The sequence below is a fragment of the Equus caballus genome, chromosome 17 (assembly GCF_041296265.1).
Source record: "Equus caballus isolate H_3958 breed thoroughbred chromosome 17, TB-T2T, whole genome shotgun sequence".
NCBI classification, from domain to species: Eukaryota; Metazoa; Chordata; class Mammalia; order Perissodactyla; family Equidae; genus Equus; species Equus caballus.
Window position 1 is genome coordinate 95,309,005 of NC_091700.1, and position 72,089 is coordinate 95,381,093.

At 40.1% G+C, this 72,089-nt stretch overlaps 1 long non-coding RNA gene across 2 annotated transcripts; it reads left to right on the forward strand.

Moving 5' to 3' along the window:
- The first annotated feature begins 8,755 nt into the window (after window positions 1-8,755).
- LOC111768638 (uncharacterized) lies at window positions 8,756-41,076 on the forward strand. 2 transcript variants are annotated; one of them, XR_011428088.1, is made up of 7 exons: window positions 8,758-8,951; window positions 19,861-19,978; window positions 27,103-27,252; window positions 27,387-27,559; window positions 28,798-29,345; window positions 36,422-36,523; window positions 39,056-41,076. It is a non-coding gene; the product is annotated as an uncharacterized lncRNA (long non-coding RNA). The 2 variants fall into 2 exon arrangements; XR_011428087.1 differs by lacking the exons at window positions 36,422-36,523; window positions 39,056-41,076 and having other exon boundaries at window positions 8,756-8,951; window positions 28,798-29,768.
- The last annotated feature ends 31,013 nt before the right edge of the window (window positions 41,077-72,089 follow it).

Genomic DNA, 72,089 nt, shown 5'->3' on the forward strand with positions numbered 1-72,089 from the left:
ACACCTAACTTTTAGGATAGGCCAATACAATCCCCCTGCAGGCCCAGAAAGAGACCAGGAAATATTTGGGGAAGAGTGCTAATTATTAATGGCTTCTGCAGCCATTGTGGTTGACACCTCCCTTGGTTCTTGTTCCTCCTCAGCGGAGGTTCTTAAGCTGGAGTGTGTCTTGGACTCACTGCGAGAGCTTGTTAAGCAGGTTGCTGAGTTTGCCCAGAGCTTCTGATACAGGAGGTCTGAGTGGGGCCCCAAGTCTGCTTCTTGCTGGTGAAGATGATGCTGTTGGTGGGCAGACCACCCTTGGAGGGAGCTGCTACTCCAGAACTCAGAAACTCTGCTGGTCATGAGGCTTCTCAAAGAAGCTGCAGCCTCCCCAGACCACACTCTAGGAGATAAAGCCTGCGGCCCTGTGTTCCCTTAAAGAAGTCCGGGGTTTCCCTCTATTATCTCACTGCTTTCCACCATGGGCTGATGCTCCAGCGATAAAGCACTCGCCCTCTTTCTAAGTCTAGACATAAGAACTTACTCTCATCCGATCTTCTTTTCAGTAGGTTTTTAAAAATAAACATTGGCAATTAGTTTCTATTATACCAGTACACATGCAGAGGCTCAATTCCTTTTGCTGGAGATCTTTAAAGAGGTTTAGATAGCAAATAACATCTCTCTCAACCATTTCTATGGTCCTGCTTTGATTCTAACATGAAGGTCTTATGTAAATTAATGATTAAAAATAAATTGTTAATTTGAACGGAAAAACAATTTATTACTGCAAAGTACATATAATTTAACTCAGGTCACAAAAGCATTTCATGAAGAACTTGCTTTAATAAATAAAAAAGCTACGTTGTTTGAAAAGATATTTGTGAATTTTAAACATTAGCCCTGGAATTCATTTGTAACGTGGAGAAAGCCTTTGCTAAGGGAGAAAATTGGCTTATTCCTTGTTCCGACTTCTGCAAACGCCACTTTAGCAGAGTCCACATCCATCAGGAGAGTTCAGCTATGTTGACAAGTCACTTTGCATACAGTTGAGTTTGGGTGTAGTGGCGCAATTTTTGGAGGGTGGCTCTATTTCATCAGAGTAAGTTCCCACCCAAATGATTCATCTTACGCTGAAATGTCAGGCTATTCTGCAACCTTGGGTTAAGCCAGCTGATATTGTAAAGTAGATGTTATCGCCTCTCCTCTCCATCCACATGAACCTATTTGCTTCCACCCAGGCTGGAGGAGAGGATCAGGGGCTGAGCGGGTACGAGTCCGACTCATTGTGATGGCATTTTCTGCTCCACGATAATGGTTTTTTTTGAGACTGTTAGCTCATTCTTCACCATTATAACACAATGTTCTTTACTTTTATAATAGCTTTTGCTTTTCATTATAAAATAATACATATTAATTTTAGAAAGTTTAGAAAACACAAGGAAGAGAAAGAAAAGCTACCTTTAATTCTATCTCTGAGTGATATTGCTAATATGAATTAGTTTATATTCTTTTACTTTTTCATTTTTCTTGTGCTTATAAACATGTCTTAAAAAAAAAATAACGAAATGATTATTTACATACTGCTAGGTAATCTACTCTTTTAAGACCAATATATCACAAACCTCCCCCCAATCAAGTAAATATTATTCTGCACAATATGAATGATTCCATTGAATTTTAATAAACATTTTACGTTAACAAAAGAAAACAAAATGAACCAGAGCTTTCTTGTTTAAGTCACTCATTGGGAAAGCACTTTCTGGGTAATTCATGGTTTACAGCCAGGACATGTAATAATTAATGGTCATATCAGAATTTTTAAATACTTTTTCTATTACTAGTCTCTGCAATATCCACCCAATTATTTTATAGTAGTGACTTCCTACACAGAAAGTAGCTTGAAAAAGTAGCGGCCATAATTGAATCTGGAATCAAGTTCCTAAGACTTGCTGAAAGTTTGTAGATAGGTCCAAGTGTTACATGACTTCCTCAGTATTTGCATCCTTTAATCATTGCAGTACTGTGAGATAGAAGAAATCTCAGAGCACCTAGTCAACCCTAATCTGCTCCCTTTAATCCATTTATCTTAATTTGAAGCCTCAATGTACACGAATGTTCACAGACTATGCTCTGATTTTGTAATATCTTTAAAGAAGATCCTGCAATTAGCTTTATTAGTACCTGCCTGTGTTTAGCAACTTCTACTCTTCATAAGTCCGTTGAATCTCCCACACAACTTGTCTCCCCTGCTGCATTTAGGTACATTTCCCCCTCATTTTAATGTAGAGGAAGAGCAGCTGCTCACTAATTCTCTTTCAAAAGCTTCCCCACTTGTTGATGAGTGTGACTTGGAGAGTACAATAGATATCCAGTTGGGCTTCCGTGCATTCCAGCTGAGATGACTGTCAACATGGCAGACACAGGAGACCTTAGGTGTCAGTTTCATTTCCATTTAATATTTATTCTCCCCCACTGGGTGTATGGCACTCTAAACAAAGTGTTTACTGTGAAAGTGATCTTCAGATTCAGTGAGACCAGTGTCACTTAACATGCTAGTTAAGTCTTAATTGTTGTATGTTTGACACCACTGAAAGTGAGAGAATGAAAAACCATTTAGAAGTGACTACTTCCCCATCTGTGTTTACTCAGCCAGTGAGGACTAATTGTTGTGTTGACAGCCCATGGCTTTTACTTCATTGGCTAATTAATTCTGTGGTCATTTGAAAAGTTAATTATAGTTTCCATGATGCCATTATTTCTCCTTCCATATTTTTAGATGAAATGGGTACCTTAACTTTATCTTTTTTGAATGGCTTAAACTTACCAAAAAGAATTGTTTTTTGGCTTATTTGCTTGCCAGGTTTTTCACCTCGTAGAGGGGAGTCTCCTGTCTGGGTCACATGCGAGGATTTCCCTCAAACTCTCACAATCCCGTTAGCTACCATATTGAAGCAAACAGAGCGCAATTAAGATTTCCATTCTTGGCATCTCACTACACTTCTTCATTCTACCATCCTGTTATTGGGTTTAGAATGACTTTTTTAAGTTTAGGAAATAATTATTTGTTCTTAATTTACGAGTCGAGTTTTTTTCCTCTTCTTATTTTGTCCCCACTTCCTCATTTAAGCTGCATATAAATAATTTAATAATAGCTGATATTATAGAGTCTCTGTATGTGCCAGACATCGTTGTAAGTGTTTACATAGATAAACTCAGTTAATTCAACTCCCCTCCTTAAAAAAAAAAAACCCTCTGAGGCAGAAATTGTTCTTATCCCCTCTTTACAGATGAGGACAGTCTTTAATAGAATAAATAACTTGCCCACAGTTACGCAACCAGGTTGTCCATGTTGTGTTCATGGTCTTAAAATAGGGATATATTAAGAACTTAGAAGGGCCAAGGCTGAGACAAAATGATTAGGAGAATGATTAGAACAGAAAACAAGATAGAACTCCCCTCTCTTCCCGTCTCCCCACGAGATAGAGTCCCCGGGGCTGGGCAGAATGACCCCAGGGGAAGGGGTTGAGATAAGAGCAGGATGTGCTCCCACCTGCTTCCCTGCAGAGTTCTGGGAAGATGGCAAAGCCCAAGGCAGCCGAGAGCAAAGAAATGGCCTCAGAGATCCCAGGGCCCTCACTCGGCTCAGGAGCAGCAGGAGGATTCTCTGGGAACTTGGAAAGAGAGGACAAGGCTGCTAGAGCTGGGGTGTGCAACACAAACAGGGCTGTTTCAAAGGCCGAGGTGCTTTGATAGCCTGCAATCGATGGCCTGCGGATGTCTCAGCAGACACCGGCAGACACAGACAACCTGAGTGATCCACAAGCCCTTCTCTGGTTCCCCAGCACATAGCTCCCCAGAACTTAGCCCCAGGCCAAGGAAAGGGGTGCAGATACATTAAATCAACCGATTTTAAGGTTCTACTGCCCTGGTGGCTAAAAATAAGAAATTAGGTGGGAGACATATAGACGGGGCATTCCTTGCACACCCTATGCTAGAAATGTTGAGGGCTGACCTGAATGTCTCTGATGCATTCGTTTCAAGCTTTACCACTGCTACAGAATCATTGCTTACAAACAAACTTTCTTTACTTTCTTCTGTAGGGAAGGAAAAAGTTTTCGTCAACTTTCTTAGTGTCCTGGGCTGGGTCTGAAATTAGACTGACAAAGACAGATTAACAGGAGAAAAGCATATATGTTTGTTTAATATGTTTTATGTCATGGGAACCTTCATAAGGAAATGAAGATCTGAATAAATGGTTAAACTTGAGTATTTTTTTTGCCAGGTTTGAGGGAGAGCGGATGGTCATGGAAGGATATGATAGGTTAAGAAGTATTAGGTAAGTATAGTGAACCGAAGGAAACCTAACAAGTCCTGTTCAGTTGGATTCTTCCCAGTGTCCCTTCATCCTGGAGGTAGGATGCTGCTTTCCTCTGGCTGTAGGGAGGGCACCTGTCACACAAGGGTCTTATGATGTGTCTAAGGTGGGGGCGTGTCAGTTTCTCAAACTCCTCCAGCCTAAAATATTCCGTGTGCCATGGTGCCATATTTGGGGGCGGCATGTCCTGAACGTCCTCACTTCCCTTCATAATAATTGCGTAATAATTTTGTGATAGGTTAACTTATTCTTAAAACTATATGCCGATAATGTAATTGATTGTTGGTCAGGAATATTAATGGTGGGGCCAGTGCAGAGAATCTGAGTGAGTGCTAATGTTTGGGAAGCCACCCTTAAAAATCATATTACAGCACAAAGAATTGCTATGCATCATTTAAATAAAGTTCAAAAGACAAACTTATGGTCAGAAGTCAGGATAGTGGGTATCCTTGACAGCCACCTTGGGGAGGGTTGTTACTGACTGGAAGGGGGGTGAGAGGGTGTCTGGAACAGATTGTTATGAATTGAATTGTGTCTCCTCAAAAAGATATGTTGAAGTCCTAACCCCCAGTACCTATGAATGTGACCTAATTTGGAAACAGGGTCTTTACAGATGTAATCAAGTGAAGGCCCATCATCAGAGTGGGGCTTAGCCCAACATGACTGGTATCCTTATAAGAAGAGGAGAGAACAAACGAGGAGGAGGCCACGTGAAGACGGAGGCAGAGACCGGAGTGACGCACCTACAAGCTAAGCAACACCAAGGATGGCTGCCGTCGCCAGAAGCTAGGATGAGCCGTGGATCAGAGTCTCCCTCAGCGCCTCCAGAAGAAACCACCCCTGCCCACACCTTGATCCTCCAGAACAGTGAGAGAACAAATGTCTGTTGTTTCGAGCTCCCGAGTTGGTGGGACTTTGTTTTAGCAGTGCTAAGAAACTGATGTGCTGGCCAGTTCTGTTCTTAGTTTGAGTGCTGCTTATACAGGAGTTTTCAGTTTGCGAACGTTCAGAGAGCTGTGCACTTATGAATTGTGCACTTTTCTCTTGTATACAATATTCCAACAAAAAGGGAAAAATAGATATCACAAAGTACATGCTTGGAGGAACTAGGGGAGAAAGGCCTTTCTTGTGCTCAGTTGATAGAAAGAATCTCACTCGTCTGTGGCCCCTTCCCTGATGTGCATCTGCAGAAACCACGTGGGAAAATGATGTAAGAAAATGGTCGAAACAGAAGCGTGCAGAGAAAGTGAGCATAACCAAGAGGGCTCACATCACGGAAGAGAACTACCCCTTTGTAGGGGTTAAACAAAAGAAAACAATAGTTTGCAAATTTAAAGGAAATTTGATTTCTCTCTTTAGAGAGTCTCTGTTCACGGGTCCATCACTTTTAAGTCAGCTGTAATTACAGCTGGTTCTTTACCAGACCCTTCCTTAATGAGGCTCTGCACACTTCTATTAGCCCTGGGTTTTGTTTCTGAATAGATGCCCCTGGTTTCTCCTGGAAGCTTCCACAGATAAGAGCAAAGGAGACTGGGAGGAAAGGCAAAGAAGTCAGAGCCCCAGGGGGGCCTCTGCAGGCACTGGAAACACTTGGTAACTTTCCTTAGAACTGTCACTGGTATTCGCTTCTAACCCATTAAACCCGCTTGCAGGATAGCTTTAGTCAATGAAGCAGGAGATGGCCTTTTCTTGGCCTCTCCATTTCCAATTCCAGCAAAATGAATGAAACACAAAAAGTTCACAGGGGAAACAGCTGGGGAGGCAGTGTTGGGAACTGGGGTCGAAAAGAGCTTTTAACTTGTCTTAACATTACTGTCCTTTCCAATTTCAACTTTTATCTGCCCATTAACTCCTTAAAGTTTGCTCATCCATCCATCAAAAAGAAAAAACCAAATGATGTGTGAAAAGATCTTCTAGGTGTTGCTGGGTCCAGAATGTCATCTCCTAAATTTGTCTAAACACTATTGGCTTCACATCAGGATTTATGACTCCTTTTTATGAACAGTTAATAGTTATTTGTGATTTTTGAAAGCACTTATCTTTGAAATTCTTTTAGAAGCATTTTAAATCATTTTTGTTTCTGACAAAAGGAAGAGGTAACTATCCCAGAATGTTGCAGGGTCAGTTTTTACAAATGATGAAGGGTGTTTAAGATTAGTTTTTACTGATTGTACAGGGAGAGGCATCACGAATCATGAAATATCTCCCACCCAAACTCACGAGCCTTTTCTTTGGACTAACTCATGTAAACTATTCTGTTTATGGCCTAAGAAGAAAATGTTTAATAAAGGATCTGGAGCTTTGATTATAAAATAATACAAGTTTATTGGTCAAAGGAATATGTATCTATTTACTAAATTTATATGTTAGAACTTTTCTCAAATCTTTACAAACTCAATTCTGTTAACTTCCAAAAAGAAACCTAATTCTTTAGAGGTAAATGGGCCATCCTGATTAGAAAGATTTTCTTCAATTTGACTAATAGGATCAAAGTGAAGAAAAATGTTAGTAGATTCAAATAGAACTAGCACCCAATCCAGATCAAAGAGATTATTTATACATTCACTGAGCTAACCCTCGATGAGGATATTAATATAAGAGATGTAAAAGATCAAGTCCCCACACCAAAACCTCTACAGTCTTGTAAGAGATACAACATAACATTAAGTCAACTTAAATACACTTCAACACAGAACATGAAACTGTGGAATTTCTATTAATATTAATTGCTGAGATGGTGGGGGGTTAAATAAAATCTTCCAAACCCTGAGATAGATGCACTTACTCGATCCTTTATACAGAGACCGCGACGTGCTCCATGTTTGCCATCATTAGGCCTCCTCACCACCTATGTGCGCTCAGTGTTACCAGCCATGAAATAATCAGATTGGACTACGAGATCATCGCCGCATCTTTTAGCTAGCTTTATGACTACTATTATTTTTTGGAGACTGAGAATGCATTCTAGTGTTGAAACTGAAGAAGCACTGTCTGCTCGCATATCTTTAGGGCGGCATCATTTTTTAGAATACTATTCATTTTTTACACAGATAATTTATTTTCAATACTAGGGAACTGACAGACCAGGGGAAAGGCCACATATTACATAACCAGCAGGAAGAGGACGAGAGTCTGAATCTAAATTCAACTTTGGACACAACTTCAGCTCAGCAAACAGAGGTCTCAGGATGCACCAAGCTCTGTGCAAAGTGGTGAGATTATAAGGACAAACAGCCCAGTTGCTGGTTCTAGCAATGAAATCTAGTATCTTCTTCATGTACTTCTACACCCCCACGTTGGCTTATCATTGCTGGATATATCTAGCTCAGCTACTTAACTGCAGTCTCCCTTAGAGCAGAGAAAAGGACACTGCTGACTGAATGAGGGAATCCAGGAACGAGGCTGGCCCCTGCCGTGGAACGGTTCACAGTCTGATAGAGGAAACAAGTAGCTACACAACTCCGACAGAGCCAAACCAAGTACACTCATGGACATGTAAACAACGTGTCACTCAGGTCCAGAGATGGATTAATTAATCCTGACTCCAGGAGTGGGCTGGATGTGGAGAGGAAGGGTATTCAGTTTAAGTGAAAAAAAAAACAAACCCTTTATGTAGAAAATTATGGTGAACAGATGCCTCTGTGCCTGTCATTGCTTCAGAAACTCTTGAAAATGTGTAGTACCGCACCCTCCTCCCAGCTCCCCACCTGTTCACAGCAGCCCTTCCAAGTAAGCAGAGTAACTGCATTCATGGTGAGCCAACGGCACTGTACTCCTGAGTTTACAGAAGGCAGAATTCATTCACTTGCTCCAAATGGTCTCCTGTTGGTTTGCTATGGCAGCAACCTTTCCCAGGAACGGGCGTGACATTCCCTTCCTGAATGTTACATCTCTGCTTGTACACTTAGAGCTTAGTCTCAGAAGGATTTTCCGCTCTTGCTTACCTGATCCTGCTTATCTGTTGAGCTCACCTTGAGAGCACGCAGAGCCTCGGCTTGAGAGGAAAAGTGGAGGAAATGCCAGTGTCAAATATGGGAGCTTGAGGATGCTAAGGCAGGAAGGTTGTCCAGGTGGACAAGGATATGGGCAGAAGGTGAAAGCTGAGTGAACCTCGCCTGCATTAAAATGTTGTCTGCTGCAGCTCCGAGCGCAGAGAACGGGGATCTGAAGATCCTGATCTAAAGCCGTGAACTCTATTTGACTCCAAGCCCAACATGAATCCTTCTTTTTGGTTTTGTTTTAAGTTGTTCAAAGACCTTACCCCCCAACCCCCTCAGTCTACTAATTCCTGGGAAATTGAGATGACTGGAGAAGTCATGTCAGGATAGCGATAACACTATCTACACTAGGCCAGATCCTGTTTTGGAAAAAGAAAAAGAGTTTGCAATATTCTTTTGTCTTCTCTTTCCTCTGTATTTTCCCTCCGCAGGATTCCAGCAGGTAGTTGTAGCTTCGTGAGATTTTGCCTGGGCATTTCAACAGGACTAAAAAGTAGAAGCTGCTTCTCCTTGAGGCTGGGTCTTTCTTTTGCAGAAGAGAAAGCGCAGGCCGGGGATTGCACCGACGTGCTCCGGGGAGCAGGCACCGTGCCCAGGTGAGAAGGAACTGGTTCCAGATTTAGAAGGGAAAGAGGTCTTTGGTCTCTCCACCAGTAGGGACCCAAACTCTGAAGGAGCCTAGCTGTGCGGAGGCCGCAGAGCCTCCTGACCTGCAAGGATCATAAGAGGACTGGGGTGGCTACTTCTGAAAGGATCTCTGCAGGCTCTGAGGACAAGGGATGGTGCAATGACATCCAAGATTGCATTTCCCATAATGCTGGAACCACGGGTCGGGGCAGCCAGGGCAGCCGATGTACAGAAAGTAGAGTAATATTTCCTACCCACTTCATTCTGTTGGCGAAAAGGCAGGCCTTCTACAATAGCGTGTTATACTGACTGTTTTACATAAAACACACGGGGTTCAATTGATAAATTTCCAATTTTTCAAAATAAACATGCTTACGAACTGATTTTAATTGAAGCCCTGTTATTATGGGAAGTAGAAAAAATATATAGAGGGACCCGTAAATGTCTGTTTCTCCCTTCATTACTTAATATAGTTTATATTTAATAATGTTAATTTATATTTCATAACGGAGCCACAAGGAAAGAAAATACATTTTTTAGTGCAGAATGTTATAGTTTTAAAATATAAAATTTCTTTTGAAAATCCTCTTGTCATCTGTTTTATATTTTTCTAATAGAGCCTTTTATGACAAGAACATGGCACATGGAAGGGTTTCTTTAAGTATTTTTGTTGAATGGCTGATCTAATTAATGAACGAACATTCCAGACACTCTCAAACTTAGTTGATTGGCATGTGCAGCGACACAACTGTGGAGAGTGATTTGGCAACATTTAAAACATCTTTAAATTATTCATAGCTTTTGACTCAGAAATCCCATTTCTAGGCATTTATGCTAAGGAAATAATTACAGACATATGCAACAATTAACAGAAATAATGCTCGGCTGAGTGGGGTTTTTAAAAATAACTCTAAAAGATTGTAAAGAATGTTAATGTCCCAAAATAATGCACTGGCCAAATAAGAATGGTCTATCATATAATGAAACGCTACGCAGCTGCTATAAGTTAGCTGTGTATAAATTATGTAATCTTTGTATATTCAGCTGTTCAGACATGGGAAGCATACTTTCCCTACTGAGCTATCCCGCTTGTTGTATGTGTTCGCATAATTTTAATTTTTTTCTTTTTACCTGTATCTTCTTAATTTTCTACAATGACCAGTCATTACTCTTAAATTAGGAAAAAAATTCTCAAAAAAATTATTTAAGACCATAAATTAAAAAAAATAGAGAATGTGAACATAGGTTGTTACATTTTTTTGTTCAATAAAAAGAAAAATATTTGAAAAGAGTAAGGATTATCACCTACCAAAGTTATTTATCTTGCTTGAAGTTTAGTAACAGACTTTAAGTAAAATATATTTTTTATTTTTCAGTTTTAACTAGACTATTTTTTAGAACAGTTTAGATGTGCAGAAAAATTAAGAAGGTAGTCCAGAGAGTGTCCACGTGTCCTCTACCATTTCTCCTATTATTGACATCCTACGCTAGTATGGCACATTTGTTACAATTAATGAACAAATATTGATACGTTATTTTTCTCAGAAATCCACAGTTTATTTAGATTTCCTTAGTTTTCACCCAACTTCCCTTTTCTGCTCTACAATCCCATCCAGGAAGTCACATTACATTTAGTTGTCACATCTCCTTGGGCTCCTCCTGGCTGTGTCAGTTTCTCAGGCTCTCCTTGTTTTGATGACCTTGACGGTGTCAGGAGGACTGGTCAGGTATTTTGTAGATGTCCTCCATTGGCATTTGTCTGATGTTTTTCTCATGGTTAGACTGGAGTTTCAATAATACATTTAAAAACATCTTTCTTCCAGCTGCTTCTTCAAAAAAAGACCTCATACCCCCAAATATAGCAAAATCTCAAGTCTACACCCTAGGCAATGTTTTGTGTCTTCTAATTCATTGACAAATATGCAAAATGACATAAATACTGCAGGCCACAGGCCTCTCCATTAGACATCTGACCCCTGGGTGCAAACAAACATCATGTAATGGAAGTCACATCAATGGAGGAGCCTGATCTCTGGCCTCTGTGCTGTAGGACGTTCTCCTTAGTTCCTTTCACAACTCTCCCACGTTTTGAGTTTTAATGAGGCTGTGAAACTCGTGGGTTAGGAGTGTATTGTTGTTTCCTGTTTCCGTTTCAATTAGCCTCCCAGCTTTCTGACTTGACAGGAGTTTCAAGTTTGAACGTAATGTAAACAACTGGAGACAAACACCTAATTATATTTGTCTTCCTTAATACTGTAATTTGTAAAAGAATGTACAACTTTTAAAATAAGCAATATTATCGTATTATGAAGAAGAAAACTTTTCATAAATCTTGTTGAAACATGCTCAGAGGTCCCAAGCATCTTGACATGATGACTTTTGTAAGCATGATGACTTTTGTAAGCACTCAGTTGGTGAACTCAGTTCAGGGATGTGTAGATCTGTAGGCTCACCCTTTACCAGAAAACAGCAGACTCCTTTTTCTGCTCCACGGGTGTCTTATGTCCTTTGGAAAACTCCAGATCTCTTAACAGAAATCCAAGAGAACCCTTTGATTAGGAGACCAAAAAAATGAATTTTTGCCATGTAAAACAAACATCGATGTTTTCTTTCCAGCATCTTTCACCACCTGCTAGGCTAAGCTCTGAGGCACGCTTGGACTTTTAGCAGCAGACCGGTGGGGAAGAATCCTGGAAGGGACAAAAATTAATAGAGCAAACTTCTACAGGAGGGTGTCAATAATAGAATTGATGTTAGAAGGGAAACAGGACGAGGCCACTTCAAAAGGTGGTTCGGGCTGGACTCAGCCTGCACTCTGGGGGATGTGATAGGATCCCATCTGAGGAAGGGACGTGATAAGAATTCCAGTGTGTATTAGGACCAAGGTCAAGCAGTCAAGGGTTGGAGGAGAAACTCTAAAATCAACATAAGAAGTTGGGAGCACATCAAAACACTAAAGCAGCAATCCCAGTGCTGGCCTGGAGCTGGACTGGTCATAAAATGACGGCGTGGTGAGCTCGCAGCAGGGCTCAGTGACCTGCAGAGCAGCGAGGTGCATTCGATTGCTGACTTTGTAAGCTTATTTTAACTATTTTTCCTTGTTTGTTATTTTCATGATATTTTGACTCACACATATTCATTTTGAATTATCATCTTGCAACCTTCTTCAATTTTTTTTCTGAGCTTGTGCATTTTCAAAGTTCTACTCTACCAACAAATCAGATAATTATTCACTTATAGTTTGTATTTTTTTCTTTTACATTTAATTGTTTAAGACATCTAAGGTTTAATTTTAATGTATGGTGCAAAGTGAGAATCTAGATATATTCCCCATCTTTAAGTACTTAATCATTTTCCCTGTCATCAACCACTGAAGAAAGACTTTAGTTCCCGGGCTGGAAATACCTGGCCTTACCTATCTTCGCCTCACCAACGCCTACACCTACTGTGGTGTCCTGTCCATAGTAGTTGCTCAGTTCAACGTCTCTTGAGTAAATGAATACTTCCTAAGCCTGTCCCTGTCCCCGGCACCCATGGGTCCCCTCCCCAAGCTGTTTCGTCACGTCTTACAGATAACATGTTTGCTTTAACAGGATTTCTTTTGGAGATGGATCTGCAGGTCGACGGTGTGTAATGATTCTGATTAATTAAGAAAGAACTGACTTTCTGAATAGCCGTCAGCTGCTAGGAACCACCTCCCATTAGGGTCTCAGCCAGGCTGCTTCCCCGTGGACACAGCTTCTCAAGCACAGATCTTCGAGCTCCTGTGGGTCCCGAGTATCCACCCTGCAGAGTGACTCCCGTGTGTCCCTGGCCAGCTTGCCTTGGTGGCTGAACGAACCGTTCATTCCCTCTAGCAACACTCGTCGATCACCTATGGTTGTTCTCTGTTCTGGAAATATAACGTTTTTCTACTTTATGCTTTAGAGACTCTTTGCATAGCGTTTATGAGTAAGATAACTTCCTCATTCACTCCCTGTGAGGTGGGCTCCCCACAGCTCAGTTTCCTCATCTGCAAAACCAGGGTCATACTGGCTCACATTTACTTATGTACTCTGTGCCAAGTGCCTTATATTTAGTCATTATTTACTGCTCATAACAACTCTATGCGGGAAGCACTATTTTTATCCTTTTTTTGACAGATGAGGAACTGGAGGCACACGGTGGTAATTGACGTGCCTGAGGCTAGACAGCTAACAATGGCAGAGCCTGGATGAAAACCCAGGCACTTCTGGCTCCGAAGTCCGAGCTCGTATCCACTGTGTCATGCTGTCTCAGGCAGGACAAGTAGTACCCACCTTAGAGAACTGATGTTAAGATCAAGGGAGATACTGCACGAAGACTACACCGTGAGCACTGCATAAACATGAGCTCTGGAACGGGGAAGTAGAGCTGCCTTGCTCCCGGATCTTACTTTCCGTAGCGGACACTGATGCTCAGTCACTTTGTACACAGTAGAGATAGGAGAGAAAGAAGGACTGGAGACTGGGACCACATAACAGGGTCCCCAGTCAGATCTGGAGGAGTAGGAAAGGCTTCCCAGGGGCCCCGGGGGCATTACTTGTACCTGCTATTATTTGAGGGGAAAAAAAAAGCCAAAATAAAAAATCTGTTTCTTTTCTCCCTGCACAAATGTCAGGGGTTATTTGCCCTCAACAGCCTCTGTCTATTTCGCTTCCTCTTTCTCCATGGTCTCCTGCCACTGCCCTGCCTGTCACCTTCTTTGGAATCCTCTGGGGGGACCGGCTGTATCCAAACACACAATCGTGTATGTCCATCTGTTCCACAAACATTGACGTATGGGGAAGCACCCGAAAGAGTTGAGTTGAGTTACATCCTTGTGATTTAAGGAGAGGGAGAGATGACTGAAGGGGAAAAGGATTAAATGTTTTGAGGAACATTTAGACTTTTCACATTTTAAAAAATGGTAATTTTTAGTTAGTTGTCTCTAGTATTAGCCTGAATGGGTCTCATCATGATTTTTCAAAAGCAGCCCATTGTTCCTAAAGTTATATGAATCCTGGGTAAATATATGTATGCACACCTGAAATGATAGCCTTTTGACTCACTCGTGTTTGCAGAATGTAACCCATTCCACTGAGACAGGCCTTATGGGCTCTTTAGCTTAAGCCCATAAAGACTTTGCTTTCACCAGAAAGGTGTTTTTTCTTGTTCTTCTATTTTCTCTTAAATAATTGCAGTGATATGGAGCTCACCACACCTCAAAGCAGCCATTCCGATTGTTGTGCAGCTGTAATTCTAAACATCTTGACTTGCATTGACCTAAAGTCTACCTGTAATTGTAATTTTCAATTATTGGTCCTTGTTCTGTCCTCCAGAGAGAAAAAAAAAAAAAAAAAGAAAGAAAACCATTCTTTTTTCTGTAAATTCAGACAATTTCATGGTTTCTCTTTGTTCTTTGGATGAAATAATAATGTCAGTTGTTGGGGGGTCTTATTTATATTCCAGTAGCAAGCTATGCAAAGTATGATAACTAAGCACTCATTTTTAGATTTTAATTTATTTTGTTTATTTTAAGGATGTTCTTGCCTAGAAACTTTTGAATAATCTTGAGGAAGTTGAGCATATGACATTACAAATTAGTTTTTAAAGCAGAGTTACACAATAGTAGCTAAGAATTAACAAAAACTACGCATAAGAAATGCATTCTTTTACTGTTGCTTTATAAATTGTGTTCACTTCAACTTAATCAATATAAAGATGATACCTTAGGAGATGAAAATAGTTTAACTAATAAGATCAAATATGACTTCATCAACGGAATTCAAAAGGAATCTCTTATAAACATAATGTTTCTAATGAACTTATAAATATGTAGCAAATGACATATCTTTTGGAGATAAAGATGTCTTATTTGCTTTCAAACTCATTTTATTAAGCAATAGAAATAACAATGGTAAATACATTTTCAAATAGCAGTTAGACTTTATCATAATTTTTGTATTACCTCTTTAGGTTAAGATACTTTTAAAATTATATGTAAAATTTAACCGCCTTTTATAAGAGGCTTGTTTTCATATTCCATAGAATATGTTTTCATATTAACAGTTCAAATTAGGAAAGCAAAACGAAAATTGCCATTAAGATAAAATCTTTCTCTCAGAAATATGAGGGAGAACACGCACACACTTTGTTGGATTCAGGACAATTCCGATTTTTAACACTTGGGCAGTAACCCTTGACCCCCCCTCCCCCGCCCAGCCAACCATTCTCCAAAGGGCTGTAATGTTACTTTTGTTTGGTCTTTGTTACTTTGTTTTCAGATTTTCCCGTTCCCCCAGGTGTGGAGCATGGGGTAATTGTTGACAGTATGTGATGTGGTCCCACATGTAATCCGTGGGAATTTTCATGCACGTGCTTAATGATACGTTTGAAGGTGTGCTATTGAATTCAAAGAACACAGTTAGCTCTCAGAAATATTAATTTGATTTAATATCCACCCCGCCTCCTCCACTTATGGTTGGTTTCTTACCTTGAGAAAATTTTAAGTGAATTTAATTCACTCATATTTTGAAAGTTTTTACATCCAGCTTTGTGAGGCAAATGTTTTGCAAATATATGCAAAGCAAAGCCATACTCATATTTGGCCTTTTCGGATATGATCTCATTTATTTGACTTTGTATGATGGATTTAATAAAGCAGAATATGCAATTTTTAAAATAAATGATTGTTTAAAAGCACTGTATTTAAGTGATCATTAATCAAAGGTGTAATTTTTATCTTTTAACCTTTGGAACATTAAAATAAAATGGCGTTTCTTCTCTGTTTTACAAAATAATATTATTGCAGCATCTGTTGAATATACAGTTTGTCTCTCAGAGACTTTTTGGCCTTGGGTCAAATTCTGCGTCTTCTTAAGTATCTGTATTGTTATTCTCCTTTTGTTTTGTTGTTTGAAAAGAAAATGAAGATCTTTGACATCATTTATTCTGGAAACAAGTACCCAAGTGTGTTTAACAAGAAAAATCAAGGATGTAACTTCTGCCCCACTGGTTTGAAAATCCAAAATCTCCTTTGCAAATAGAGTCATTCATTGGATACAACTGGATGAAAAAGTAGCAAGTTTTGTCTAAATCTTTAGCCTCAAACCTCCCCAGCTTCTCCCAGATTAACTCTGTTGTGCATGGATTAACCTCTCAGAACCTCGGTATTGTTTCTCTTCATTACATTTATCCCCATGTCTCCTATTGTCTTTGCTTTTCTTTAGAGGGAATAAACAGTAGAGATTTAAGCCATGATAAGCTTCTCCAGCTTGGAGTATCTATTTGAGCGTCATATTTGACACTTGTTTCCCCTTTCAATGTAAACATTCATTTTGAATCCAATAACCTTATCAATAGAAATTGTTAATGTGAAGTGCTGAGCAGGCTGTGTGAGCAAATGCCAGAGAAGTCTCATTAGCTGTACAAAACCTAAAGCCAGAGATGACAGTTTTGTAACTGAATTAATGGTCCATTGACCCATTTTGTTGTAAACAAATTGGAAAGAGTATTAGCAAAGAGAACCACATCCTTTTTAATATGATGAATTTAAAACAAGTACAGTATGTCCCCGGAGTCTGTCAACAGACAGTTACTCATGATACACTCTGTTCTTTCATTTTATACCAAATCTTTTAAACAGATTGGAATATTACATGCATTTAACATAAATTTGTTGGCAGGGCAGTGGATTAAAAGAGATGAAAATAATTTCATTCTGATCTCCAGTCATTGTTCAAAGACAGCTATTCCTGACCTTGTCCCAAAGGAAATTCGACATTGATTAGAAAGGCCATGAGCATAGGCCTCTGAACTAAATCCTGGGGAAGGTTGAGAGTTATGTTATTTTTCTTAGAAATGGCATGACAAAAAATCAATACTGCGAGCATTCTATGATGTCATGATTTGATTTACTAGCTGACCTGCTGCCAATCAATGACTGGTTAACATCCAAGAGAGCCTCGCTGGGCTCCTCGTAGGAGGCTTGCTCCTCCATTTATGTGTGAATTTCATCTTCACTAAGTTTAGAACCCCCCAAAGATTAGCCCCCCGTCATGATTAAGTGAATACTTACAACACAGGAATCTTGAGCTCATGGACTATCTATGGTTTTCCATTGTTTGGTAACTTTTTCTATTCCCCTCTTCTGCTAAGAGCGCAGGGCGCCCAGAGACTTTACATCGTCTCTGAACATGATTCTCAAATGCAAATCTATACTTAGTTGCAAAAGGGAGGGACTCAGGAGGCTTTCTGAGAAAGCAAGACAGCTCTTACTATGATTTGTATCAAGGGGCAAAATCAAAAGGAAGGAGATATGCCTATGTTCTTTTCCCCAACATGCAAAACAAATCTATCTACATGTGAATGTTGACTTTGCCATATTTATCAGAAAGAACATTCAGTGTTTGGGACTGAGGCTAGAACTGGCTAGGTAATTTGTGGGGCCCAGTGCCTTTTGTCCCAAGTTTATTAAAGATTTTAAGATGACAACAGCACAGCATTAAACCAAACTCAAGGCCAGTCTATGGGTGGGGCCTGCAGGACAGCCCAGATTGAGGGTTCATGACGCCAGTCCTGGTTGGGCACAATCTTAAAGTTATTCAATGGTATTTGCTTAGGTGACTGAGGAATGGCTGTCCTACCTCAAATCTCAGTGCCCCCTACTTAGCAGGCTCCCAAGGGAATTACAAGCATAAGGGATGATGGGAGAAAAATAAAACTCAATATACCATTCTACTATTGGTTGGGCTTGTGCACAATATCTGAGGAAGCACTTTGGTAAACAGGACTGGCAATATTGCCTCACCTAAAGCCACGATCTCCTCTTCACCACACAGAGCCCAAACCCAATTTTGGAATCTCACCATTCTCGGCAGGAGGAGATGGTGGAGGAGATGAAAGAATTCAAACACAAACAACACAACGTGAGGAAAGAGAGAGAAAGCAAGCTGGCGTTAAGCATGGGTGGGAGCCTTAGTTCATGGAGCCACTGTGGCCAAGAAGATGAAGAAGAAAAAAAAGACATTGCATTTATGGGGGCGAAGTCTGGATGCACAGCAACCTCACTCATGATGCAGTTGGTCACGGAGCATGACCAAGTGGATTTGCTAATCTTCTGTCTGGGTCTGGGTGGAGTAGAAGGGAGAAGAGGCTGGGAAAAGGGAATTGTCCCCCACTCTCCTGAATGCAGCAAGGAAAAAAATAGAGAGAAAAAAAAAACGTAATTTCTATTAACCATTTTTCCATTTAAAAGCTATTAAACTATTTTAACTCTATAAAATAACAGATGTTATATGAAGAAAATATAAAAATAAATAATTAGAAACAAAAGGCAATGATAAAAAAGAAAAACCAAACTGAATCTCCCATTGCCTCACAAGTCCAATGTAAGTGATGCTAACATTTGGGATATATCTATCTTACCTTTGTTCTGTGCATTTATAATAACACATGTAAGCTCATAAAAATCAGCATTATGCTAGATGTAGCCTGCTCCATTTGCTTAGCAGTATATCACCAATGTCTTTCCATGCCAACAAACATTTCTTTACAGCTTTATTTTAAAAGTGTTCTTTTAAAGTATTTCCTTAAATCCTTTTTTCTGAATATTTATGCTGCTTATTAACTTAAGCTATTATAAATGACTCGGCATGAATGTCCTTGTAAGTATAACTTTCCAACATTTCTGGTTATTTTCATAGATTGGATTCCTAAAAATAAAATCACTGCCTTGGAGAGGATGCATATTTTAAAGACTTTCCCTACACTGGTGAGCACCATGGCCATTTGCAGTCCCCCCAGCGGGGTGAGAGAACGCTGCTCTCACCAGTCCTGCCCATGGTCACCCTTTTTCAGTTTTAGCTGGTCTGTTAGGTGAAAATGTTATCTTTCATTTTAATTGCATTTTAAAAAATTCTTCTGCAATTCTTAAGAAGATGATATACACAAAGTCTAAATTCTTTTTCAATTTTTAAAATTAAGTTTATTATCTACATTTCAAAGAAAAATTTATCCCACTGAGTTTCTGAAATAACAAAATGTTTTTATTTCAATGAGTTCAGTCATGTCTGTCAATTAAAAAAAATTCTTTCAGAGTACATCAGACTTTGATTACAAAAAATGTATATTTTAGAAACTATAAAAGAATAAAAGCATGGTAGTAGGCTGAGTTGAAATTAGGAGTTTACTCTGGCATAAAATTTTAGCACGAAAGACTAGAAATTCAGCCAAGCATAATCAATGTCAAAAAACATATACTGAACACATATTCAAGTAAAATAGTCTAGGAGATACATAAAAAGTTAATCATATTAGTAACAGTTGAATATCTACAAACATTCAATTAAACCTAAAGATAACGAATTAGTGCGAATATACATCCTACAAATAAAAAGATGTAATGCACATTTATCTGTCATATCATTATTTACATTCAGGAAGAGAGCGATTCAATGGCCGTGCAGGAGAACCATCCGCGGCTTTTCTCATTGGTCTTATCCTTGTCATGACCCTGAGAAGGAATTCTTTCTCTTCCCTCTTGAAGTAGTATTGCATTACTAAATATCATTTTTTTTCAATTACTCTTCCAATTTTTAGAATCTTTTGCAAGATTGATGCATATTCCAAGTTAAGAACCCTCCTCGGTAGCACATGAGGTGCCGTGAGGAGGGGAAATCAGACAGCAGAGGCGTTGATTGTGACTCTGCGTCTTACTCACGGAGTGTCGCGAGATATCACTTTCAGCACACGCGACCTTTTGAACAAGATCCATTAATACTTTCTTTTTTCTCTGAGCACAAGCTTCTACAGTCTGGAGATGTGAAGGGTTTCTGATTTTCTGCTCTCATCCTTATGATCTGATGTTTCTATCCACAGAGGCATTGACAAGTGCACCGTAAATCTGAAACAGAAGAAATAGAGTAAGAAAGGATGTCCCTAAGTAAGCCCTGTGGATAAATATTCACGTAACATAAATTCTACTTCTGCAACAAAGGTCAGTTACCATCATTATATTTATTATTGAATGTGTGCGCTAGTCAATGAATGCTACTTTCAATAGCGTAGGTCTATGAAGAGAATTGGCTAATTAAGATCCAAATGGGAGGCATTTGGGGGGGGGGGGGTACTAAAATAAGATAAAAAAATATTTTAAGCAGTATGTCTTGGAAATGCACTTTGTAATGGGCTTCTGCGTGTGTGCACGTGGACATAAGAATATTTTACACATTATTTTGCATCGGTGGAAGCGGATTATGTCCAATGACTGAAATTAGCAGGTCATGCTGCTCTCAGCAGGATCCTTGGAGAGGCAGGAAGAATGCAGGTGTGAAAAGAGGACTCTGCTCAGTTTTGGCTTCCTTGTGACCGCAGGAGGATCTCGGATGGAATCGGGGAGATTCGTGCATTGAACAAAGACTGAAGTCATCTTGCAAAGGCTTTGCGATGTGAAGAGGGAGCACATGGACCCACTGTGCCGGGGAACACCTTGGCTGTGGGCTAGCCTGTCATTTCTTTCTTCAGTGTGATATTCAGACTAAATTAAAAACTGTGAAAATACGTTGCTTTCCTTTCCTTCAGCTCACAATTGCTCCCTCGAAAACATCTTCAAGGACCCGAGGGAGGGGAGACAACAATAATCAACGTCTACTTCTAGCGTGATTATCAGTAGTCCTTCTTCAAACCCTGGAACATTTTCCATTTCTCTTTGGAATGTTAATGCTTGTACTTGGCATGTCAAAAAGTGGTAGAAAGAACAGGTTGACCTAACCAGTCTCATTTTGCACAATAAAGAAATCTCGAAGGAGAATGCTTAATTTATTACTTTTATGAAAAACAAAGCTCTGAATTATAGATTGTAATTATTTTTATGTGCTTCCGTTCAGAAAGTTTTAAAGATATATTTGCTTTGTGCCTCTTTATCTAGAAAAAAAATTAAAGATAAAATTAAGGTTTTCTTAATTCAGTCATTAAATATAGAACTTTATGTTTTAGTTATACAGAGATAACTCTGTATTACTCTGTTACAGTACAGAGTTTAAAAAATTATACTATTTTTTGTACAAAGGGACATTCATAGCCAGCACATAAAGCTTTTGAATTGGAATCAGGAGGAATTTCAGCCCAGTTTTCATAATGTGAAGATGCTGGTCAGAAGATGGGTCTAAGGTAGGTCATAAAGGGTTGAAGTTTGGCTTATGGCCACTCACTTGGAAAAGCTTTCTCTGATAATAAACAGAAAGAAGTGGTTGCACAAAGTGGATCACACAGCTTGTGGCCATCAAAGATATATACTCAACCCCTGAAGTTTGAAACCAAGCCAAACACGCAATGAACGCATTTCTACACTACTAATGGCTAAGACAAAAATCAGTTACTTTGGAAGAAAAATATTGAGTCATTATAGGAAGTAAATATTAAACTTCCTCTACTCACCCTTAAAAATATTCATACCTCTATCATCTATCCATTTATCTAACATACCCAAGTGTATATGTGTATAGATAGCACATAGACATATATATCTCTATGTCATTTCTATATATGTATGCATAATATATCTATATATATAGAGAGAGAGACCTAAGAGATTTTCATTGTTTTTGTCAAGGATGAAATGACCATTGTACACATTGTTCCACCTCAGAAATCTGTCACTTTTGAATATCTCCAAGTAAGGCCTCTCTACAAGTAATCCTCTGTACAGGAAAAGGGAAAAGCTATGAATGGGTACATATAGATACACAGATAGAGATAGAGATATGTAAGTATAGAAAGATAGACATATACTTCTTTCTCTCATTTCATCCTGAAGCCTGAAGAAGGGAGGGAAATTATCACATCAGAAAGACAGATCTGGGAGTAGTATAGTCTTCCCCAAGAGACGTAAGAATGAGAAATGAAGTCACAGCTGGTTAATAGGTATATCACGTATTGTTTAAGGAAGATTCTGCCCCCACACAGAGGAATTGGCAAAGTCAAAAAGTGCACATTGTGCCCGTGGGGACACGGCAATATACTTGAGTTGCCGTGAGCGTGACCTCAGGAAGAGATAGTACCTGGGTGTGAACCCAGCTCCATCAACTGATCGACCTTCAGCAATTCCTCTAACCTGTCTATGCCTCAGTTTCCTTGTCTGTAAAATATGGAGTATTAAATGGTACATTTCGTGGGCTAAAGCAGTGCCTGCTACACAGTAAGCACTCAATAAATGTTAGCTGTTACTTATATTGGAGGGGAGAATCCTGGATAATATTTTGTGATGACACTGTTCCTTCCTGATTTTTAAATTAAACTGGGAAAACTTCCCTGAGAATGTTTAGTTTACATTTTTAAAAACTCTCCAAAATACTTTGTTCTCCCAGTTTTTATCATGATATCTAATTTTTTTTTATTTCTAGTGTAGATCACTTATTATTTGAGATAGTTTAGAATACATATCAATATTTGGAAAAATATTACATAAATTCTTTATTTAACCTAATTCTGACCTTCAGACTTATTTCTGTGGCAGGTGCTGGCTACAGGAGGGCCTCGGAATGTATGGAATCACACTTTCACCAATTCCAGTCTCTCTTTCTTACTAGTCACATGGATTTGGGCAGATAACTCCTACACCTCAATTTCCTCAATCAATCAATACAATAAGCAAAAAATATTATCTACCTCATAAAATTATTATGAGAATTTTTCTACTATTAGTGGAAAAGTATTTAACAGAGTGCCTAAAAAGGTGTTCAATAACTGTCAACAGCATTAGAAGATATTTATTCATTTTCCTTTCTCTCAACTCAGTATTAAGCTATTACATTGAAATTATTGACCCGTGAATTCATTAGCAACTTAAAATTGCATTTGTACCTTACAATTGGCATTCCTGAGGGAGAGGTACTTTAGTTGACTTTCTCTGTCTGTGTGCTGTATTTTCGTAGGACACCACATTCTGTTTATTTTTCATTGTATCTTTGCGTTGTCCCTCACCAAGGCAGAAAGGTCCGCTAGAGTGGAGTTTTCCTCTTCGTTTTTGCACTGAATCTTTAACTGTCTTTGATGCAGGCTCTCCAAGGTTCAGGGCTGTGTCTAAGGCTCTATAACTTCCCAGAGAGTCTATCTGGTACCCTGTAGGCTGCAGACGATTGCTAGATTTTATTTACTGACTGAATTAGATAATTAGGCTGTATATTCGAATGGCCCACACCAAATAATTTACTATCCCAGCTGTGCAGAGGTAATGTTCAATTCCCAAGAAACATACATTTTGAGTGTTTAGTTAACTGGAGTCATGGCGATGTATAATGACCCTTAGCAGGAAATCTTTGATTACTTAGACAACTCTTAGGAGATATATAACATTTTATAGATTGATTATTCCTATCTTCTATATTTTTGCTGTTTTTATATACAGATCATTAGGCTGAAACAGCTCTTGTCTCAGACCTATGTAAATCTTTCAGTGGGAAGCTCAGGCAGTGTGGTTTAAAATGTTACACTACTATATTTAATGGGATTACCTTCTAGGGTATGAAGTGAGAAATAAATTATTTGGAGAAATCTAATCAATGCTGCTATAAAAATTAATTGCAAAAGACCGGGCTCATTTAACTTCTGTTCTATAAAAATGGCCAATGAAGAAAAATATAGTTAGTGCCTGTGTAGGGTAAATCTGTCGATAATTATGAGGAAATATGTAATACAGAGTTTCAAAGAACTAAAGAAACTTGCTTGGGTTTACTTTTATGAAAACATATAAGTAGTAAAATCATTTTTCATAATGATAATCAAAGTTAATATTTTTGCTAGACATCTTTTGTACTTTCCCCCAACACTTTATTATGAAAATGTCCAGATAACAGCAAAGTTGAAGGCATTTTTAGGTGAACATCCATATACCCACCACCTGGATTCTAGCATTAAATTTAACTAGAGTTTCTTTATCACGTCTATCCATTTTTATATTCTTCTACCCATCAATTAATCATCATATGGTTTTGATGTATTTCAAAGTAAATTGCAGGCATCATTATATGTTTTTGATACATTTAAAATAAATTGCAGATAGCATAATTCCTCCTAAATACTTAAGCATGCATACCATGAATTAGAATTTAATATTTATTTATATTATTTTGTTGTAAGATTTACATAAAATGCAATGCAGAAATTATACGTGCACATCCTCTGAATTTTGGCCAATACTTACACCTGCGTAACTCAATGCCATATCAAGATACAGAACAGCACGATCGCCTCACAATGTTTCTTTAATTTTCTTCCCAGTCATTCCTCACCCACTTTCTCAGACACAAACATCTTGTTTTCTTCCACCAGTGATGATTTTTCTCCTCCTCTAGAATTCGATATCAGTACAGTATGTTTTCTTTTATGTAGCACATCTTTTACTCAGCCTAATGCCTTTTTATGCATCCATGTCACCTGTGTCAATAGTTCATTCCTTTTCATTGCTCAGTAGTATTCCAATGTGTGGACATACCACCCATGGTTCCTGTGCTTTCCTAATGATGGATATCCGGGCTCTTTCCAGTTTGGGGTTGACATGAATAAAGCTGTTTTGAGTCTTTGATACAAGTCTTTTTGTGAACTTACATTTTCATTTCTTTTTGGTAAATCGCTAAGGATGGATTTGCTGGATCACACTCTGGGTGAATATCTAATTGTTTTTCTTTTTTTCCCTAATTTTCTCAAAAGACAATCTACGAGGTGGGTGCTATTATTATGGCCACTTTACAAATGAAACAGTCAAGGGAATGTTACAGACACACAGATAGTAGGTGATAAAGCCAAAGTTCGAGCTCAATAATTTCGTTCCAAAATTCATGTTTCTAGTACATGATGAGTAAAGTAGTGGGAAAATAAATCTGGATATATGCCCAGAGGGCAGATCATTAAAAGCCTTGTAAACCCGTTTAAGGGATTTAGGCTTTATCCTATGTGGGGAGCCTCTTAAGTTATTCATTTCTCTGTTTGCTATTGGAGATTTTAAAACAAGGGAATGACATGCTCAGGTCTGTACTCTAGAAAGATGACCGCATTCCCAGTGGTGCGGAGAGGGGCAGAAAGCATGAAGCTTGGTAGAGTTTAGATCAAGACGTCTTCATTCAATTAGTTAGCAAATATTTACTGAGCACCAACCACGTGCAAGAAGGTATTCCTGGAACTGAGAAGTCAGTGCTGAACACCCCTCCATGGACACCCCTCATGGAGCTTACATTTTACTGGGTAGAGAAAAATGATAAACAAATATCCAGTCTGCCAGGGGGTAACAAATCTTTGGAGAATAATAAAGTAGGTTAAGAAGGAAAGGGAGCTTTGTGGGGGACAGGAGAAGTTATTTTTTGGGGGAAGGAGCAGTTAAATTTTATTGAGTGACCCAAGAAAGGCTCTAATCAGAGAGATGAATGCAGCACCTGAGGAGATGAAAAAGCAGATTCTGTAGATGTATGGAGAGAGAATGTTCTATTCAGAGGAAATAGCACGTGCAAAGGCCCTCAGTGGGGCGTGTGCTTGGCATGTTGAAGGAATAGACAGAGGAAGAGACGGTAGGAGATGAAGTCACTCTCAAAACATGACCGTTAAAAGACAACTATATTCATTCTAGAATAACTGCTGCTGACATCAGGGGACGTTGTTTACAGTTTTATGCTATCTTGGGGCTGCTGTGGAGGAGATTAAGAAAAGATGCCTGGATATTTATGTTTGAGTGAATTTGGCTTTCTTTCCTCTTGGTCTTATTAAGATTAAATGGTGAGTTGTAGGAGTAAGAGAGAGTTTATCACTCTTGTGAAATATCTATATACTTATGACTTTCCTGTCACTTTTTAGTAATATATATTGTATCCTGAATATATCCTCAGTTCTTTGCTCTTTTTGAGAATGTCTTGCGCATCTAGAGCTAATCTGCTCAAATAAAGCCACCTTATGCGCCCCATCCTGGTATCTGTTCTCAGTGCCGTACTTAGAATTGCAAACATGCATTTGTTGGCTCATGGCTGCTTGAGTGCTTCACCTTCTGCATTTCTGGTCGCAAACACCACCACGTGTGCTTCTCAAATAAACGGAGGAAAGATGCTCACCAGGAACTGGTCTTTTCAGGTACTCTGCTGTTGTCTTTATCCAGTAACTCTTCAGTATTTCCGTGGACTTTGTCCTGTACCGCTAATCCGAGAGAGAACATCCTGGGAGAAATCACCTGAATGATATTAATGGGGATTTGAATTTCAGCAATTAACTACAAAATTCATTTTAAGACACCTATGGCTTATCCTGTAATCTAACTTCAGGAACACTTTTTGGGGGAAGATAGCTGACTGAATGAGATTGTCATGTCCAGTGAAACATACCTTTTATATCCCTGGAATGCACGTAAAGGAGTATTTAGTACTCCCTTAGATATTCCCAGGCACCAGAATAGCATCAATCATGTCCTTATCTATTTCAAAGCAAATATTTGGTTATATCATATTATATTGCAGTTTTTGCAGTAATATGTTCAGCTTTGCAGTAATGTATTCAAATCATTTCCTTTCCTCCCTTCTCTCTACATTCTGCCTTTTCTATTGTAGTAAACATTAAGCATTATTTCTGTTCCCTAAGCTGCTTTTAAAATCCAATAAAATATAAAATACTCTCTAGACAATCTGCATAGCTAAGGCGTGGAGGACACCTCCGGAGTCTTGTTTACCAACGTAATTATCACATGTATTTCTAACATGCTCCCGTGCCTTGTGCTCTGCCCTCAGGAGGTGGCAAGACCTCTCTGGGAGAAATTAGAGAGTCCAGGTTCGATAGTTGAATCCCGTGGGTCTCTGGTGAAGATAACTCCGATATCCGGTGACTTTAAAGGGAGCTCACTTCAGAGAGAAAACTGCTGCTGTTGCCCTGTTGGCCTGAAAATATTTGCAATACATCTGCTGTAATTATTGCTTCTCCCTGTTGGCTGATCCTCAGAAAATTTCCAGCATAAACCTGTTTTCACTCAGGTTTCATTTTGAGCTCGACGGGTTCCTCTCACACCCCGCGGTCCCTGGCTCTCTCCCTCATTCCCCTTCCCGTCTACCTTCCACTGGAAGCGACGGCTTGAAACAGTGCCATCTGTGTTTGCAGTGAGAGAACTCACGTCTCAGGTGTGCAGAGGCAAACAAGCGGAAGCTCAGATGTCAGCCGGCTCCCTCCGCCCAGGAGCCGGGACACGGTCCAGAACGTAGGACACCGGAGTGTGAGAGAGTCGAGCGTCACTCTGGCGACAGTTTACAGGTAGGCAGGGACAGAGCTCCGTGGCTCTTAGATGTTTTTCTTCCACTGTCTCCTGGAAAGCCGTGGATTCACCCCCCACCCCTAAATTAGCAAAATGCTCCACTGGCCTTCAGGGACCTCTTCTCTTCACACAGAACACCAGGCTGCGAGGGCGTCGTGGTTTCAACGTCTTCACGGGCTTCCTAGGAGGTCCCTGAGGCCAGTCTAAAGGTGCTGATGTAATCCCCAAAGAGACAGATCTGTCAGAGGTAAGGAAAGTGTCCCCAGGATGGATAAGAGGAAGCAGCCAGAAGCTCCTGGAGCACAGGTACCGTTTGTCTGCTTTTGTCCTCTTATGAAATCCTCTAAGGGAGGAAAAAAGGATCCTACATATAATTTTCTTTCTCTCTTTTTCTTTCTTTTTTTTTTGCTGAGGAAGATTAGCCCTGAGCTAACATCTGTGCTACCAGTCTTCCCCCACTTTATATGTGGGTTGCAGCCACAGCATGGCTGAGGGGTTGTGTAGGTCCATGCCTGGGACCGAACCCTCAAACCCCCGCTGTGGAAGTGGAGCATGCAAACATAAGGACTATGCCACAGCTGGCCCTGAGGATCCTATATTTTTAAAGGGCCCTTTTATTCCAGTAATCAACACAGAGCAGAGGCCAGAAGAAATGGCTGCTTCAATATTCCTTAATTCCCTTGGCCCATTTTCCCCCTATTTTTCGGTGTGTCTTTTAGTGGCCATCCCATATCCGGCTCCAGGAGAAGCGAGGCGAACTACTCTAGTTTCTCACACACTAGTTTTCCTCCCGTATGACTCTTAACTCACATCTACATGTAAGAGCACAAAAATGCAGATTTATGAAGTGGCAAAGTAATTGACTCAACAATCTAAATTTTCATCTTTCTATAGATTTAAAAATTTAAATTTAACCCGTGGTAATATTTATTCTAAAAAGTTTTATTTTTGACTCTAATGTAGTCGACTAAAACTCGATGTAGGGAATGCACAGAGGATATTTTTTCATTGCATTTTAAACACAGTATGAATGATTTGAATATAATTTCAATTAAAAAACAGAAGGCAATTTTTAGAAATAAGAATAACTTCTTATTATGCTTCTCCTTGTTTTATTTCTAGATTTTACATTTTATATCCAAATCTACATTTTTACCAGAGTGTATTAAAACAGTAATTAAAAAAAAAATGGGGGGCCAGCCCCGTGGCTGAGTGGTTAAGTTAGCGTGCTCTGCTTCAGCGGCCCTGGGTTTTGCCAGTTTGGATCCTGAGCACGGACATGGCACCGCTCATCAAGCCAGCTGAGGTGGTGTCCCACATGCCACAGCTAGAAGGACCCACAACTAAAATATACAGCTATGTACTTGGGGGCTTTGGGGGAAAGAAGGAAAAATAATAATAAAAATCTTAAAAAAAAAAAATGGGTAATTCTCCCATTTCACATCTTATTTATAATCAGTAGAGGCTATATCAGATCCTGTGTTTGGTTACATGCCTTAAACTCATAGGTTTTTCTGTCTCTTTAAATGTTTTCATTTTTCTAGGACTGTGGCCTGCTTTCCAGACTGTCTGCTTCTGCCCCTTCACTCGCCCGCTTATCTCAACTGCAATGCCCTTCATCTCAGAGCGCTTCTGTATAACCTCCCACAGCCCAGCCATTAATCATTCAACAACAAACCCCTTGGGAGCACCGGTTGAAAAATGAGTTAGATCTTGGGATTTTCTGCTTCATGTTCTAATTGAACTTCAGTAGAACTATTAAGAGACCATTTTTTGATAATTCTGCTTTATTTACTTTTCAAATTTAAGCCCTATCAGAGAAATAAATAAAAAAGGGCAGCATTCCAAGAAGGAGATTCTTTGCATCACTTCATGAGCTCCAGCATCTTAGACTCTGAGAAAGCCCTGTTGCTTCTAGGATGGTCCAAGTCTTCGCTCCATCCCACGCTGGGCACAGGCGAGCATGCTGTCCCCTTTGGGAAGCTTGGAGAGCTGCTCCATGTGGGTCCTGGTCTGGGAGAAAAAGGAAGATGAAAGGAGAAAATGAGAAACGTTCATTTTTGTTTTTTCTGACTTATTTTTGTTTAATAAGGTATGTTAACACTTCTGTAAATGTCTGAGGAAGGGCAGTGAACTCTACAAGGAGAGTCATGAAAGATCCTTCAGAAAGTCTGTTCCGCGATTGTCTGGGACTCCGGAGCCGTGATTGTCTTCTTCTTCACATACTATGTGTGGATTAGAGAATGACCCATGATTCTTCGGTGTTGTTTTTATTGTGATTATAATTAAGTGCAAGGATTTAAAGTTTTTCACACTTGTAAGCATTTCCGAATATTTTTCTTCATTATGTTTTGCTCAAAGCTCTTCTAGCACTTTGCTTTTTCGTACGTTCTCACATGTTAGTATGCTAAGTTCTCACAGCAAGTTCAGGAGATGTTAATTTTCCTCTGAGATCAAGAAAGTTGCACATATAATATTAAAATGGGAAAAAAATGATTCATAATAGTTCAGAAAACACAGACCTGATTGCATCATTTCCGTCCTTGAATGGCTGCCGCTACTCCCCTTTGCATTAGACGGAGCTTAGGCCGGTTGGTTGGCAGTTCAGAAGCATGCCCTTGTGACGCCCACCCCAAACCTAGTCTCACCCTAACTCGGATCTCATCCCTCACCACTAGCTACCTGCCTCATCCATTTCACATCCCAGTCCTGTGGCTGCTCGCACTTTCTACATCACGCCTTGGGCTTAGAGCTACCTCCAAATCTTTTGCTCAATTTATTTCTCTCACCTACGTTGTCCTTCTCTCTCTCCTCTTGAAAGAAAATTTTATTCATCATCCAAGATTGAGGTTTCTGAGAGCTATCTTGATCCTATTGGCCAAAATGAATATTTCTCTATTTCAGGCTTTCATAGCACTTTATTAGTTCCTGTGTTATGAAGACAATGGTTAATTAGCTTTATATTAAAGACAGCTGCACATACTGCTGCCTCATCGATGAGATTTCAGATTCCTTGAAGACCACACTCCGTGTATGTAGAATTGAAATAGCTATCATTTATCAAATGTGAATGCACACTACCCTATTTGCAGATGTTTTCCAATGTCCACATTTATTGTGAAAATTTCGTAAAATATTGATGAACTCGAATTTCTTTCCTTCTGACCCATACAAACAAGAACCAACCCAAATATCAAATTACTGGGTAATCCACTATTACTGTATCACGAGAAATACTGCACATTAACATAAGAATATATGTGGATGTGCTTTGGAAATTATAAAGCACAATATTTAAACTAATTGGTATTACACAGAGAACTTTAAGTATAGACCCCAAAAAGCCATACCTACCTTCTCCGTCTTCCCAGGTTTTGGGAATTATTTTATTTCATGAACTTTTACAAACCATTTTCCTTTCCTCCATGGGTCAGTGTTCTTCTTTAGTGCCGGCAAGACCAGGCCATTGACCTGGTAAGTGAGCACTCCTGACTCTTCCAGGACAAGACACCTGCTCTGGTCAGTCTGCTCTGAGGCTGAAGGGCAAAGCCAGCTCCCATGTCCAAATTTCCAGGCTGACTCTGCAGCCCTGACTCTACTCATTTGAACTTTCGATTAACGTGGGACTGAAATAGCCCTAATGCCTTAGTTTTTTGTAAGGATACTGGTCTTGTTCATCCCGTGTGTTGAGGATATTAGAAGATTTCTGGGCAGTTCTGGAGGTATCCCAGGAATCCTGATTTACTTGGAATTTCAGACACATACTGTAGTACTTTTAAAATATGTCCACAAAAATCTTTGGCACTCCTCCTTCAGAAGGTGGAGACTAACTCTCTTCCCCTTGACTATGGGCCTGACTTAGTGGTTTGATTCTAACAATAGAATGTGGGTAATTTCTGAGGCTAGGTCAGAAAAGACAGTATCACTTCTGCCTTGATCTCACTCTTGGTTCGCTAGCCAAGTCGCAAGAGTAATCTCTCAGCTTTTGAAGAGCTATTTTAAAAGGGGACTGAGGTCTCTTGCCAACAGCCCGCACCCATTTGCCAGCCATGTAAGTGAGCCATCTTGGCAGTGGATCCTCCAGCCCCAGTCCAGCCGTCAGATGACTGTAGCCCCAGCCAACATCTTGATTATGAGCAGGTGAGAGACTATGCTTGAGCTGAGCCAGAACCTACCCATCTATGGGGCTCTCAGATTCCTGATCCACAGAAAATCAAAGACAATCGATGATCACTTTTATTTTAAGCCACTAAGTTTTAGGGTAGTTTACCATCTAGCTAGTTAACTAATGCAGAATTTGGTATCTGGAAGTGGGATACCGCTGTAACAAGAAACGAAAAGTGTGGGCTTGGTTTTGGAATTGCTCATTCAGTGGAAAGCTGGAAGAACTTTGAGAAGAATTTTAGTGAAAGCTTAAAGTGCTTTGAAGTGATTGTTAATAGAAGCAAGCCTGATGGCTTTTGACAAGACTGCAAGTGAGGGCTTAAAAGAAAGTGAGGAAAATGATATTAGAGACTGCAAGGGACAGATTCTTGTTGTGTAGCAGCATAAAGGTTAGCAGCACCGATGAAAGTAGTGTGGAAAGGAGAAAATGGAGCCAGTGAGAGGGAGGATCTAGCTAATAAGATTTCTAGGCAGTCTGTTGAAGGGATCACCTGGCTTCTACTTGCTGCTTATGGTAAAATGCAAAAGAAGAGAGATAAACTAACAGAAGGCCTACGGAGCATAAAGGATACAGGAATTGCTAGTTTTGCAAATCCCAGACCCTCTAGATAGCCAATGCTGCTAAAGTTAAAAATGGCTCCAGGACAAAGATCAAATTCAGAGCACTGGCAGGAAAGCATGATGTGAAGAAGTAGCCAAGGGTGTGGCTGTAAACCCCTTTGTTAAGACTGCAGGAATATCTAATATCTAATACGGACCTCACAGGACTGTTCAGAGAATAAGATTTCTGAAAATCTTAAAAAATATCATCTCTCTCCAGCCTCAGAAGAAGCCCAAGGTAGCAAAAGGCTTATCTCAAAGACATTTGTGGTTGTGGCTTTTGTCTAATGGAGTGAATGTCAACAAGAATCATAGGAGACCTGCAAAGTTTTTAAGGGGATTTTATTGGCAACAACACTGTCTACTTGAGGGACCAGCCTGGTGGCACGGTGGTTAATTTTGCACATTCTGTTTCGGTGGCCTGGGGTTTGCCGGTTTGGATCCCAGGTGCTGAACTATGCACTGTTTGTCAAACGATGCTGTGGCAGGTGTCACACATATAAAGTAGAGGAAGATGGGCACAGATGTTAGCTCAGGGCTAATCTTCCTCAAAAACAAAACAAAACAAAATAACATTGTCTACTTGAGCTACAAGGGACAGAAACAGTAGAAATGAAAAGAAGCCTTTGGAACCCAGAACTTCTACCAGCAATAAGTAGACTGAGTAAACTGTTCAGCTGAAAAGGCAAGCTGCCTTTCATGGAAAAGAAAGAATGATTCAGAGGGAAAAACAGGAGTTTAGAGGACAGAATCATGAGCTGTGGAGAATGGTTCCCAGGCTTTGTCTCCCAATCAAGGAACTGCCAACATGTGTTCTGCTACATTTCAGAATTACCATGGACAAGTGACTCCTGTGTGTCCCCTGTTTCGCCATTTTTAAAAGGGAGTACTTACACTGGGCGCCTAAGCTCGTCTCACCCTTATCTGCAGGTGTATGGCACAGGTACCTTGTCTCTTCAGTGGACAGCTCTTCAGTTAGAGAGGAGCCGTCATCAAGGAACCACAGCTGGGGAGCTTCATTCACAGCACGATTTGATTTAATGCCAAGGTCCTCCAACGTGAATCTCATTGCTGCTGTAACAAATGATATTTCGGGGGAGGGTTAGAGGTGGTGTGTATATTTTGCATGTTGGAGGAAGGTTAACAATTTGTAGTCAGAGGGCAGACTCTGGTGATTTTATACTACATCCCAAAACTTTTTGACATTACTCCTTTCAAAAAGTAGCGCTCAAATGCCCTTCCCTGGAATATGGCTCAGACTTAACAACTTAGTTTCAACAAATAGAATGTCACAGAAATTACAATATGTATTTTTTTTTTTTTTTAAAGATTGGCACCTGAGCTAACAACTGTGGCCAATCTTTTTTTTTTTTTTTTCTGCTTTATCTTCCCAAATCCCCCCTGGTACATAATTGTATATCTTAGTTGCAGGTCCTTCTAGTTGTGGCATATGTCCACACATTGTGGATGCTGCCTCAATGTGGCCTGATGAGTGGTGCCATGTCCGCACCCAGGATTCAAACCAGTGAAACTCTGGGCCGCCGCAGCGGAGTGTGTGAACTTAACCACTCGGGCACAGGGCTGGCCCCCTTTTTTTTTTTTTCAGGAAGATTAACCCTGAGCTAACATTTGCTGCCAATCCTCCTCTTTTTGCTAGGAAGACTGGCCCTGAGCTAACACCCTTGCCCACCTTCCTCTTCTTTGTATGTGAGATGCCTGTCACAGCATGGCTTGACAAGCAGTGCCTAGGTCTGCACCCAGGATCTGAACCAGCAAACCTGGGCTGCCAAAGAGGAATGTGCGAACTTAACTGCTGCCCCACTGGGCTGGCCCTAACAATATGTGTCTTTTGATGCTGCGTCATAAAAGGCATCATTGCTTCCCCCTTGGTCTCTTTCTCAGACCACTTGCTCTGGGGAAGCCAGGCTTTATGTTAAGAGAACGCTCAGGCAGACTGTGGAGAGGAGCTGAGGCTTCCTACCAGCAGCCAGCGTCAGCTGGCCAGCCCTGTAAGTGAGCCATCTCAAAAGCAAATCCTTCAGACCTAGTCAGGCCTTCAAATAACGGCAACATGGGTCAACATTTCAATTGTAACCTCGCAAGAAACCTTGAGCCAGAACCACTCAGATAAGCCACTCCCAAACTCCCAGCCCACAGTAGTAGTTATTTATTGATGCATAACAAATTACCCAAAAATTTAGTGGATTAAAAAATTAAGCATTTATTTTCTCAGTTTCTGTGAATCAGGGACTCGTGAATGGGTTAGCTGAGTGTTTCTGGCTCAAGGCCTCTCACGTGCTCACAGTCAAGGTGTTAGCTGGGGCCTCATCATCTAAAGGCTTGACTGGGCTGGAGGATTTGCTTCCAAGATGGCTGTTAAGGAGGCCTCAGTCCCTCAGGGAGCGTGGGCAGGAAGTCTCAGTTTCTCTTTCTGTGGACCTCCCCACAGACTGCTTGAGTGTCCTCACCATATGACAGCTGGCTTTCCTCAGAGCGAGTGCTCCAAGAGAGGGCGCAAGGTGGAAACCACAGTGCCTTTTGACCTGGCCTTGGAAGTCACACATTGTCTTTTCCACAATATCCTGTTGGTTACACAGGTGACTCATATCCCATGTAGGAGTGGACCATAGAAGGACATGAAAACCAGGAGGTAGGAACCCCTGTAGGCCACCTTAGAAGTTGGCTACCACAATGAGATAATAAGTGGTTGCTATTTATTCCACTAAGTTTTGGGGTAATTTATTATGCAGCAATAGATAACAATATACAAACTGAGCAATATGCAGTATTTCAGTTCTTCCTAGTGATTCTAACTGAAGGCCATTAGTGCTGCCTGCCTCCCATGTTCATGAAGTACCAGGAGCTGTCATTGACCAGAAGGTCACACACTTGTTCCTGTTTTAATAAAGCTCTCTAGTTGGAAGGGTGTCCAAGGGACCCCACAATCTCTGGAATTGGCTTGACATCCTAGCAGCTGGTGCCAAAATCTTGGCAATTCATTAGCCAGTTTTATTTATCTATTTTCTAATTTTTTGTAAGTCAGATTTTTCAGTTTTTAACTAAGATCCCATCTTGGATTCTTAAGGCTTAGTTTCCTTCTGGTAAACAAATAGCCTATGCCTTTAGAACACCCTTTTCACACCATGCCTTTTCAAATAGGAAAGATACTGGTTTTGTCTCCTCTCCAGGCTTTTGTGGGAAGGCTGTAATGAAAATCAGTCTCCCCAGATAGAAGCACAGAAAAAGAGAAGATCAGGGAAATACAGCATGTTGTTTCCAACAAGGTGGCAAATTCATCTGAAATGACAGAAATCCCGGGTAATGATGAATCTCCGAGGACCGAGTGTCACAGCAGACTAGCTGATTGGGGTGTGCGACTGAGCTATAGCTTAATATCAATACTTACACTCCCGTTTGAATTGAAAATGAAGCAATTAAAAGTTACTAAATCCCTTATTTTGAATTGCTTCTGGTCCCTTCGGGTTTGCCATAGCCCAGTTTTGTGCCTCTCATTTTGAGAAGCCGTGTCTTGCAAATTTGAAAGTTCATAGACTCTATTTTGAAATGGGCTTCATTCCAGAAATAGGTTTTACTTTATTATTTTCCATTCCCTCTGGGGATGTCTTGACAAAAATGGCAAAACCCAAAGACTTCCTGAAGGCTAATCTTTTTTCTGGGTCATAGGATTCTTTTCAGTTTTCATCTGGAGAGGGTTTTCTGATAACAACACGTTTGGCTGGCGGTGAACTGGAGAAAATCCTGTTGCTTTAGCTTTAACAATGAGTGGAATTTCAGAGCAGTATGATTATTTGCTTAACACAATAGAAGTTGATGCAGACTGGACTTACAAGTGTCAAATAGACTGTGTGGGAAAAGCTGTATTCCTGCCACTGAGTCAACAAACACCTCTGAAAGCAGAAATGCTGACGCGACTGTAGCAGACCATTTGGCCAACTTCAATTCATTTCCAAAGATTAAACTGGATTAAAAAGATCTCTATGAAGAAACGGTTAAATATTGAAAACAGCAGGGATCTGCAAACTAAGAGGGAAAAAAGAGAAGAGTCAGTGAAACGAAACATTAGAAACACAAAACAATGTGCAATTAATATTACCTGTCTCAGAGGCAGGTTTGTTATAAAATGGAAACCGCGAAAGAACAAATGATCAAAGAGGATGCTGAAGTCCTCAACTCATTACTCACATGCATCATGAAGTGTCAAACAAACAGTGATTAGATTACAGGGAGATGCTCTATCTGCTGAGATTTTTAAGCTTTTGGCTCTGTTGGGTAAACACCTTCCAAGTGGATATGAATTTATTTGAAACTGGTGTGTCTGAGTTTATTGGCCAGACATAGCTTTTTAGATATGACTTGAATAAATCACTGCCTTATATCATGCAGGTGTCCGGCCCAGGAATACCGATGAGGTTACGGGGTCAAGAGCAAGACCTGGACTAGGAATCAGGAAGCAAAGGCCTGGGCTGCCTGAGCAATTTGGGACAGGTCAGTTTAAGACTATGAGGCCCAGTTTCCTTATTGACAAAACCCAAGCCTCAGTTCTTTATCTCTCTGCTTCACAAGATTGCCGAGAAGGTATCAAATGTAATTATACACACACACACACTCACACGCACACTCACACACACACAGACACACACACACACATACACACACACGAAAGCACTTTAGAATTTTTTCCCTTTTTTACTGCTCCAGTCAACAAAGGGAACCTCACTGAGGCCTCTGGGCCATGGAGCTTGGGCAGGACACCCCCTGCAGGGGAAGGAGGAGTGGGTGGAGGAGATGACGCACTGCAGTTGATCAAAATGAAAACGGACATGATAAAATCTAATACTTCGGGTAAATACTGTTATTGTCCTCATTATTCAAATGACATCGTGACGCCATTATGTCCAATGACGTCACTTGTCTCCAGGCAAACAGGGACAAAGGAGTGGATCCTTCATCTACTTTCGGTTTGGGGGCTCCAAACCACTGCAGGCTGGTAGCCACTGTTCTAATAGTGGGAAAGGAGGAAGGGAGCTAAGGTGGACTCCATAATCTGAGGCGTTGTGATCTCTTTAACCCCTGAATAGGTATATAATATGATTCTCCTTAGAATATAACTACGGGGAGACACTCAGTAATGAGCAACGCAAAGACTGGCCTTCTGTGCATACTGAGTGTTCTGATCATTTAAAAGTCAAGATCAGTATGCGTTCCGTGTGCTTGAGTTCTTCTCTTGAATAAAAACAGCTAAATTAACGGTGGGAATAAAGCTCAAGTTTTAGGTGCAACCATTTGGGAGCAATTCGTACTTTGTTTCATAGCCAGAGATCTCAACAATAAATAGCACTGGTCATAAAAGGAATGAAGAGAAGGTTGGAACAGTGTGAATCCTTCAGTACAGCTCTGAACATCGTTTCTCGACCTTGGAACTGTTGACATTTGGGGCCAGGCAGTTCTTTGAGGGGGCTCTCTTGTGCATTGTGGGGTGTTCAGCAACACCCCTGCTCTCTACCACAAGATACCAGGAGAAAACAGCCTTCTCCTTCAAGTTGTGACAACCAAGAAATGTCTTCAGACATTGTTGAATGTCACCTGGGGTACAAAATTGCTCCCGTTTAAGAACCGTTGCTCTCAAAACATCTCAAAAAACCATTGATTCCTAGTAATCTAGCGATACGTGAATAGCAGTTGACAGAACCCATAGCTTGTATGCAGATTCTATAGTAGTAAAAGGTCAATAGCATATTAAACTATTCTTAAAGCAATTTTCAAATTTGTATATGCTTCAAATAGTAATGTGTTTTTGAAATTGATGAGATTGTTGCCTCTTATTAATAGACTACTTTATATTTTAATCAATAAGCAGAGCCGTCCACTTATTCTGCTAACTCTCTTTTTAATTTTACTCACTTTATTCCAAATAAGATTCCGAAAATAGTGTCAAGAAATAAAGTAATACTATATAATATCAGACCCATTAAAACAGTTGAAGTGTTTTCTTCAACTTTAAGTATTTGAGATGTTTTTATCACCATGCTAGCAAAATGCCTTTAAAAAGAAACAGGGGCCGGCCTCATGGCCAAGTGGTTAAGTTCACGTGCTCTGCTTTGGCGGCCCAGGTTTCACTGGTTTGGATCCAGGGTGTGGATGTGGCACCGCTCATCAGGCCATGCTGAGGTGGCATTCCCACATAGCACAACCAGAGGCACTCACAGCTAGAATACACAACTATGTGCTGGGGGGCTTGGGAGAGAAGGAGAAAAAGAAAAAAAGATTGGCAACAGACGTTAGCACAGGCACCAATCGTTAAAAAATAATAATAAAAAAAGAAATACTATATATATAAAAAAAGAAAGAAACAAATAAAAAAATGGGTTTTCAATCTCCACACATGTGGAACAACAGAAATATATCCAATACGTATATCTGTGTGTCATGGTTAATTATATGTGTCAACTTGCCTGGGTCAAGGGATGCCCAGGTGGCTGGTTACACATCACTTCTGTGTATGTCTGTGAGGGTGCTTCCTGGGAGGATATTACTTGAATTGGTGAACTGAGTAAAGCTGCCTGCCCTCACCAAAGTGGGTGGGCACCATCCAATCCACTGAGGGACTGAACAGGACAAAAATGTGGAGGAAAGTTGGATTCACTCTGCCTAAGTGCTTAGCTGAGGCACTGCTCTTCTCTTGCCCTCAGCACTCCTTGTTCTCAGGCTTTCAGACCCAGATGGGAATATATATCGTCTCAAGGCTCTGAGGCCTTGGAACAACACCACTGTCTTTCCTGGTCTCTGGCTTAGAGACAGAAGATGGTGGAACTTCTCAGCCTCCTTAATCACACAGGCCAATACCATATGATGCCTGTTCATATGTATATATATATATCGCCTTTTGGTTCTGTTTCTTTGAGAACCCTGACTAATATAGTATGTGTGTATGTATAATGGATTGAGTATTGTCCCTGAAAAATTCATGTCCACTTGAAGCTCACAATTTGAACTAATTTGAAAATGGGGTCTTTGCAGATGCAATTGAGTTGAGGATCTGAAGACAAAACCATCCTGGACTTAGGGTGGGCCCTAAGCCCAATGACTGGCATCTTTATAAGAAGAAGAGAGGACACGGAGAGACACAGGGAGAAGGCCATGTGAAGGTGGAGGCAAAGATTGGAGCGATGTGTCTATAAGCCAAGGAATGCCAAGAACTACCTGCAACGACTAGAAGCTGAAGAGAGATGTGGAATAAACTCTCCCTCAGAGTCTCCGGAGGAAACCATCCCTGTGGACACCTTGACTTTGGACTTCAGGGCTTGTAAACCGTGAGGGAATAAGTTTCTGGTCTTTTAAGCCATGCACTGTGTGGTAATTCGTTACAGCAGCCCTAGGAAACTAATATGTGTGTATATGTTGTATGGGTCATTGTCCTCATTAGGCAGGGCTGCTATAAACAGAACACCATTGACTAGGGGCTTAAACAACAGAAATTTATTCTCACAGTTCTGGAGGCTGGAAGTCCAAGATCAAGGTGCCAGCAGATTGGATGTTTAGTGAGGCTTCCCAGTTTGCAGACGGCTGTCTTCTCATTGTGTCCTCACAGGACAGAGAGAGAGAGATCATCTCTCTGTGTCTCTTTTTATAAGGGCACTAATCCCACTCATGAGGGCTCTACCCTCATGACCTAATCACCTCGCAAAGGTCCCAACTCCAAATATCATCACATTGGGGATTTGGGCTTCAACATATGAACTTTGAGGGGACACAAACATTCGGTCCACTACAGTCATATTCCCAAGAAGACCTGAGAAATTCATGGGTTTCTTACATCCTTGACCAGGTTAGTGTGAATTTTTATTTTGGCTCATCCATCTCTGGCCAGAGTGTAATGAAATATTCTGCACAGGGAATGGATAGGATATTTTTTTAAGAATTAGGAAATATGGAAACATCTTCTAAACATGTAGCATATCCTGGTTGTTTTTCGCAATTGTGCTAGTATCTGTTGGTGCCATAGGAGTGTAACATGTTTGCCTTGAAGATGGTATAGGACAAAGCACATTGGGAAAGAGTTGTCTCTAACCTCAAGGGGTTGACTCGCTAGTTCAGTAGCTTCTGCTAACATGGGTGAGGGGAGGGAATCACCAAGCCTTGTGTGATGTGTTCTGCTCCAGAAGTGCCAGAAGGGTTGAGCAAAGTCCAGTTCACTGAGTTATAATATCTAAGAAAGCTTTGTTCCAAAAGGAGGAAAGATGGGCATTTGAAGTCCTGTAACTGGGGGATAGACAGAAAACTGGCCAAACAAAAGTAGGCAGTGTCTAACGGAGGAGACCTGAGAATAAAGAAGGAAGGACCACAAAAATGACTCAGAGCAGGTGGACTCAGTCAATGAAGAGGAAGCAGAGTCCAGGATGAAACTTGGGTCTCTGGGGTCAGCAGCTGCATTAAGATCCTCTTTATGCATCTTCTTTGCTCTGGGCAGGTGACAAGAAGTCATTAAGCCTCGCTGACCTTCTTGTTTGACTTGGTACATACTGGGCACTCACACTGGAAGAGGCAAGAATGTTTGGAGTATCGCCCGCTGAATGATCCCCCATTTTGCAAGTAAGGAAAATAAATCTGGAAAAACAATTGTCATGAAATTCAGCGGCAATCTGTTCAACCACCATCTTTAAATTGATTTCTTAAAGGCCCAGATGTGCGATGTGTGACAAGCCTTCCTCTGGTAATACCAAACTGACTTTGCGTCACAAAGAATGGTTGTGAAATTCACAGGCTAGCTGTCTGTCTTTTGAGAGACTCAATTTTGGATAAGAGAATTGGGAGAAAATGTCACAAATTTTCAATTTATAAAGTAATCTCCCTTTTAAAGTATTTGCAATCTTTAGAAAATGGAATTCAGTGTTTATGTGTTTATCCTTTTGACAACTGTCACCAAACACTAGTTAAAATAATGAAATTTGAAAGGAATTGCTATATTCTAATATCCAGAAATTGAAAGAAAATTCTAAAAGGATAAATAAAAAGTAAAACTAATAAAAAATTAAAACAAATTAAAGGTCTTTCATTGCCCTGTTTCCTGTTGATATTGAAGAAAGCTCAGCTACAAAGGAGAATCACCTTAATGTTTCTTGGGTATGTAGGTATTTATTTTTAAAGCTTAGACTTCAATGGATCTACAGAAAACCAAGCCAACGTTTTAAAACATGACAGCTATAGCGCAAACATCAAAATACATTGGGTCAAATTAAATTGCATTATCCGACTCTTTTCTCAATAAAAATACATTCCAAAATCTGTGCTACCTAGTAAAAAAAAAGATCAAGCAATTTCAATGTGGTAGTGATGAAAAAGTTCTCAAATAAGAGGCTCTAGGTATCTTTGAAAAGAGGTTTAAAAAAAAACACCATGAATTGCTTATTTTTAGTGCAAAGTTTATTTTTGATGAGCAAACTTGTCTTGAATACCAAAGGAAAGTCCGTCAAGGAAGCTGAAATGCTGTTGAAATCCACAAAGGAAAAATCTAAGCTCATTTCTTTCCCCTTTTCCCCTATTAAAAAAATAACATTTTCTTAACTAGCTTATTTTCTGACACACAAAGAACACTCTCAGTTTCTTTTCTTTTCATTGTGTTAGTTAGTTGACAGGACCTCCAGGTAAAAGAAATGTTTTTAATAAAATATATTCCCTCACCCAGGGTGGAGTAGAGGTAGCTGTGCGGGAATAAAGATGTTAGCGCTGTCTCCTCTGAGACATATAAGATGTTCGCTTTAATCTATTTGATTGTCCCTGAATTGCTGATTGCTGCTCTTTTCTCTCCCAGGCACAAAAGGGAAGCTTAATACATTTATATATGTACACACGCAGAATATACAGCCTGTATTAGGCATGCTCATTTGCTTTCTTTTTCACCTCTCTCTGTTTCTGCCTTTCTTCTCACTGTGAGCTGAAAAATGGAAGCAATTTGCTAGAGCCATTCCTAAAGTTCTCCTACCCAGCATCCTGAGTTTTATAATTGCTGCGATATTTCACCCATGCCAGCTGAGATGAGTGAAAACTGTTAGTGGGCTAGAGTGGGGGTGCTGATGTGCTGATATGTCGTGGGCAGCAACCTATAAATATTTGTGTTCCATTTCTCCTCGCACACAGAGATGCTACTTCAGCGGCCATGCAGGGGTTTGTGGGTTTGGTTACGAGATCTCCTATTTCCGCTGAGACCTGAGACATTAGTGGTCCTTGTTGAAATTGCCCTTGAGACAAAGCGAGGGTCTTGGGTAATAATCCTTCATCCCTTCTACTGCTCTGTACAGAAATCTGCGCTGTGTGTAAAGATAAAGATACTTGGCTCCTGTTATAAAAATTAAGCATCCAAATAAACTAATTTTAGAATAACAGGTTAATCTGTGGGGTTTTTTTGTCTGCTTTTTTTTTTCCCCGAATCCTCCCAGTATATAGTTGTATATTTTAGTTGTGGGTCCTTCTAGTTGTGGCATGTGGGACGCCGCCTCAACGTGGCCTGAAGAGCGGTGCCATGTCAGTGCCCAGGATCTGAACCAGCAAAACCCTGGGCTGCCGCAGCAGAGCACGTTAGCTTAACCACTCGGCCATGAGGCCGGCCCCAGATCTGTGGTTTTTAAAAATGTTATAGTTAAAGCCCCATCTCTGAGCCATGTCTGAATTGGTTGTTAGATCAGAATTCCATGGTCTCTCTCATGCTTTCCTAGACTCATGGTCATTCAACAACTCTCATTACGTGCCTTTCTCTGAGATGGATTTATTTCCTTCTAACTTCCAGATGGACGATTTTCTTCACTGTTTAATTAATATATTGACAACTTCCCTCGATTGCATTTTACTTCATAGATCAATCACTGCCCCATTGTCACTCTATTCTATGTAAATACATTTAATCAAAAAGATCAAATTACCTCTCTATCATTTATAGTGTTGATCACATGAAAGCTGGAATCAAAGGTGACAGGGCATGCGATGTGCGTTTATCAGCCTCTACCTGAAACCATCCCCCAAATCTCACTTTCTGGCTCCTGGCATCTTGTTTCACCTTGTATCTCTAGGACTCAAGAAAATTCACGATGCATTCATCTGTTGTTGTATGTCGCATATTCTTTGATCAGGTAATGATGAACTGACAGTTGTTATAAAATCATGAAGCCCTGGATTCACCGGCACTATCAAGTCACTTGCACTAGTTTGATGTCAGATACTGTCATTTGTTCATCCTGTTTGTGACAGGTTGGGATAAAGGGGACAAGGCAGAGATGGATAAGATATGGCTCCTGCTTCAAGGAGCTCGGAGGCTCCTTGAGGACAAGTAAATAGAACCTCTGAGCCACTGGCTTGTTGAATAGCAAACTCCTCGGTTCTGCTAGGAGCTCCTTGGGTACCACTAGGCTTGAGGGGCCACTGAAGTGCTCCCATCCTGCGTGCGTTCTCACAGCATCTTCCCTGCCTGGTCTTTGCTCTGCAGACTGCATGCTAAGGGCTCAGGTGTGAGTAGAAACCCTGACACAACAGACCTTAACAAAATGAGCACATTCATTTCTGCTTCTTTTACCTGGGGGATTCAGGTGTGGCCATCTGTGCAACCAACAAAAGGCAAACAGAACAGCTTACACATGCAAGTGTCCAACAGGAAAAATCGATGCATTATTGCACTTCAAACCATGCTCTGGTATGTAATAAATTTATAATAATACTAAGAAGAGACTTAAGAGACATTTTATATATATATTGGATCTTTATGACATCAAAATGTTGGTTCTTTGACATTTTTATAATATGATTGGGATAAAAAATATTATTCGAAAAGAATATTTTCTGTTTCTTTCATAATTTACATAATATTGTAGACAGAAAAAGCTTCATATACATAAATAAGGATATTTATAATGTATAGCATGTATTATCTCATTTACTATCTCTTTAAATTGATTCAAACTAAGTTTTATTCACATTAGGATTTTACGATCATATTTTCTATTTGTTTTTAGTTTCATTTTACAGATGAAGTTAAGCTTTAAGATGAATTTCTATATCTACTTTTGCATTTCTCAGTTTCTGGGTAATAAAGCAGAAAACACGTCCAAAACAAAGCAAAAGGATTACAGGACTTATGTAGAGTATTGAGACACAGCGATGAACGGAGCTTACATTGGTAGCTTTCAGGGTACAATAGAATGCGCATGGGCTGTAAAGTAAACCAAGTCCTATTTAAAGTTTGTCCATTTCACGGTTGTGTGAGGGACTTTACTAATCCCTCTAGTTTTCAGTTTCATCATTCTTGGGAAGTATGGTAATGCTGACTTCATAGATTTACTGGGAGGATTAAATTAGGTGTTATATACAGAAGGCCTACAGTGGAAACATAGTAAATGGCACGTGTCCCTTAGAGAGAAGAGACTCAAACTGGATTTTAAAATCAGTAGAGAGACAGGGAGACATCGTTTTGAAAGCTTTTGTCAAGAACAGTCTGAAACGTTAGCTCTTTCTAGGATGACATCCTAGCAGAGCTCTGAGAACACATTGCCCAAACAGGCGAATCTCTTCTGATCCAACAATTTCCCAATTTAATTATTTTTAATTTCTATAACACCCCCTTTATTTAGAGAAAAAGGTCTACTTAGAAAAAGAGGGAGAAAGAGAAAGAAAAAAAGAAGATAAAGACAATCATAATCGTCATAAGATAAATAACATGAAAATCTGAAGGTGAAAATCAGTTTTAAAGACGAGAAAGCAAATAGGTTGGTTCTATGAATTGGTTGAGTGCAAATTTGCCTTGAAGCCTCCTACAGCCAAAGCAAAAAGGAAAATTAAATGTTTCACAATGTGTCCTATCAGAAAGGGAGATGCCTGGGAGAATGAATTATTGTCAAACTGGGAATATACACAGCACCCCAGGGATCTCAGCCTCTGTGCTCGCTCAAGTTGTCCCCCAGGCTAGAACAAAGCCCGCCTCTTATGGTTTTCCTCCAGTTTAAGCATGAGTTGAATCCTTCTCAAGACTCAGCTCCGGCCTTCATTCACCAAGCTTCTCCTCCTGAGGTCCTACAGTGTTCCCGCACACCACGTCTGCTTGCACTAAACGTACACTGGCCTATCCACTATCGCTTTACTTGTGGTAAACTCTCCTGTCCTTGCCCCCGTCAAACCTGGGGCTTCATACGTGCTCAAAGATTCCAGATTACAAGTCTATGAAACTCAAAGACCTGATACTAAATCTTGGCGCTGCCAGAGGCTCTCTGCAAGATTTGGAGAACCTTAAGTTCCTGTAGCTTTTGTTCGCTCATCTATAAATTGGTGATTGGGATGCCTACAGAGCAGGGCTGTCGTGAAGAGTAGAGATGATGTAGGTAAGGCTGATCAGTGTTTCCCACATAGTAGGCAAAGAGAAACTATTGAAAGACTGAATGAAGTAATGAATGCAGGCATTAAACAACAACAAATAATGGCAGATAAAAACAGAGACTTATTAAATGATAACTATTGTTATTGCTGATTAGCTGAGTACAGACTTTCTGCTCTGGCCCAGAATGAATAGCAAATGTTGCTTATGGGGTTGGAATTAGAAAAACTGGAAATATCTGAAGTGGGAAGGACCGTCATCCTTAGAAAGTGGGCCACACTTCTGAATCCTTCTTAGATCTAACTATGAAACATGCTTGACATAAACACACACATTTCTCTGATGAGTTACGTGCTTATTCCTTGTATGGCATCCTTTGCCCTACACCAAGTGTATGGGATGACCTTGACTATGATAGTTAAGGAGGGATTAGGGTAGACATGGTAGTGTGCTTTGGGGAGAAGGAAGACAATGGAGAGGAGGTGGATTCGATTCAAAATGGAATCTATATTGGATGGTGGATTGAAAGAGACAGAAATTGGGAATGGACAGTGTTATAACAGACAGGTTCTGTGGTAAAAGTCCTATTTTTGATAGCTCTTATTTTTATTTCAAGGTTTTCCTTCTAGCAATATTTCTATTAGGAGAGAATTGTCACCAGTTTCTTTGCTTTGACTCAAAGTTAGGATAATACAAATGTCTGTTAATAAAACTTCCCTCTGAGTGAGGGGGCTGATTCATTTGGAGGAGAAACACTGTCATTGGCGCCACTTTGATCCTACTGACTAATATTTCCTAGGATCGCCCTTTACTTTAAAAAAGGTATTTTTTTTCCATCCAAAATTGAAATATCTTAATAGTTCTTGTTGATTTTGTAAGTAATATATTCTCATAAAAAAGTAAAAATAATTCAAAAGCCTATATAATAGTAAGTGAAAGTATTGTCTCCTAGTAATATTGCTAACAATTTGTTAAAATTTTCCTGCTGTTTCCACATACCTTTTTATTATTGTAATAAAATCATACCATATATGTTGTTATAGGACCAGCCATTTTTGCTTATTCTACGGCAGACATCTTTCCATGTCCATCCACATAGATATACCTTATTCTTTCTACTGGCTTCATAGTGTCCCACTATATAGAGTTATTATAATTATTTAACCAATTCCCATTGGTGGGCATTTCCGTAGTGTCCTCATCTTAGTGTTGCGATAGTTCCCCAGGGCTGCCATAACAAAGTCCCCAAACCAGGTGGCTTAAAACAACAGAAATGTGTTCTATCGCAGCTCTGGAGGCCAGGAGTCCAAAGTCAAGGTGTGGGCAGGGCTGTGCTCTCTCTGAGGCCCTCAGGAAGGATCCCTCCTGGCCTCTTCCTGCCTTCCGGTGCTTGCAGCCGTTCTTGGTGTTCCTTGGACTGTAGACACATCACGCTAGTCTCTGTCTCCGTCTTCCCATGGCCTTCTCCTTGTGTCTCTGTCTCTGTATTTCTTCTTTTCTTATAAGGACACCAATCATATTGCATTAAGGGCCCCTCCTACTCTGGGATGACCTCATCTTGACTCACTGCATCTGCAGTGACCCTGTTTCCAAATAAGGTCACATTCTGAGGTTCTGGGAAGGACATGAATGAGGGTAGGGTTGTATTGGGTTGTATTCAACCCAATACAAGTATTACAAATAAAGCTTCCTAGAACAGATAATATGCACACTTATCTGATTCATTCCTAAAAATGGAAGTGATAACTTGAAGTATATAACATTTTCAAGACTTGTAATGCTTATTTCCAGATTTTTTCTCCTGAAAGGTTACATTCCCACGGAGCTGTGTGCCTTGTCTTATTTTGAATTCTCTTGATTGTTAGTACATTGAACATTAAAACAAAATGAAACGATTTATGGTCATTCATAGTCTTGTACAACTTACCATTTCGATTCTTCGCCATTATTCTATTGTGATATTCATCTTTTGCTTAATATTTTTAAAAACCTTTTTATATATTAAAAGCATTAAGCCATTATCTGTTTTCTCTGTGGCAAAAATATTTCCCACTTGTTATTCTTGTTGTTTGCATTTACAATTTTTAATAACTATTTTGTCACAAAGAAGCTTTTGTTTTTTGTCAGGTCACACGCGTGTGTCTTTGCTTCACGGTTCCCTCTCCCTGAGATTATAAAACCTCCCTCATCACAAGATTTTTTAGGAGCTTTTTTGGGGGTTGTTGGTAAAAACATCCAGCTCCTTTCGGGCTCTGTTTTCCCTGCCTTGTTTTAACTTCTGAGATGTTCCACACTGATCAAGGCTTCTTCTTTTTAATCCCAGAAACCTTGTAACTCTTAGAAATTATTCAAAATTACTGGCCCGTTACTGGGCCTATACTCTGCTTTCAGAATGACCCACAACTAGGATATACAACTATGTGCTGGGGCTTTGAGGAGAAAAATAAAAAAGAGGAAGATTGGCCAACAGTTGTTAGCTCAGGGCCAATCTTCCTCACCAAAAAGCATATCTTTAAAATAAATAAATAAATAAATATATAAATAGACAGAAGATGGGGCAATATTACCATTTTCAACTGGGAAATATAAACTTTCATTGAGTGCTTCAAATAAGAGTTGGTTTTTCATAGAGTATGCTAGTTCCCTGTCTACTCTATCCTCTACCAGAAGTAGTTAACTGTCTACCAAAATGCTACTGTCCTGTGCCTTCAATATGAACTTGCTTAACCACTGGGCAGCTCACAGCCAGAGAGTTTCCAGACTAAGCTGAGCAATTTCTGCTTTTACTTTCATTGCAAATCTGATTATGTCATAGCTTGCTGCACCCTTCGGGGGCCTCCCACGGCTGTTAGACGGAAGTATGAATACTCGGACTTGGCCTGCGAAAGCCCCAAAGAGGTGATTTCTGCCTATTTCTAGTGGTTTCCAAAGTTCCAACACACTGACCTTTCTGTTCTCCTGACTTCCTGGGCCTCAAAACCTTCGAGCGTGTGGTTCCCGACACTTGGAAGGTTCTTCTCTTCAGTACTGAGCTTCATCTAGATGACTCCTACACACCCTTACGTCTTGGGGTCTTTCCCAGGGACCTTTTTCAAGGAAACATTGCCAGATGCTCTCAGGCTACGTTAGATAGCTCTTTACTCACTATCTTGCATTTTCCTCTTTTCCTCCATAGCATTTCTCAAAGACATGAAGAAATAACTTGACTACTAGCATATGAGCTCCATGAGAGCAGAAAACATTCAATCCTGTATTTTCAGTCTCTCCAAAAAATGCCTAGTAGTTCATGGAAATTAATTAAACGTTTTTTGAATGAATGAGAGTACTCTAAGCGGTTGAGAGAGGCTACCTGTCCGTCCCTGTGTGTGCCTTGCCTTCGAGAGTGGAGGAGGTGAGTACAGTAACAGTCAAGAGTGCCCCCCAGATCTTGCTTAGACCCCCAGGCCTTCTGTCTGGTTCAGTGGTCATCAGGAAATCCTCTTTTCTCCAAACTGGAGGCACTCTCTTTCCTCTCGAAGAAGACTTGCCGTGGAGTACTCCATATGTCCCAATACACAACAATAAAAATAAACCATAAGAAGTTGATATTTTTCCTCAATATCTATGTTGTTATTTTCTCCATGAATACATCTTTACTTCAGTATAAGGAACACATTTAAAACATTTGAGAAAAATTTGTGGGGCCAGCCCAGTGGTATAGTGGCTAAGTTTGCATGCTTTGCTTTGGCAGCTGGTGTTTCACAGGTTCAGATACTGGGCACAGACATGCACACTGTTCATTGAGCCATGCTGTGGCAGTGTCCCACATATGGAATGGTGGAGGACTGGTACAGATGTTAGCTCAGCAACAGTCTTCCTTAAGCAAAAAGAGGAAGATTGGCAACAGATGTTAGCTCAGGGCCAACCTTCCTCACCAAAAAAAAAATAAAATAAATAATTGTAATTTCTTTAAAAAGTCTTCAAATTTGCAGATGGCACATCTGAGAGATCCTCTTGCTTGGATTCCTTTCATCTGTGCCCTGTAACATTGCACGTGTCCATACGTCTTTCTGTGAACAGTTCACAAGGTAAGCAGGAAAAAAAAATCAAATTTCCAAACAGTTATGAGTGACTGAGTCTTCCATAAAGAATTGACTGGAAACGTGGATTGACTCTACAAAAAGGAGCTGTCTTTATGCGTTTTCTTCTCTGTGTTTGTGCAACTATTATGTATATCATTATGAGGCAAGTTTTGAAATTTTCCCAACTAGTTTTAATTCTCTTTCTGCTTTTTAAAAAATAAGATGTCACAGCTATGGAAATGATAGTTTGAGGTGTGTTTGAGTCTGCTCAGAACTCCTCAAGAGCTATCCACTAAATTTTTAGGAATTTTGAGTGATTGTTGACATTGTGTTGGTAGTCCATGTCTGCCATGGTGGGAACATCTCACTGTGAAAATGGGCAAATGTTCCAAAACAGAGATCCACTGCACCTCCTCTGGAGAGCCAGATATGAAGCTTTTACCAGCACCCCATTTAAGGACCTACGAAAAGGCTGCCCTCTTGAGAGGTCTACATTCTCTCCCACACCATATTCTCAAAAGGCCACATCAGTGTGCACATAGTTTCTTTGCCCAGAATTCTGCTGTTCTAGTTAAGTTTGCATCTCAACTATCTTTCAATTTCTGGCAATCTAAATTATTTTTTGATGCCCTGATTCTTATTAAAAGTGAGAAAACAAACCTGGGGAAACTTCAGAAGGTCCTTGTTGCTACATGGCTTGAGTCCTAATCCTGGTCCTGGCACTTCCCAGGCATATGGCTGGGAGCAGTTACCTAACCTCTTTGTGCCTCAGTTTCCTCATCTGTAAAAAGAGGACAACATTCCCTATCTTTTCGGACTTTGCAACGATTAGGTGAAATTATACATACATAAGATCACATGTATTTATGAGTTAGAGTAGTGTCTAGCACATAGCGATCAATAAAATTATTATTATTCTTTGAAATAATTTTAGACCTACAGAAAAGTTGCATAAATAGTATACAGAGTCCTTGTGTGTCTTTCAATCAGCTTTTCCTGATGTTAACAGCTTACATAACCATGGCACATTTATTGAAGCCAGGAGATGAACCTTGATACATTGCTGTCAACTCATCTACAGACCTGTTTCAAGTTTTGCAACTTCCCCACCAAAGTTCTTTTTATGCTCCATGAGCCCACATGGATCTATTGTCACATCTCCTTAGTCTCTAATGTGTTATACAGAAAGATTCAGGGAAGGGCTGACTAACTCCAGCAGACTTCACCAAGAGGGAGCGTGAGAGTTGGGTTAAACACAAAGTGAAGGAGGGCAGAGGACCTCTCCTGTGTGTGGAAAAATGGATTTCCTCTAGCCTGCAAACACATGTTTATAAAAGCCTAGATGTTAGTGTGCTGAGCCATTGATCAGAGGTGGGGTCAGAGATGTTGGTGCCTGGAAATCTTCGTTGAGCTACACCATACTTCAGAAATAGCCAAGGGAAGAATGCTTTGCTGGCCACAGTTGTTAGCAAGAGATTCTCTAGCTGAATGAGATGTCAGCCTCTAGGAATGAAGAGAATGCTTGTCGCCTTTCTCCCTTGGGGAGGGGTTTGGTGTGCTGCCTCCAGGTCTGCGAGTGAGTTGGCCTTCTTCAGCATTCCATAGCTGGCAAATCTGCTTGTTAAGTAAACTCTTTGCTTTCTCGAGCACTAATGACAGAGCGAAAGTCACCAATGAAGTCTCTAATGAACGTTTCATACAATTCATGTGTGAGACTATCTACATAGGACAATGATGTGAGCATTTGGGGCAATGGGGGTGTAGCATATATTATTGAGGAGAAAAAATAATTATCTATGTATCTATTTTTTTGTTTATAATTTCTTTTCAACACAACCTAAATTCATCAGGCTCTGCTTCAACTTTCTAGTTCACTTGACAATAAACCAAGATGACATTGATTCTGTCAGTAGCCCTGTGGTTTCCTATTCCAATGGTTTGGTGATTTCCATTGTCTTCTCCCCCTGCAATTAGATAAGTAAAAAACACACCCATTTACATGCTGGTGGTCAGATTCATAATATTAGCTTCTGGACACCACAATAATTAAGACACCATCTGTGTGTCTGTTTGGTTCATACACAAAGAACCCTGGAATTATCAGTTCTTCTTTTAACAAAAAGAGTTGGTTAGACACATTCCTGCCAAAACTAAACATTAATGTCCAAAATGAACAAAATATTTTGGTAAAATAGCCATCCTGTGCTGTGTCTGGTTCAATTTGAACTCATGATACTCAGTTTACGCTTTCCAGCTTGGGGAGAGGGGTCTATTTACTGTTGGGATGTCTTTAACTTCAAGATAAAGTGATAAAGCTGAAGTGGTACGAGCGAAGTGTTTAACAGAAGGACAGGAATACCAGGAGAAGGTCTTCTATCTCATTTCATTCTTCCAGCCTCGGCTTTCAGGCCGATACCGAAATGGAAGGGTTGGTGTATTTTGCAGCAGGCAAAGTTTTCAGCACAAAAAGAACTAAGAAACAATTTTTATTCTCTTTATTATAGATACACACAGACTTACACACACATACACACACACACACACACACTCCCCACAACATGAATTTTGGCACACAGAAGACCAGGGTAAGGATTTAACAGGTAAAACAAAAATTTCCTAGCTTCAGTATCTTCTCGCATATAAGATTTCCGGCCAAATTCTGCAGCTCTGAAAGAGTTAGAATGTTTGGAGAAGATTCTAAGAAACATGTAAACTTGAGATCTTTCCTTCGGTCTCTACCTCCAACTGCAAGTTCTCACTCCGCCACTAATCAGAACAAGGATTCCTTTTAGTTCCACAATCTTCCCATTACAAGCTCACCAATTAAAAGGGAAAAATTGTGCTTCAACTGTGAAAAGGTTCCAGCTTCTAAAGAAGATAAACTGGAACGAAAGGCCCTCTTTGTTCATTTTCCTTTCTCTGGGAAAGCTACCTTTAAGGGTTGCAAGAATATAGTATACAATTATTCTAAAAGGATATGCTTTGAGATTTTTAATTCATTTTAATCTTCCTTGTATTATGAAAGCTATACTTCTTTTTAAGGCTTTCAGACAACCAGCTTAATTTTCATATTGATTCATTCCAGGACAAAACTTTGTATAAACTGAATAGAAAATGACTCTTTTGTGGTGAAGAATATGTGCTTGCGTTTAATTATAATGCATGGAAGTGTTCTTTCCTAATTAAACATTTAAACGAAGAAGGAGTATAAATAGAAATTTTTAAAAGTGAGCGAGCACGACATAGTTCATCCATCGCAAGATGAAGGTCCCCATCAGTTCTTTTTCACCATACCCAAAGCTGACATGATTGTCCGGGGTTTTCAAAGTGTGTCTGCACATTTTAGGGGAAATTTTTTCCGTGCATATGATGATTACTAAATTAGCAATATTCTTCACTTGCACAGACTTATCAAGAAGGGGCTTCAAAGTGCTTTATTATCTAATTAAACCTCACAACACGCTGCAATTTTATGAAGACATAAAGTGAGACAGTGCAGTTGAGTGTCTGACATTATTGTATAAAATAAAAAAAGGGATGAGAATATAAATTCAAGTTTGGAAATAGAACACACTTTAGCCCCTGGACCATGCTGACTGCAACAATCTCAGGAAACGTGGACTTTGGTTTATTAGGAAATTTGGCAAAATATAAAATTCTGTTTAGATAGAGATACTCAGTTTTCATATTTATAAAACAAAAATAGCCTTAACTTATGGAGTCATTTTGTAGATTATGTACTATGAGACCTTATTCTTCCCATCTTTCTCTTCTCCTTCTTTCATTCCCAACCATACCTTCTTGAGCCCGCGAGAGTGATACTTTTGCCTCTGGTCATCAGAGTGATTTTTGCTTTGCTCTAGGAGAGATATGAAAAATTTTGTTACTTTCTTTAATACAAAGCTATTTAGTGTATGAAGCCCTGTGAGAGCTTCTGTTGTCCCAGCCCGCTACTTCACGTGCATCCTGTGATCTACTCTAGAACTTACTATGGTACCATGCAGGTAGTAGATGTTGAATAAGTATTTACTGAAAGAAACAAAAAGCCCTTTCCAGAAGCGTTTAGTGGATGTGGACAAATTTTTGGCACATCAAACAGAGGAGTGTTATTCATTACACCTCGTGCTGTACAGGGCTAAGAATTTGGCAGAAAATCCCCAGTAGAATGGTTGTATGGAAAGACAGGCTGCAGGAACACGCTGGGAACCTCTTGACCTTAAACAAATAAATAGCCAGTTATTTCTCCAGCAAAAAATGGGTTTATTTAAGATCAGCAAAGAACTGCAATTTGGGTCCACAACCATGGCGAGGCACAGGAAAGTCCCCAGCAACGCAGCAACAAAGGGAGGCGAAGCTCTTTTATAGAGAGCAAAAGGAAGTTGGAAGAGCTATTGTAAGCAGAGCCCATTGGAGGAGACTGGGAGTTTGAAGTGTACTGGCTTTTCATTGGCTGAATTGTGGCAGTCTCTCATTGGCTGAGCTGTTGCTGGACAAGAAAAGGAAGTCTTTCTTCTTCCTGTTGGGCTTTGCAATCCTGATAGGACATTAGAGCTCCCCATTCTGGCCTCCTGACTCCATTATCATTTTTATTATTTTATTTTATTTTACTTTTTGAGGAAGATTAACCCTGAGCTAACTGCTGCCAATCCTCCTCTTTTTGCTGAGGAAGACTGGCCTTGAGCTAACATCCATGCCCATCTTCCTCTACTTTATATGTGGGACGCCTGCCACAGCATTGCATGCCAAGCAGTGCCATGTCCGCACCTGGGATCTGAACTGGAGAACCCCGGGCCACTGAAGCAGAACTGCACACTAACTGCTGGGACGGCCCCCTGACTCCATTTTTAAAGAGGTTTCTGTTTATTAATTTTCACAAACCAATAGACAATAAAGTCCAGACAAGTTGTATGCATGTGTGAGAACTGAGTGTATGTATCTGTTAGCCACTGTTGTTTAATAAAACCTCAGTGGTTTACAATAATAAGCATTTGCTATTGTTTGTGAATCTATATGCCAGCTGGGCAGTTCTGTTGGGTTGGGCTGGGCTCTCCTGCGTGTTTGAGGGTTAGCTGGCTATAAAGTGGTTCAAAATAACCTAGGCTGGGGAACATGGGCTCTTCTCTGCATGGTCTCTCAGCCTCCAACAGGCTAATCCAGGGGCTGGGAAAGAGAGAGAGAGAGAAAAGAAGCGCGCATGGCCTCTTGAGACTGGCACACCATCACTTCAGCTGTGCAACTCTGGCCAAAGCAGCAAGGCGGGCCCGAATGAAAGATGGAAAGAGTTCAGCTCTTGGCAGGAGGTGAAGGACCTGGATGCAGAGGGACCATTAATTAGGGGCATCGATGCAATCACTCTACCACAGCAAGTGACTGTCCAATGGACATTTTAAGTCAGTGCAGGGAGAACTGTATGCCCAGTGGGGAAACGACTAACCGTTCGGACCAAAATAAATAAAACTATAAAGATAACAGAAAAAAAAAGAGCATTATCTTTGTAAACGAGATGGAAAAGGCCTTCTTAAGAAAGGTACAAATCTCAGAATTTATACTGGAGAAGATAAACTGTTGTTACATAAAAAGTTAAAGCTTCTATAAAAAACATATGACAGCATAAAAAAGTTAAATGATAAACTTCAAAACTGGCAAAAATATATTCAAATATATCCATAAAATTCATGTGTTGAATATTTCAAGAACTCCTACAAATCATTTTTTAAAAACTACCAACACCACAGAAAAATTTCTAAGGGAAATGAAAAGGCAATATGTTGAAGAAACATAAATTACCAATTAACACATGAAAAGAGAAATGATAATTAAAACAATAATGAGATTCAAAATTTTTAACCATTGCATCACTAAAATTTAAATGCTGCCGAAGGTTGCAGGATAGTCTCATGCACTGTTGGTGGAAGTGTAAATGGAGACAGACTTTCATCTATAAATCATATAGATACAGGAATATTACTTTATTAATTACCGGAATCATAATTGATTAAATCTTTTTTCTTTTACCTTTTGTTTGTTTGCCTAACCATCACATTATCCCTATATATTACTTTGCAGATGGTAACGTAAAAGTAAATTAAGCTTTTTCCAAAATGGTGATTGTAAGTTGTTTCTTTGTGTGCCAGCTCTTAGAGACTTTTACTGCCTTGTAAAAGGTATTTGAACTTTTTAGCCTATTTTGATCTGCAAATCAAAAAACAAATCTTGCCATCTTTCTCTTTTAAAAGTTGAAAGTGAGTTAATTTGCCCAAAATAATGAAATTTGATTATCTTCTGGGCTAGGTGGCCGTTTATTAGTGATGGATGGCCATGTATTGATCCAAAAGTAAAGGGGTAAAAACTAATACATTCTCTTATGGCTTTTTTTTTTTTTTTTTTTGAGAGCTATGTTTCAGACATAGGGTCTGGTTATTAGCAGATACTCAATAACTTTTGATTGACTGACTCCTTTATTGATTGATTACCTCATTTAATTCTCACTAGAGCGAGGTTTTATAAAGCCAGCCCTTTAAAGGAGAGAACTGAAACTCAGAAGCTAAAAACTTGCCTGAGGTTACATTCTAGAAATGACAGAATTCACACTAGGGCCCCTCCTTCTCCGTGGTGCGTGCTTGCAGTGTTCAAATGGAATTCAAATACCGCCTGCATGCCTTGCTTCCATGTGCACCTTGTGAGGTACATAAGAATTCAAAACTATCTTTTCAAGCAAAAAGAAAACGTTTTTAATGAAATTAAATGTAATAACATTTTTGCGCTATCTTAAAAATGCAGTGATTAAATTGAAATTTTTTACAAAGCCATCATGGATTTAGATAACTACAAAAGTCTTAGGGGCATTTTCAACTTGTCAAATGAAAGAAATTCTGGTATGAGAGTCCAGCAAGCCTTTGCCTAGGCTTACCTGGAGCCACCTGTTAACATGAAAAAGCAGAAGTTATTTTTGCCATCATTCATATATATTGAAGTGGTTTGAAATGGTGTGAAACAACCTGATCCTTAAATGATCATACATCTGCTCTTGACACTGTATCAAATTAGAAAACATACTTTTGCACGGTTGAGAGTAAGCCAGAGTCATTATAATTTTCATTGCTCCTTGCTGGTTGTCTCGTGCGTCTGGGGATGGTTCTCCGTAGGTCTGCTTTCTCTGTGTTAACGGTTCCATCATCGTCCCCACCAAACTGGTGTCAGGAACCTTCGACAGAGAGGGATCTCAAGGTGCTACAATCTTTTCTCTGAGCGGAAATCATTCCAGGGCGTTCTCCTGTTAATGTTTGGAGTAAATCAATGACAGCTGCGTGAGCCTTTTTATTCCTTTTTTCTTTTCTTTTTTTGCATTTGCGATGTCCCTGCTTACTTTGGAGATATATTTGGAAGAAACACTGGAGATTTTTAGTTTTTAAATCCACCTACTAGTATTAGGTCCACATAATGATTTTTAAAATACCGGATTACACTCTGCCTCTTTGTTTAAGTGGAAATGTGATTACTCGGAAGACTCAGTTCTGCTACGGTCACAAATAATATAGTTATTTATTTTCCAAAGCTCAGTGTAGCAGGGTATCAAAGTAGTTTATAATCATCCAAACAAATGTCCTTTTGGAGCCTTCCAGGCTCGGAGGGCTGAAATGTTTCCATTAGGAGAAAGGGATTCATTCACCCGTAAATCTGTTTCTAGGTAGTGAAAACTCTGAGTATTTGCATAAATAATCACTAAAGAAATGTAAATGACAAAGGAGGATTTCATTATCATAAACCTCGCAGAGTACCTGAAGGGCTTGGAATGCCGCGGATCAGGTTTCGAGTACCTCTTACCTTTAAAAGACAATTATCTTCGGCAGATCTGGAGAGAGAAAGAGCACTACCACGTTTCTTGGCAACGGTGCTCACATGTTAACTAGCTGGATCCTCGAAATCAAACGCAGTGGAACGGCTCCTCTTGACTATTTGTATATTAAATATCTATCTGCAAAATCCTCCTGTGTTTCATCGTGCGTGTGGGAATTAGGTTGCGCTGAGAACATTTCCTGAATTACTCCTGGAAAACCAATGATTACAACAGGACTAGACTAATCAGAAGGCTCTCTGTGTAGCATGGTACATTTTGCAAATCACTAGCACACAGATTTCAATTTGCTCACATCACGAAAAAGGAAACTCATGTGGATTTGAAAGGGACGATGTCGGATCCATGATGGCAGCCCTGACTGATGCAAAACATTAGCCCCAGAAGGTTGAAAACGAGAAGGCATCCCCTTTCAGCAGTGTGTATACAGGCTCAAGGTGTTTAGCAAACACAGAATTTGCCAAGGGTAAGATTGTGCAGCTGATTAGAGCGCTAGGATTTCACCCTTGGGCTCTGTTCCCAGGCCTGCTCAGGTTTCAAGGGTGGGGGTCTGCGCTTCAGCCGACCTGCTCCAGGAGATTAGTTCATTTCGGGAAGGACCCTGGAAATTCTCAGCCCAACTGCGTGTGTGCGTGTGTGTGGGTGTGCACCCACGAGGCTGTGAGTACCGACCTTGCGGTATTGTATTTACTCCCCGGTCAAGCCTCTCTCTCCTATCAAGTTTCCGAGAATTCCCTTCCCGCCGCCGGCTCGCATCCTTCCTCCGCCCTCAGATCCATCGCTTTGCCTAAGGCCTGCGGTAGTTCCTGAGCTCAACCGCTGACTTGATTGCCTTCTTATTCCATCTCCTTCCCCTTCTCCTCCCTTCACTTCAATCTAAGCAACAGCAGCAGAATAGCTAAGAAAAAAAAATAATAAAGCATTTCCGTTCTGGGCAAAGCAAAGCAATCATACATCACATTGTCCCTATTAGAAACAAAAAGTAAAAAATAAATTGAAATGCTCAAAAAATCAGGTATTTTTAAGCCAGAAAATTATTGAGCTCTGTTTTTGTTTTTTTTGGGCAAAATTCTCATTTAATCACTCATTTAATCATTGTTTCTGGTATTTCATAAACATTGGTCTTGGTTTTTTCACTGCATGAGTACTAGTTTGGGACAGTTTTATAAGTGTACATTTGGTACATTTATATGAAAAAATGCATTAAGGTAAGAGGTCCAACCCTGTATTTAACTTTCTGTTCCTTAAATCTCCTGACAATGTGATATTTGATACAAATATTGAGAATTCTGACATAACAACATTCATTATTTATTTGACTCAGAATGATAACACCACCAATAAAGGACATTTCTTGGGTCTAGATACATCTTACTAAATTTTTTTACATAGATTATCTCATTAAATTTTTCAGTCAACTCCATAATGTAGGTTTGATTATTGTCCATATTTTGCCAAAAATACCCCTGAGGTCTAAAGAGCTTTAACAATTTTGCTAGAGTCTCACAGCTGGTAAGTGGTGGCTCTGGTCTATTTGATGCTTGTCCATCATTTGCTAGTACCATATTTTGCCTAATAGTTGCAAGAGTAAAATAGTAGAAGCAAGGTTTGCATACATAGCAAGTTGTGAAGCCATCTGTGACTCTTAAAAATTGGCGTGGCGTGACTCCGAAGGAGGATTTGATGTTAGGGGGCAGGGGTGTAGAAATAGTTGGAGGAGATCATGTTATTAGTAAACATTACTGAAGAGCTGTGCACTAGGCAGGATGATAGAAGTCAGTGTGCTTCTCTGGTTCTCCTCTGGAGTAATCCAAGGTCTAAGGGGGAAAGAGACACTTCACAATGAATATACTGTGATGTTGGGCTATGACACAGTTGAACACAATGCACCTGGCGTTGGCTCAGTGACGTCCTTGGAAACAAGAGAAGGCTAGGACAGACACTTCTCATTTCTTCCTGCAGCCGCCAGGCCTCTGCTGAGGCCGCCATGTTTTCCTCTACTGAGACAAAGTGGCCTAAGTCAACCTGGATAGCTCAGGTTTCTTGGGTGTGTCTTTTACTAGTTATGCTTTTTATTTGCCCCCTTTGTTTACCTGCATCTATCGCCCTTTTTTCTTTTTCAACACACATAGACCAGGCAATCTGGTCTAGTGAAAGAAGCAAGACTTAAGAGTTTTACATATTTGAGACTGAATCCTTGTATGTGGTTCAACTCCTTAATAGTTGTATGATCCCGAGCAAATTATTCTAATCTCTTTGAGTCTCTGGGTCATCAACTAATACGTGGGGATAAGTTATTGTAAGGACTGAATTAGATAATATATGTAAATTGTGAAAACTCGATTAGGTAATATATGTAAATGGTCTTATGCAATACTTGGCATATAGTTGATACTCAATAGATACTAGCCATCGCCCCTTCACATACCCTGCTCCATGTCATTATTGCTGTTGTTTATTTTGTTTTGTTAGGAAAAATTGTCAAAGACTTAGAAACGGGCAAAAGCTATTACTGGACATCCTTTCAGTTGAGTGCTGGTTATTGCATTCAGGAGAACCTTCTGCAGCTGTGGAATGTTTTGCATCTGCCCTGTCCATCAGAGTACCACCAGCCACATGTGGCTCTTGAGCACTTGAAATGTGGCTACTGTGACTAAGGAACTGATGTTTAACTTTATTTAACTGTAATTAGTTTAACTTTAAATAGCCACATGTGGCTGGTGGCTATGGTGTTGAACGGTGTGGGTCTAGCCAACTCTCTGGGGACGGAATGCGTAGGAGTTTGAAACTTTAACTGCCTTTCTGTTGACTAGGCTGTTTTATAACTCTGTATGAGTGGAAGCTAAGGGGTAGAAAACTGGTATTAATGCAAAGGATTCCTGTCTATGTCAAAGCAAATGAATTTTGTCCAGTCAATATAACTGATTTTTACCTCACAGAAAAGATAGCCCGAAACACTGCATTTCATTCCCCTATTGGATATTAACTAGTTTTGTATCAATTCGTAAATTTATTTCAGCACTCCTGAACATCTATATCTATTCTTTAAATTCTATTTTGAATTGATTTTAACAAATTACTGGTTCCCTCTTTTACTGATGAGTTAAATAAAATCTTTATGTGTTCATTTTATGTTTATGTGAAAGTGATGATTTTACCTTGAAAAATCAAGTATCCTCACCATTAATTTCCTAATAGTGCTTTCACTTCAGAGCAGTTTAATGGGAAAATGGGAAATTGTTTCAATGCAACCTGTCCCTGTGGTTGCTTATATTACTGTGTCTATTTTTTTTTCACTGGGTATAAGGGGTTGTAGGAAATTACTGAATGTGGTTATTGCGGGGTTGAGGGATGGCATTGGGAAACAAAACAGAGAAGTCAATTCTAAGCTTGGTGCGTGAACTAGCCGTGTCTCCCCTCTAGAAACCTGCCTTCATGGATTAGAGATGGCAGGGCTTTGACTACAAGGTCACTCCTCATTTTGCTGGTTTACGTTTCATTGCCATAAGAAGGGAACAACTTGTGTCTTGAGTTTGTCCATAAGACCAGCTGAAATTTGAGAACATTATTAGATAGTCCGGCACGGCCCATGGAGGCACAGGAAATACTGGTCCATGATGAGAGGAGGAGATAAAATGTGTATCACAAGGCCCTGTTTCTTCTTGGGCCTTCTGTTTTTAGGCAAGTTGTACAAATAAATATAAATACAGTTGTGCTTGAGTAAGAAAATTACTTGAGAATTAGAAACAGAAACATCTTGCAGATTAAGAAAAAACTAGAGTTAAATTATGCCATGAGAGTTCTGGAAGTGGAGTGAAAGTTTGAGAAATGGCAAAGGCTTTTAACATAACTGACATAACACACACACAGCGCAGGTTTTGTGTATCTGACGAGGTACAGTGAACCATAACCTTTATCAGTCTCTGCCTGGAATAGTTTTGCGGATGAGAAAGAGTAACCTGTGGGCTCTCAAATCGTGTTTCAGGTGGACACGGTACTGGCTTTGTGTTCATACCCCACATCCATACCCCTTAAAATGCCCAAAAAGAGTGTAAATAGAAATTAATGAACTTCATGCAAGGTTAGTTAAGATCAGCTATGAAACACAGCTACACGAAAGTTGCTCTAGAGTTTTCCACTACTGTTTCTATGACAAATGAAACGCCAGCTGCAGCAGAGATAATTAAAGCAGAAATTCTTGAGTATGCAAAAAGGAAGGAGGCAAAAAAATTAGAGGCATATTGACTCAATAGAATATCACACAATTATTAAAACAATCACTGTAATAACGTTATGGGAAAGGACAGAGTATTCACGAAAGAATGTTGAGTGAGAAAAGTATAACATGATTTTACTGGGATTTTACAGATACTAGGATCACTGAAGATATAAAACTGATATATTTCTATGGATTAAAAATCAGAAAGAAACGTGAAAGGCTTATTTGTTTTAACTTAAAATTTTTTCTTTTAGTATCCTTTAAACTTGATTTATCAATACTTTGAAAAAAAGGCGCAAAAAGAAAAAAGAGGGGAGAGAAAAGATGAAAAGGAGACACTAAAAGAATGAGAAGAGACAAAGTGAAAAGAAGAAAGCTTAAATTAGCAAGAAAAGTCAGAGACTCGAGCAGAAGGGAGGTTGGGCTCCGCAGACCTCCGCTCTTTGAAGGCCGGAGCCTTTGGGCGTGTCATCGTCGTGTGTGAGCGGGAGTGTCCAGCCCTATTTTCCTCCAGAGCTCATTCACAGCGCCTGCCTGCGGGACCACAAGGTGTCTGGTAGACTTTCTGCTCTTTGTTTTTCCCCTCCCAGCGGCGGTGACACAAAATCCTTTTGCTTCATGCAGGGAAAGGGAGTTAGCGTCCCTTAGGTAACCATTGTCTTAGTAAACTGAATTGTCTGAGCAGACGCAGGGAGAAATGTGCCCTGCTGGCAAGCTGCTAACGGGCCAAGTCATCAAAGGCACTGGAGAAACACGGAGGAGCTGCTCAGGCAAGAACTTAAACTCTTTTATCTTGACGAAGTTTTGGTAAAACTGTAACTATCATCAGTTGGATGGCCAAGATCGAGCCTTGTGAAGTTTCTAAACACAATCAGAAAACAGTGTTAGACAAACATGAGTCAACAGGGAGCTGCTTACTGCAGTTTTGATTTAGGAGGCAGCAGGCAGAGCCGCACACCCTGAAGATTTTAGATAACGATAGAATGCTACAGTGATTGACGCCAAGCAGACAGATTCCACACATGGGGGGCAATAGCACTGTAGCTCCCTCCCAAAGGCTTGGGAAGAACTGCAAATTATTTATACAACATTTTATAATATTTACGGTTCTTAAACACAGCTCTTGTATTACCGATTCAGATTCCATTTTGGCAAAGCTAATTCTTAACTTTTTTATGCTTCTTTATGGCAATAGTCAAAACTTTAATCTGTGTAACCTTTGCAGTTTGCATGAAAGTGTTCCGCGAGTTGTAGATGCTCACTTGGGAAACCACGTAATGGAAAGTTGTCTTTGGAGGTGGAAAAATTGAGCTCAAAGCTCAGCCCCTCACCAGTTTATGACTTTGGATGAGTTACTTAATCTCTCTCTCACATTTGGTTTCTTCATCTGTAAACAGGAAACTTGATGAGATGATGCACAAAAGTGGGATGTCCAACACATAGCAGGAATGTGACAGTTAGCCGTTAGCCTGTGAGGGCACTTAAACAGTGGGGTGTTCAGGTGGGGTTCTTGCCTAACATTTTGTAACCCAGAGTTTAATGGTCATGTATCAGATGCATGTCTCTATAATCTGATATCAATGAGTACAGTGGATTAGAATATGATTAGGCACTATTAGAAGAAATATAAATTCTTTTTTCACCTATATAGAAAAAAGAAAATAATATTTAACAAAGATATTGAAAGCCCAAACTTAAAAGAGCTTGGGCTAGGACATTAACATGAGTTGTCACTTTTAATTCTCATATCAACTCTAAGAGAAAAAGTGCAACTAGCATATCATTTTGCCAATGAGGAAACTGAGTTAATGAGATAAACTGCCCAAAGGGACACACCAGTGAGAAAGTGGAGAGACTCCGGAATGAGGATTCGGGTGTAGATGCCAAGATTTCACAAATAATAGACTTTCTAGAACTCTACAGGGAAGAGATGTTACTTGTGTACATCCCAAAACTGCCCAAAACCTGGAAATGGAGAAACAATGTTGTTGCATGAGAATCCGTTTGTGCAGTACGCTGATAATAGATTAGAGCATGTGAGGAGGGCACTCTGAAGCATGAAGAAAGGAGGTTGGGCAGAGGCGGGAAAGAGGATTGGTCAACATCAGAAACAGAAAAGGGAGTGACCAGGAGGTGGACTTTGGTAGTGAGTGTTCAGCAATGTGCAGGATACCAGGTTGGACAGTTTAATAAAGGGGCTATGTGCAAAGATGCACCAGGAGTATAGGGAAGCCACAGAGGGAGTGCAGGCCCTCAAGAAGGAGGGCACTGCTACTGTCCCAAAACATGAAGGGCCACCAGATTCTGGAGACAGAGTGCTCTGTGGAGAGGGCACCCTGATAAGAGGTGCGGTCTTCCACTGGGGGAGGGGAGGGGAGGATGCAGGGAGTGAGCAGCAGGAAGAGGTACTCTGACATCACTCTCTTCCCTTCCACCAATCTGCCTGTACTCCCTATTGGCAGAAACCAACTGGAAAGGAGGAGTCCATTGAAACAATGCACTTGGATCAGCCTCCAGATGGGACAAAGGGAAGATATCCAGGGACAAGTCATGGAAAGTTTCATACAGTATGTCAGGAAGTGGGGTTCTTATCCTATAGGTGATTGGAAGACATTTGAAGTTTCAGAGAAATCATTCATCAGCACTGTATGCCTATGGGCACATCCAGCCAGTATCCTTTGTGACCACCCAGCCAGCTCCCTTTGCTCTGAATCAGTGGACTGTGATTTTGAGGAGGATGGAAATCAGGAGGACAAAGCTGGAGGTGGAGGTGCAGTAAGAAAGCTAATGCAGGGATTAACAGAAGGGGAGCCTGAGCAAGAGTAGTGCTGATGGGGATGAAAAGGACAGGATGAGTTTGTCAAATATTTTGGAGGTAAGATATGGAAACTGAGGGGGAGAAGTCACGGATGAGTCTGGGGTTATTGTCTGAGAGTATGAGTAGGTAGTTATATCACAAAATGAGATAGAGAATACAGGCTTAGGAGGCAGTTTAGTGATGAGTATAACCAATTTAATAAATTTAAGTCTGTAAAATAGGACTATAAGAGCTTACACAAATTTAAAGTCTTGAAGACTCATAATTGTTAGTGTCCACTTCAAGATTGTTCATGATCTGATCTTTTTCTTCCCCCCTAGTGTGGCATCTAAAATTACAGACTTTGAAGAATACTGCAGGTATCATGCATTTTTTTGGTCTCATAGTTTTTTGTTTTTTTCCTAATCAACCCATATTCCATATTTTTATGGTTGGAGAGCAGTTCAAATTTGATTGCAAATGTTTGACTATAAGTAATCTTAAATTAAATCATAAAATAATATATATGTAAATGTATTAGAAATAGTATCCAAATAAACTTAAAAAATTAACAGTGTAGCACTCCTGGAGTTTTCTTCTTTTTGGAACTGTTATTATGAGTGGCCCTAGGCAAGCTAATTCTTACTCAGTTTCAATAATACATAGCCACTTGCAGTGTTTTAAACGTGTTTTCACGAAACACTTCCCTATAGGCAAAACATAAATAATAATACTTGGCAAAATTGAGGTCATGGACATTAATTATCTCATGTTCTAAGCAGGAATGCAGCAGACATTTCGTTTCTAGGACAAGATAGTATTTTGCTGCAACGCTTTGCTCTCTCACGTAATCACAGATCACTCAAAAGGTATTTTTAAAATACGACTTTATGTTTAAATCTTCTAAACATGTTGAAAGGATATCAATTTAACAATGGAAACATGATTTTCCTTATTATCATATTCTTATATAAATTCTGGATTGTGAGTGCTTTAAATTCATACATGAATGTACCTATTCAACATTTATTCTTACTTTGTTCTCCTTATTACTTGCAATTTTGTTGGTTAATATAATAAGATTTTATTTGTACAATGTTTCTTTTTTGGCATTATTTTGGTCATTTCAATAGCTACCATATTAGCTGTGTTTATTAAAATAACCCAGTACATTCAGTTAAACTAAATTTCCAGTCATGGATAATTTAGAACATTTGTTAGCTGATTCACCCAATATTACTTTAAAAGATATTTAAAATCTTTACTAATTAGTACTATTTGTGCAGGATTAATTTCTAAACAGAGTGATGTTTTACTATATAAATGTAAATGCTTAAAATAAAAAATACCTAGCTAAAGGCAAGGCCCTCCTTCTCTGAACTCCGCCGTTATCGTCACGACACTGGGATCTGGGGTTTCCATGGCCTTTGCAGGCTCAAGGTGCACCTTCTCCTGGGATGGCCTTCTTGACACGGGTGCTGATTTGGTGGTACCTCGGGACTTAGAAAAATGCCCTGAAATGTGTTGACTCCCTTACTTCTTGCCAGAAATCCTTTAATTGGATGTTTACCCCAATTACCCCAAATAGAACTTAACATATTCTTGCTAGTTTTAGATGCCTTAAGCCCTTCCTAGGGCCTGGCAAAATCCTTCTAAAAGCTCTTGCTTCCTGTCCTGTCTTATCTTGTCACTCAGTGACACAGTGTGGGGAAGCAGCACAGATCACAACATACCATGATCCTCTGAAACGAACGTTTCCCCGAATCAGCAAGATTTTAGATAGTTGCCCTGCGAATATCCCACCCTTCAATTTTTCTGCAGGTAGTTCAGGAGCAGGACTTCTGCCAAATTGCTTTAGAGTATGGCCATCAGAAAAGCAAAGGCGATAATACCTTGAATTATTTACATACTATCCAGATATTTTTCTGGCAAACAACGTAGAGAAGATAATTTCTTTATTGCCATGATTCAGAGAGTGCAGCCTAGTCACTGCAGGCATATTCCTGGCCAGTTTATTTGCCTGAAAAAATATAGCTATTTTCCTCTTGTGAGGCTGCAGTTTGTGGAACAAATGAGGTGGAACATAAGGAGTTCTAGCTTCTAGACAATCTTATCTCTTGTAAGGGGGAATGATCTATAAGGGTATAATTAAGTCGACTTTTAAGTCTGCTTTAGAAAAACTCTATTAGGAAAAAACCCCCCACAAAACTCTATTGAAACAGCCACAAACTTTAGACACATTGTCTTTAGGGCTTAACAGGAAACAGAATTGGGAGGCTCATTTACTGAAATAGCCCTTATGAAGTCTTGTCTTCATGGAAATTAATCAGCTTAACCATATTTTTACTACTGGCTAACTTAAAAGGGATTTCAGTGAACTGATTATGATTTCTGTTATGGACTGATTGTTTGTGTCTCCCCAAAATTCATGTACTGAAGCTTAACCCACATGTGATGGTATTTAGAGGTAGGGAATTTGGGAAGTAATTAAATTTAGTTGAAGGCATGAGGGTGGGGCCCCCAGGATGAATTAATGCTCGTATAAGAAGAGGAAGAGACCCCAGAATGCTCTTTCTTCACCCCATGAGCGCACAGCAACAAGACTGCCATCTGCAAACCAGGAAGTGTGACCTCACCAAGAACCAAATCTGCTGGCACCTTGATCTCGGACTTCTCGGCCTCCAAAACTGTGAGAATAAATGTCAGTTGTTTAAAATACCCAGTCTATGGTATTTTGTTACAGCAGACCAAGCTGACTAAGACAATCTACTTGAAAAGAGATTTCAGAAATCCAAAGTTTCATGGTTATTAAGCTAGACCTGATGCATTAAGTTGAGATGGGACCTGTCCTCCATTTCCTTCTTCTTTTGTGGTATAGTTTATTCCTACACTGGATAAGCATCAAGTACCTGAAGTAATTGTAAATGAAACATGCATCTCTTTATGAAAAGTTGGACAGTTTGAGGAGTACTGAGATAATATTATGATAGCAGCTCAGTGACGTCTTTGGTGATGACTTCATCATCATTTGGATTTTAAGGAAGTGAGAAAGTGACGAAAAGCAGGTGAAATTTGATACACATCTTCTGAATTACTCAGGTCAATTGATTTTTGCAGAAATACTCTGTATTTCTTTGCAATTTGATTTTATTGTAAAATGATTAATCTGAGAAGGGAATGGAAGATCAAAAGAAGCAAAGACAAGAGTCTTTGAACTAAGAGAACCATGATGGGCCCCCTAGATACCCCATGTCTGTCTACTTTCCTTATCCAAAGAAAGAAAGCTTGAACTGCTGCCTCTGCAATCATTCCCTGTCTGCCCTCAGACCACAAGTCCCAGAAAGACAGAGCTAACTGGCTGGCGTTTCTACATTCACCCCAGCGCTCGCCTCCACCTCCTTCTGTGCTCCCTGTCCTCACCCCACCAGCTCCAAATAAGAGCAAACCAGTTGGTTGAGCTTCCGTTCAAGAGATGCCAAAATTCCTCATCAAAGCTTAGTCTGCACTTTTTTTTAAAGCACGGCAATTTTAAGTCTGACTTTCTTGGTGACTCTCTTAAAAGGACCAGAGAACTGAGGAAGAACAACCGGACTTGAGAGAACAGTGCTTGAGCCCACCTGCTCATGGCGTTCCTGAGATCGACCAGCTCCTCTTGGTGCAGCAATGGGGGAGGAAGGCTGATTGCTCAGCTCTATTTCAGGACCGTCTCTGAGTGTCTTTAAAAGCCAATTACAAACAACCCGAGGAGGCCTCCAGCCGTGCTCTTTAATTTCAGGCTGTTTTTAATTATAGGAGAATGAAAATTCTCTATTTGGTAATTTCCTTTCCTGCTCAAGCTTTGTACGTCTACCAGGTTTTCCCTTCTTATCAGCTTGGCCACTGTGGCAGCTATTGTAACTCAAATGCTGACAAAGGGTAAAAAAAAAAAGAAAAAAAAAAAAAAAAACCCGAAAACTTCTCCAAAACAAACCCACAAGAACAAATACAAAAAAATTTTTTTTTGGCATGTTGCCTTCAAAAGGGTACAGTTCTGGGTAACAGAGTGTAGCAAATCTCAGGATACCAAGGGAGACTGAAATGGAAGGAGCCAACTTTAATCTGTTTGGAAAATAAATAATTTGAAGATAACCTCAAATGTTTTCAGAGGAACTACTATACCCTTAGGTCCTTATATCCAAGAAAGTGAGTTATTTACTCACAACCATTTAAAACTTTCACTTCAAATGTTTTTTAATGCATTTATCCATCTACCAATATGTCACAAAGTGCCATTAGCAAGCACAGACTTAGAGCACGTACAATGTATGACCATGCCTCGTAGTCTCTGTTACAGGTCAGGGCGTATCTTACAGGATCTGAAATCAATTCAAGAAAAACCTTGGTCAAATAGTCAGATCACTTTTCCTATGACACATGATTTATTTTGGTGGCTCATTACCTTTGCCTACAGTTAATTTAGTATTTTACCACATGTCGGGAACTCTGCTGGGCTCTGACAATACAAAATGAACAGGACATAGCTCCACTTTCAGCGTCTATAGAGAGAGGAGAGCCAGGTACCTGGGAAGAGCAGGGAGACCCACACTGAAAGGCAGGGACCAGGAAGTGAGGGCTGTATACGAACGTGGAGGAAGAGCTGCTCAGCTGGGACGTGGGAGGCGGCAGACTCCATCCTCTCTGTCAAGTTGCACAGAGAGAAGGAGATGCATAGGGAGAGAACGGTGTTTTCCCCTGAAATGACCTTCATGGCAGCGAGGAGTGAATGCAAAATCCTGATGTTAAATCACAGCTCACAGCAACTCTTTGCAAGCTCCAAAGAACATCTGAATTCTCATATTTCAACTCAAAATAAATGGAAAATTTGTATTCTCTTCCACATACTAGATTGGGCCATACAAAATTGCTGGTTTGGTAGATGAAAAGCATTTCCGCAGTGGTAATTTCACAGAGTGCAGACAACTGAAAAGAGTGCTTTGGGCCATTTGCCTCTTGTATCTTACCTGCTGTTTCTCATCCCTGAGCCCTGTTGTGCTGGGGAACAGGCTGCACGTGTGGCAGCACCCAGGGGTCCTCGATCCTTTATAACGGCTGCAGTGAGTTTTCATGAGGGGGAGCTGGGCCCTGGGTGGACAGGCAAGCCCGTGAGCCCAGGGCCGAGGGCCAGGTGTGGGCTGTCTCCTGGGCTGCTCTAACAGGGGGAGTGAGAGGAAGCTCTGGAGGCTGTGGAGCAGAAATATGACCTAATGATGCCTGGGAAGCTGGTTCCAGTGGAGAGCGAAGGAGGATGGATTTGGGAGCCAGAGGTGAGGGTAAAAGGAGCAGTTAGAGATGAAGGAAGGGTCATAAAAGGTGAGAGACAGCAAAGGAGGAGGGGAGATATCTGAGAGTGTTTTAAGGGTTAAAAGCAAACAACTTGGTAAATAGAAATGGGACCTCAGCAGAGGAAGAGATGGAGATAATAAAAGCAATTGCTTCTCTCTACTCAGTGCTTGCTGTATGCCAGGCCCTGCCCTAAGCATTCATTCCACTTGGGTTGTTTCACTAAATTCATATTAGAAATCTCTGTCATGCACATTTGCCACAGGAGGAAATTGAAGCTCTCAAAGAGGTCATGTCACTTGCCCAAGGTCACCAAGCTTGTCTGTGATTGGTCCAAAGAGCTGGATCCAGGTTTACACTTAAAACACTGGACAAATGCCATTCATTGAATCAGAGAAGACAAATAAGTATCACATTTATTGGGTGCTTACTGTGTGCCAGGCAGTATTCTACGTCTTTTTCAGAAATTAATTGATTCAATCCTTAGATAACACTACGGCAGTTTGCTATTATTTCCCCCATTTTAAAGATGAAGAAACTAAGGTGCAGAGAGACTAGATAATTTGCCCAAGGTCACACAGCTTGCAAAGTAGAAGAATCAGGATTTGAAACGAGGCGATCTGGCTTAGAGCCCATGCTTTTAAAGACCTCACTATACTAGACATTTGGAAATGTGTAAGGGACCTGCTCATAACCCAAGAGCAGCATCCTCCAGAGACTTGGATTTATTGGTTGGAACTCAGACTAGTGGTCTGCTCTAGGCATGTAGATTGGGGAGTAATTGCCTTACAGTTGAAATTCAAAATCTTGGAAGTATACGAGAACACCCACAGAGCACCATAAGCTGCACATATTATAGTGAGCAATTGATCATATCCACGACTATGGGGCTCCTTAAATCTTCTCTAGCTGGCAGGGCACTCTCGGAATACCTGTTCCACAGCACAGAGCACTGCCACCCACTCCACTCTCTCAGAGAAGTTGTCACTGTCACCACTGATGTGTTCATCTTACACACATGAATACTTGTTTACATGCAAAAATGTATTATAATCGAGAACCTTGGAAATTCGTTTATTTTGTCACAGGTTTTTTATTTTGTCTAACTCCCAGTTCTTTGGTGGATGGGAAACCATAGTATTTTGCAGTCAGAGGCTGTGGTGTTTCACAGTATTTCAATCAGAGTGAAATGAAGAACTGAGGCAATTAATTACATAATTAAGAGAAAAATATCATTTAAGATAGTGCAATAGTGGTGGGAAGAGTGATTATTTTTCATATTGAATTATCTCTCAAGTTGTCTCACTTCTCCAGTCTGTGGGACTATGCCGGTAGCAGCAATATAATCATTATGAACAAAATTTAACCACTTGCTAAAATGTGCATGCTACAATGGAAATGGAATCCATGAAAATTCTTTCCAAAGTCTGTCTTTTTCTCAGAAGGGAGGATTCAAGAATATGTTAAAAGTAACAAAAATACTGTCAGAGGATGTTTCTGAACTTTAGGGCAAACACTGGCTGTTCTTTGGGTCCTCCATGTTGTGTCTAAACAGCGCCAGAAGAATAAGTTGGGAAGTTATGCATCCGGGAAAACAGTTATTTAGTTTGTGGGAAATTGAATCTGGTAAATCAACTGAATTCCAGCCTGCTTTCTTTCTCTTGTGGAATTATTTAAATTGTTTTTAGCGTGTAGAAACATTCTAAATGAAAGTGAGAATCTCCTAATTCGATGTAGGTTCCCGTGATGTTGTAAAACAGCCCCACAGGCCTATTGTTTCACTTGTTTTAGCTCAGGTAATGCTTATAGTCGCCGGGTGAGACAGATGTTATGATTCTCACCACGAAGAAGTGACACCAGGTTTCTGAATGTTGAGGTGACTTTCTCAAGGTCACGCAACCCTCAGGGTCACAGACAAGATTTTATGTGAAGTCTTCCATGAGAAATCCAACTTTCTTTACTGTATCAGATGCTTCTAGGTAAATACTTTGTAAATCGTAGCCCACATCTGATAATATGTTTCTACTGATTTAGTAGCATAAGAGGGAAATTTTTAACAGGATGGCAATTTGTCAACTGTTAAGACAAATGCCTTGTGCCCATGCCCAGGGAGCAGACATGCTTCTAAAGTAAGTGCTCACCCTATTGATAAGGATTTACCCTGTGCTAGGGCTGTGGTGAGAAGTCTGTAACAGAAGAGGGAGGAAGGACCATTTTTTTGGTCTGTCATTTCAATCAGAGAACCCACCAACACACTTTTGCAGAAGGCTACAGCTACTTAAAGAGAAAAGAGAAATTCCTAGGGTGGTAACACACCTCAAGCGACACCCACTTCTGTCATGGAGAGAGGACCAGCCTTCAGGATTTCTGACAAGCTCCTTGGTGTATAAGCTTTATACTTGGAGAACCTCGTCCTTGAAGCCTGTTTAGCTATCATCTGCAACAGGTGTCC